The 72,089-nt window shown below is 39.2% G+C and overlaps 3 protein-coding genes and 1 non-coding gene across 6 annotated transcripts in view; 2 read left to right on the forward strand and 2 right to left on the reverse strand.

The window, feature by feature from the left end:
• Positions 1-12,150: 12,150 nt before the first annotated feature.
• On the forward strand, positions 12,151-12,224 carry TRNAV-CAC (transfer RNA valine (anticodon CAC)). The gene has a single exon. It is a non-coding gene; the product is annotated as a tRNA-Val (tRNA).
• An 11,270-nt stretch (positions 12,225-23,494) lies between these two features.
• LOC131235729 (calcium-dependent protein kinase 24-like) lies at positions 23,495-43,162 on the forward strand. 3 transcript variants are annotated; one of them, XM_058233064.1, is made up of 7 exons: positions 23,495-24,260; positions 37,020-37,163; positions 37,699-37,851; positions 38,037-38,152; positions 40,622-40,789; positions 41,886-42,110; positions 42,393-42,531. In XM_058233064.1, the coding sequence occupies exons 1-7, from the start codon at positions 23,687-23,689 to the stop codon at positions 42,393-42,395; spliced, it is 1,383 nt and encodes a 460-aa protein (XP_058089047.1). In that variant the 5' UTR covers positions 23,495-23,686; the 3' UTR covers positions 42,396-42,531. The 3 variants fall into 3 exon arrangements, with proteins under 3 accessions (XP_058089047.1, XP_058089045.1, XP_058089046.1); XM_058233062.1 differs by lacking the exon at positions 42,393-42,531 and adding an exon at positions 42,555-43,162 and having other exon boundaries at positions 23,496-24,260; XM_058233063.1 differs by lacking the exons at positions 37,020-37,163; positions 42,393-42,531 and adding an exon at positions 42,555-43,162 and having other exon boundaries at positions 23,496-24,260.
• Positions 43,163-50,615: 7,453 nt separating this feature from the next.
• Positions 50,616-64,240, reverse strand: LOC131234804 (uncharacterized membrane protein At4g09580-like). Its single transcript, XM_058231773.1, has 4 exons — positions 63,778-64,240; positions 55,363-55,633; positions 55,071-55,241; positions 50,616-51,096 (listed from the first exon to the last, which is right to left on the reverse strand). The coding sequence occupies exons 1-4, from the start codon at positions 64,044-64,046 to the stop codon at positions 50,965-50,967; spliced, it is 843 nt and encodes a 280-aa protein (XP_058087756.1). The 5' UTR covers positions 64,047-64,240; the 3' UTR covers positions 50,616-50,964.
• Positions 64,241-71,732: 7,492 nt separating this feature from the next.
• The window catches only part of LOC131235182 (cytochrome P450 93A3-like), a 3,630-nt gene continuing 3,273 nt past the window's right edge, over positions 71,733-72,089 (reverse strand). Inside the window, exon 2 of the mRNA XM_058232325.1 lies at positions 71,733-72,089. This exon is cut by the window's right edge and continues 599 nt beyond it. Coding sequence (XP_058088308.1) covers positions 72,041-72,089 — 49 coding nt within the window. The 3' untranslated portion in view covers positions 71,733-72,040.

Below are 72,089 nucleotides of genomic sequence, written 5' to 3' on the forward strand. Positions count from 1 at the left end.
CCAAATGGATGAACGGTTTAGATATAACACATACCCCATGATGAGACCCACATAACTTGCTAAGGTCGTTACAGCAAATCCCCACTCACTTAATAAAATTTAAAAAAAAAATTAAAAAAAAAGTCACCACTCACTGTGCTTTCGTGCAGTGCACGTTAATATATATGTTCAATAAAAACATGAATACGGTAACGAATAGTTTTTTCAGAGCCATGTTGGGCCCACCTTGATGTATATGTTTTATCTAAGCCGTTCATCCATTTCAAAATATCATTTTAGGCCTTAACATAAAAAAAGAGATATATTAAAGGCTGAAGTGGATCACACTTCATAAAACAGTTGGATTAAATTCCTATAATCCGATTCCTACCGAACCCGAACCGACTCGGACGACTCGGCTCTCCTGTCCGAGTCGGACTCGGTTTGGGTCAGGCTAACCATGTATCGCAATGGCCAGAGTCAAATAACCCGGACTCGGTTCCGGATCGGATCGAGCTTGGGTCAGGCCATTGAGTTTTCGGATCTGGTCGAGTTGGACCCCATTCGGGGCTGATCCGGACCCGTGCCCAGCTCTAGATCTACCTCATTTATTTGACTCATCATCTAACATAACGGATGAATGGCGTAGATAAGCCGTATACATTACAGTGTCCCCAGTGAATTTCACACCCGTCTATTTTAACATTCAAAAGCAAAACGTCACATCTGCGTTGATAAAAGTGTTTGAATTATATTAGTAAAAATAACTATTATATTTACAAGTATTTACCATGGTTAATCAAAAAACAAACACTCCCAAGCAGGTCTAATCACACAGATGTTTACATGCAGCACACGCGTACCAACGTGACTCGTTTGTAGGACATCTGAACACTTTATAAGGTCTCCCTTGCCTTAAAGATAAGCACACACAAAACTCATACTGATCCACTCATCAGGTGGGCCACCCTTCACATAAATAATGGACGGCTTAAATAAAAATGCCTAACGTCCACATTCCACGTAAGAGTGGGCTGACCTTATCTTCTCATGTAAATCACCTTCACGGTGGAGAGCCAGCTCAGGTTTCCCACACGCTTACGTTGTGCGTGCGAGAATAGCTAAGGTAGAATGTACACTGTTTTCTTCTGGGACAGAGGGCAGATTCCTTCTGCCTTGTATTTTGTGGGCCAGTTGGGACCTGTAATCAAACCCATGAGTTAAACGTTTTATTTATTTTTTGACTGGCGTTTTGACCTGGCAAACGTATCCTTAGCTGCTCATGGTTTTGGAAGCGGATTGGCTGGTGTACCACACATAGCTGGTGTAGGTACGTGTCGTGGGAAGACGGGAGTGCTCTGTGGGCCCCATTATGATGTATATGTTTCATCCATGTGGTCCATCTATTATTCCAGATCATTTTATGGTTTGAGACCAGAAATGAGATATATCCAAATCTCAAATGGACCACATTATAGGAAACAGTGTTGAATAAGGGTCGACCATTAAAAACCTTTTGCGGGCCATAAAAGTTTTGGATCAAGATGATATTTGTTTCTTTCCTTCATCTGGGAATTTATGACCTAATAAACAGATTTCATGTCAAATAAACAGTACAGTGGGCCTTAGGAGGATTTTAATGGTCGATATCCAATCACTATTGTTTTCCTGTGGTGTGGTATATCTGAGATTTACATCCCTCTCATTTTTCGTATCAAGCCTTAAAATAATCTGTAAAAATGGATGAACGGAATGGATGAAACACATACATCATGGTGGGGCCTACATATCATCGACCATCAGCCACGGGGCTGGTGGCAGGGGGAGTAGCCAATCCGTTTCTGCGAAGACGAGCGCTGACGGCTCCGAGTTGTACGAACGGTTCAAAGGACATCAAAGTTACATGGGCCCCACAATGATGTATTTATTATATCCAAACCGTTCATACATTTTTCGAGATCATTTTATAGAATTCTTCAAAAAAATAATAATATCCAAATATCAACTGGACCACACCACAAATAGCAGTGGAGATAATGATTTTCACCATTAAAAATTTCGTAGGGCCCACCATAACGTTTATTTTCCATCCAATATGTTAATAAGGTCACAGAGACCTGGATGAAGAGGGGAAAAAAAATCATATTGATCCAAAACTTCTGTGACCCCAAAAGGATTTCAATGGTAGACGTTTAATCCCCCACTTCTTTTTGTAGCATGGTCCACTTTATCGTTATATATGCCTTATTTATCGTGTCAAGACTTACTACGAGATCTAAAAATGAATGGACGGTTTGGATATAACACATACCTCATGATGGGACCCACAGAACTTGCTGACGCCAATAAACTAGCTATACAGCTGGTGTGGGGTACAACAGCCAATCCGCTTCCCATGGTTTTGGCACAAGGAATGATATGCTATATTTAGGAAATACAATGAAACTTGTGTATAAACCAGCTCTGCTCCTTGATTCGTGCATTTTTATGGTTTGTAACGTTAATGGGCCACCTGGATGGACCATGGTTCATAATTTTTACAGATGGGTTGACCCTAATGACCTGTTTCCTTGTGGTTGCAATTGGATTGTAGGATCATCTTCAATTAAATATGGATTGCTATTGTATTTTTCATCTTAACCCTATGTTTGTTGGCCATAAATCAGAAGGAGAGAATTTGAGGAATGGTCCATCACAATGGGGTGCAACTAATCAATGGTCTGGATTTGCCAAAAACTGGCCCCACTTTGTCAGAACTAGAAACTCATGTATACTATGCAAGAGAGCTTGCCTGGGATCCTATAATTCTTCTTAGGATGCCCTGGATCCAGGTGAGGATATACTAATACACCTGACTTTCAGTGCATGAATGTTGACTTTGCACCATTTTCAAATCTTTTTATATGTCTAAAGTGGAAATAAGGGGCTGGTTGACTTTTCTAGAAATAAGAGTTTATTTACTTCTTAAAAAAATAATAATAATAATAAGCTCTTATTTTTAAAATAGATTGTTTGGCAAATTTTTAATTTTAAAGCTTATACTTTTAAAGATAAACTAAAAAGCTCTTAAAAAAATAGGTGATGGGGAGGTTTTTATTTATTTATTTAAGAGCTTATTTTGCTTAAACTGGTAGACATTTTTTATTAATTTTTAACAAGTTTATCATTAAACTTTTAAAGTCTTACTCTCTTCACTCCTCTTTACAATCTCTCTGAAGTGGGCTCACATGATGAACAATCTCCATGTTAAAGTTTGGGCTCCACATGATGAATGGTCCATGTCAAGATCAGCCCACGTAATGTACGGTTACATCAAAGGTGGGTCCAACATGATGGATGCTCCATATTAAAGTGTGGCTTCACATGATGGACAACTCACATAAAAGGTGGGACTCATGTGATGGATAGTGGACATGGAAGGTAGGACCACATGATGGAAGGTTGACATCAAAGGTGGGCCCAGATGATAAACCACCCCTATTGAAGGTTGGGCCCTGCATGATGGACAATCCACAGTAAGTGGGACCCACATGATGGATGGTGAACATCAAAGGTGGGTTCCACATGATAGATGGCCTACATAAAAAATGTGGCCCCACATGATGGACTATCCATATCAAGTGGGCCCTACATGATGGATGGTCCATAGAAAAGGTGGGACCCACGTGATGGATGGTGTACATCAAAAGTAGGCCTGCATGATGAATGACCTATATTGAAAGTGCCCCCACATGATGAATGGTCCACATCAAGGCAGGCCCACATAATGCATGATTCACATCAAAGGTGGGCCCAATATGATGGATGACCCACATCAACTGCGCCCCACACAATGGATGGTAAACATCAAAAGCAAGCCCCACATGATGGACAACCCACTTCGAAGGTAGGGCCCACACATTAGACACATCAAATGTGGATTACACATGATGGTAGTGGACATTAAGGGGCCTCAAATGGGACAATTAGCATTGATGTGGGCCCCACCTAATGGATGGCGTACATCAAGGTGGCCCCACATGATGAATGGTCCACGTCAAAGGTCAACCTCTAATGATGAATGATCCACATCCAAGACAAGCCTCACATGATGGACAGCCCACTTTGAAGGTTTGGCTTACACGATGGACGATTCACATCAAAGGTGGGCTCCATATGATAGAAGATCCACATCCAATGTCTAACATAATGGGTGGCATAAATGTCTTGAAACATGAAGGTTGTAACCATCCATTCTTTTGACATTTGGGGCATGGTTAATCTATGAACAGATCTACCAAAACAACCGTATGAATTGCTCTTATAATGGACTTGTTGTAAAATTTAAAATGACATCAACTACCCCTTAAAAAAGGCCCTTATTTGAATGTTTTACCAAATGTGTGTATTTCACATAAGAACTTTTTTAGGTTTGGAAAACTTTATTTTACCAAACGAGCTTATATAAAACAAGAGCTAGAATTTTTATTTTTTTAAATTGCTTATTAGAAGAGCTCTTATTTGAAAAGCTCTAATTAGATTAGAGCGGAATGCCAAACGAGCCTTAAAATCTTCATCCTAAATAATCCTCTGAGGTGGCACAATTTTCATTACCAATCAACTAACCATGCTTAGATGCATGTGCAATACAAAGTTTTTATAAATTTAACATAAAACTTGTTAGTGTGGATGTAAGTTTGTAGATGCCTCACCCAGAATGAACAACTCAATAAAGGTAGCGCTAGATATGTGAATGGCTCCAATTGCGCTATCTTATCCCATCCAACATCCCACATGCACAATTTGAACCTTAACCATACTTGAACCCAAGACTAGCCAAAGTCTAACCCAAATTTAAAGCCAAATGCAAACCCAATATGGATCTAAATCAAGCCCAAGTTTAAGGCAAAGTCCAAGCCAAGGTCCCATTAAACATGGTTTAGCCTGAGACAAGAATTCTAAAGGAGTGTAGAAGGTCAACTGGGACTCCTGACTCAATTTGGGAGCCATACACGTGGTGGGCGGCACATAGTATGCCACTTGCCACATGGATGCTTTGGCGTATGGAAGCGCGCTTAAGTGGAGGAAGGAGAATTCTACCCTCATCTTGAGCACTGTGCCTAGACTTGAATAACCAAAATGTCCTTGAAACCTCCTCTTTTTACCACCCATACCACACGGCTTAGTCAATGAGGGAATGCTATGTGATACTCCCATTCCGTCAAAATCACAACCCTCCACCTCACCTTTCACCTCCTCCAAATTTCACCAACATAACAAAAATGTCATCCATCTACCTGTAAATGCCCCTCCCCATTTCACTTCTCACATCCATTTACAAGTACCTTAAGGGAGAGAAGGAGAGAGCTCTCACCCATCCCATCCATTCACCGAGGGGAAGACATTCCAACCCATATCCTAACTATGCCCAAGCGCACTTATCATCCTGACCATCTAATGCAGCTCAAACCTCCTCCTCAAGCCTTACAATAACCTATTCATACACCACACCTCCTAGCTCTATTGCTGGATACCCCAAGCTCTAAATTAAGTTGCATTATCCATTCTCATTATTTTGTATTTTACATGTGCATTATAACATCTCTTCTAACTCCATGCTTCTGTAGTTAGTTTGAGTGTATATGTAATGTCTTGGATTTTTGCCAACTTGGGATTTGAACGTCCTTATGAGTTACTTTTGATTTTTCAATTTAAGCGCATAGCAATGTATGTATTCGTACTTGTTTGGGATCAAAATAAGTGATTTTAGATTCACCAAAATTGTCAAACCAAGTGAAAACTTGAAATTGGCAAAGAGTGGACAAACCCTGGCGGTGCCACCATAAAAAATGAGTTTTTAGACAAACCCTAGTAGTGCCATCACCACGCCGGCAGTGCCACTATCAAAATTGGACAATAGTGGGCGATGCCTCCTGCACCCCCTGTTCGGCAATAAACAACATGTTCGACAATTTACAAAATCACTATTCTAACTTCAAAAAATCGTATCCCGTTCAATACAATTCCGATTGGGGTGATTCAAAAGCCAGATCAAAACTTGATACATCTAGTTTTAAAAAATAAACTATAAACTAAAACTAAAATAGGGTTAATTTTAAGACATTTTAGAAACTATACAAAAAATCATTGGTTTTAGGGAGCTAGTACTTCTGAAATTTTAAGAATTTTTATGGAACTCAAAATAAAATGAAATTTAATATAAATAAAGTAGACTTGATGATGAATTATTTAAAAAAAATTATAAAAATAATTCAATAACTAAAAGTATCAAAAATGTTATAAGCAATAGACCTATTAAAATAAAATAAAATAAAAAATTACAATTGCAAGTTGTCGGTGGACTGAATGTATCTTTTTCATCTTAGAATTTTAGTATATGGTCTTCTTAGGAATTACTTTTAATCATGCTAGGAATCATTATATATGATAAAATTAGAATTTTTAATTTTTAGTATATTTTAATAATTCGGGCAGTGTCTAATATAGTTGAGTTAGAGTTCTTAATTATGGTGATTAAAGTTGAATCACCATTTTCTTTAATTGCAAAAAGGCCATGCTGTGAACTTTACTAATTCAAACCTTAGTTATTGTGCACAAGAAATATCATAACCCAATTCATTATAAAAATGGTCTAATTAACTAAACTAGCTCTAGGCCTCTCATTAATTGATTGTTGAACTCGAAACTATAGGAAGATGTTCAACTCAGCAGGCTTAACATCCATCGTTGACGTTAAGCCGAGGCTGCATGCAGAATCATTCTGTTTGGAGTTGAAAGGTAGCACATGTATTATGTGAGACTGGGCTAAAATCAATAGGAACTTAAGTTAATTGTCCACCTTTGATCTTTTATGAACTCGTGACTTTTGGGCTGTTAGATCACAACTAAACTTAGCATGATAACCTAGAGTATCTTACACACGTCTACATAGTTGCGACCTCGATCGATGATTGATAACCGTCGAACTGAATTTTGACTTTATCCATTGATCAATGTATCCGTAGGTCAGAGTGATCGAAGTCTTAAGTAGATCATCACTGGGGCTAGCTATCACATGGCATAGATTGACCCATACACCTCCACATGGGCCGTAATATTTAGAGACAACCTCTCAGATGGTTAATACACCAAACTATTGGCCATTAGGGTCATTTGCACTATTTCTTGTGTATAAAAAGGGCAATAGGGGTAACCATTTGCTTCCATTCAAATTTCACCCTAAGGAGAGAAAGAATGAGAGAAACAAATAAAGAGAGAAAGAAGAAAAGAAAGAAAGAGAGTGTGAGGAGTTGAGAGCTTGGGTTCACAATAGTTGTTCTCAAGTGTTATGATTACCATAATAAACTTTGAGCAACATCGTTTCCTCCGTTAGATTTATTTTCCTTTGTGATTAGAGATAAGAAATGTATCCCACTTTCTGATCTAAACTTCTTCAGTGATAAATCCAATAAATCTTATATAATTCCTTTAAATTTAATATAGGGATCGACATTTCCCCAAAATCCTAATATAACACCCCGTACCTCTGATACACGGGTGTTACCTTTTCTTAAAACATGCATCAACCAGGATCAGAATGGATTAATCAAATAAATTGAACTCAACATACGCAGGATGCGAATTCCGGTCGACATTAAGGCCACCCATCAAGTTCTTCAGGAGCCTGAACACGCCCTACAACAGTCAACAAGGTGAGGTTATCCGAACACTCTAAATTAAAACCATTACGTCAATGGGTACTGGTACAACACACTTGTCACCAACACTTGAAAGTTAGTTAGTGACAAATCAAGCCCTCCCATGACCATGACCTTATATTAACCGTTGAAACCTGATTTCAAATCAATCTAACCTTGGGATCCATGTATGATGGCCAAACAGAGGATGTAGATGTACAATATGGCCCACCTGGGACTCAGCCCCGCCCAAAAGTGGGTCGGGACACTTGTGTCTGGCCCACAAGATGATTGGACGGTGTAGATTAAGTGTCAGGGTCATAGTGGGCCTCGAACCAGTGTGCATGAGCACCCCCTGCGCGTGTGCACAACGTGCATTAAGACTATGGGCTCCGTTAAACTGGCTTTAACCGATCTCCTCACAAAATAAGAGAAATGACGGATTTCTCCCGCCAAATTGCATTCAAACTGTTGATCTTTAGACCCCACTTTCTGGGCCTTTTGAGCCGTTCAAATTCTCCGTGCGACCCGGCTTAACAAAACCGTATAGGCTTTTAAGCCTTCGTAAACAGACGGGAGAGATGGGTTACAACCATCCAACACATTACGCATGGGAAGCATTCGTGAAACGGGGATCAATTTGGATCGTTTGGGTGGCTCACGATTGGTCCGATCGCGCCATCCCATCCATCCATTTTTCAGTTGGAGGCGTGCTCTCCCTTTTGCCAAAAACGGCCAGCAAGGCCGGTAGATGAAGAAAGAGAGAGAAGACCGTCCTCTCTAGGAAAACTAGGGCTGGCACGATCACAGCCATCCCTTGTCCGCATGAAAATCCCACTGTTGGGAGCCCTCTCTCTCACTACTATAACGAGCATTGTAGCTCTTGGGATTGACGCCAAGGGGAGAGAGAGAGAGAGAGAGAGAGAGAGAGAGAGAGAGAGAGACTGGAAAGGGAGTGAGAGTTGGGAGGGTCGTACCTTCCTCAAGAGCAGTAGCTTAGGTGACCATTTTTTCGTCTCCTTTTAGTTTCAACTATGATGAAGCAACACTTGCCTGGACTGAAACCAAGCCCAGTAATGGTTGTGATTTAGTCCAACAACAGTGGTGTTTGGGGCTGGAGTCAAGCCAAACAATGGCTCCATTTCAGGCTGCGACACTGTCCAATAGTAGCACTATTTCAGGCCGCAAGTCAGGCAAATTGCCAAAGCAACTCAGGTTGAAAATGGATAGGGTTGATACATCAATTGAACCCTGTTTTAAGTTCTTAATAGAGCTTTGAAACAGGCTCAGGGAGCAAGCCAAAACAATGGTTGTATCAGGTTGGAAACTGGCCAAACAATGGCTGGGTTCAGACAAACAACAGGCCTAAACAGTGGCCTAGTTTAGATTGGAAACCAGCCAAATGATGGCTGTGATCTGGCCCTAGAACAAGGTTTGAGAACAACTCCAAGACTAGGCCAATCCATGGCTGTGGGCCGGACTGAGAAACCAGTTAAGTTTGGGTCTCTGTTTTGGACTGGAACTGAGCCGACCAATGGCCCTGTTCCGGGCTGAAATCTGACCCAACTGGAGCATTTGTTTCAGGCCAGAACTAGGACAACAATGGACATGCGTCAGGCCAAAACAGAGCAGCATTGGGGCCCTGTTTTGAGCTAGGAACAGGCCAAGCAATGGCCGTGTTCAAGACTAGCAGTAGGCCTAATAGAGGCTCGGTTCTGAGCTAAATCCAAGCCTTCATCGGGCTTTGATTTGAGCTGAAGACAGGTCCTAGACGGGCCTTGAATCCAGCCAAAAATGAGCTGGAAGTTGAGCTAGAAACAGGGCCTTTATAAGGGCCGAAAACTGAGTAAGAGCAGGGTCCCTTGCTGGACCATGTAGCAGGCTCTCATCTGACCGATCTGGGCTGTGGAAGTCCCAGCAAATGAGTCCTACTTCTAGCAAAAATCAGGCCTCAAACAGACTTGATGCAGGCCGTGAATAGGCTTTCCACCTAGTTGAAAACAGCTCCTATCCAAGCCTCAACTTGGGCCCTAGATTAGGCCAATAGCAGGGCTCTGTTTTGAGCCAGAATCAGGTCAATCAATAGCCAAGAACTAGGCCAGGCTTGACGCAGAAAGTAGGCTCCATGTGGGCCTTGGATCAGTGCAAGGATCTGTCCAGCGGCTGGACATTCTCTGGACAGAGGTCGGGTGGGCTGCATGGAGGCAGCTCTCAGTCGAACTGAAGACGGGCCCCATTGGGCCGTGCAATAATGTCAGGGTGGGCCCCACGATAGTCTCTGTGGGCCACGCCATATGGAGCTATGGGTCCCGCCTGAGATTTAAATCTCAGTGGACCGCACCAGGTGGGAAGCTCAAATGGGCCACACCACACTTCCAAACCGGGTGGGCCTCACCATATATATAACAGTGGGCCTCACATGAATCCCTAATGGGCCGCACCTGGTATAGAGTCCAGGCAGGCTGTAGCACCATGGGCTTCACCCACAAGTGGGTCGCACTTGGGTGAGGACCAGTGGGCCTCACCATAAGGCGCTGGTGAGCCACTCGCAATGGGACCTTAGACCTATGCACATTCCGGCTGCACATGCGGTTGGTGGATCGTACCAAAGATCCATGGGCCTTACCATATGATAGGTGGGCCTAGTCATCATAAATCAAGCCCATGTTCCCTAAATCACCAAATCTTCTCTAACTGTGCTCATTTTATAGGTAGGAATGCCTTCTGACGCCAGTTATTGCATTGAAAATGACTCTAGGAGGCTACTCTCATTAAATTGGACAGCTAGGTACTCGCGATCGCTCGGATCAAGGGGCACACTTCTATTTGACTGGTGATGATTTTCCTCCCCTTAAGCTTTCCATCCCAAACTAGACTAGAAATAGTTGATTTAATGATTTAATGGTTTGTTAGACATAAACTACATTTTCTTGACATATCTACTTAGCATAATGACTACCATGCTTATTACCATTTAAACCCTTGGAAATACATCTTAAACTGCCTAGATAGTTAAACTAACTATTCATTTCATGTATCTGATATTTGCTCAGTTAGTATGTATTGGTAGAAATACATGTGTTGTTCCTTATTCATGACAAGATCCATGTTATTATTATAATGTTATGACACACATAATGATGAAATCTCTCCACGGGAAGTTCTAGCAAAAGAGAGTCCGTGCTTGGGGTGTAAGTGAACTAACTGTGATATGAGTAGGCCCCTGACATGAAGGTTTTAGTTGTTGGCATTTGACCATGGGGTTTACCATCCATGTGTGACTTGGGATGAACTACATACCCTTTCTAATACCGTTATTTACTCGTCTTTAAGCCATTCATGCCGTCATGCTTTAATCGTCATATTTAATGATTCCAACATTTCATTCCCTGTCAGCATTGGTAGTGGCCTATTTACATTAAATTGATTGACCACATGTTGGTGGGTACTACACACACTCTGAGGCGGTAGCCTCATGGACCAAGGATGGTGGTCATGGGACATTATGCCCCAATTGTCGACCTATGTTGGGCCACGAACTCCCCGTAGTGACCGTGAACTTAAATAAATTAGCTGAGTGTAATCGGACTAATAATGGATTGACTAATCATACATACATGGCACAGACTAGCATCTATTGTTATTGTACGTGATGTACGTATTCTGTTCGATTGGATGAGATTTTTCAGGTCGATAATTGCATGGGTGACGAGTCCACTGTCCGTACTGATGAGCATCCCCGGGGCGATGATTGCATCTCATACATCCATACACTTAATAAGATTGCATCTACTGTGTTTTAGATTGTCTGTATATTTTTATATTATTCCTTATTTAGGGCGACGGTGTGTAATCTTGAGGAGAGATCACACTGAGCTGGCCACTCATTCATCAATGTTCAACTGTACAGAGGACGTAGGTACAAGAGCTGATGAGTATGCATCAGATTTGGAGGCGATGGCGGTCGAGGGGGAGTTATAAGATGAGGAGCCACAACAGGAGACGACCACCTATTTTATGCTAAACCAGTAGATTAGCCCTTTATTATTATTTCAGTACATTTAGAAACTTGAGGAACTTAAGGTTATCTAATTGGCCCCCAGCTGAGTGGGCCAGAATATTGTTCGTATGTTGGTTCGAATATATATTATGTCTCTTTTTCCGCTATCTACACTTTGATTGACTCATTGATTACCATTATCATTCGTTGGTTCTGAAAACTGGGACGTTACACCTAACCCTAGGTGCTCAAAAATTGAGAAATTCCTTTCTAAGATGCGGACCATTCTTGTAGATTTTTTATCAACAATTGATAGTGCTAGATAATGATTTTTAGTTATTGTTATGATTTCGTAAGTTATTGGTTTTTAAATTGCTTTATTTTTGCATCATCAATGTTATTTGAAGTTGGTAGCTAACATGTTTAATGAAATGCTCGAGAACTTGATTTTGTGAAAAGAATTCCAAAATTAATTTTGAGAGCACTATTAACAACGTCTAGGTGATGTAGTTGGTTATCACGCTAGTCTCACACACTAGAGGTCCCCGATTCAAATCCGGGCTCAGACATGTATTTCTTTTTTTCTTCTTTTTTTTCGTTATTTTTTTCTAGTTTTTGAATTGGACGAAAATGCCCTCCTCCCTAACGCAAGGCACTTGCATTCTCAAATTCCTTCATTGAAATCAAAGTCTACTAATGGTAATTGCTTTTATGATTCTTGGGATTTCAGTCTCTTCTATCTGATAACTCTCTCCATCCAGAGATTTGTGCAATTGCTCAATAAATTGTTTATCTCCTTGGAGTTTTGTTATGGCTAATGATGATGATTATTAATGCCAAATGGTATTTAGTGTATACCTTGTTTTAGGCATGTTTCATGCACTTGTGTTTCAACATGACGATGGTCATTTGCGGATTCTAGTTGACGTACCTTGGAATGTATTGCTTCGTATGGATTTAATCTTGATATACTTATTAATGTTAGCACATTCCTATATTATTATTTGAGTACATTTTATAAATTAAATTGTCACGGAGTGAGATCAAACCTTGCCAATCGTTAAAACAATGGATGACTGTCGTAGTTAGCCACCCTCGACTTATGTGGCTGACCGAGGTGGAACACGGACAATTGATAGTAGTCGAAATTACATGAAATGCTTGCGCCCAATGTCGGTTCATCCAGGGTATCCCTTGGTCAATCAGATTAGTCTAATGATTGGTTCAATTACCTTTTATGCTTAGTGATTGTATGACACAATATACAATCTACGATACCTTGTTAGAAGTGAATGGGGTTCATTCATAACCAGTAACGCATTACGATCCGATAAGACTCAAGGGTCGTGCATGGTGGTACGAGACACCATATCCGAGCTCTCGGCCTATGTTGGGATGACGTACATATCATATAGGTAAAACATTAGGTGACGAGCATCCCCATAGTGACAATAGAGCACTAATGAATGTCGCAATCCTACCATGTTATTAATGGTTTGGGTGACATGCCTTCTTCACATTTAGAGCTTAGGTGATGACCTTCATCCTTATTATGAATGTCCTTCAACAACGAGCCCCATTATCAATCTAATTAAATTATATGGACTATTGGGTGATAAACTCAAATTTAGACAAGGGACATTAGTGAGGAGCTGCCTAATACTGCAACGAGTTATGTGATCTGTATAGAGACCCTCGATACAACGACGATATCTTAGCTTCACCAATCTACTATTTAAACTGAAAATAATAACTACTTGGTTAATCATGCATATTATTACATTATTGGATTGTGTTGTGGACTAACCATTGTACATATGTTAACGTCCTCGCTAGAAATAATGTTAATGTGGAAAGTTTACGACTGTTGTATTTTCAGGCATAATCATGCTAAATAATCTTGAGATGTGTTACGGGCCAATCATTGTGCATGTCATCTATACATTTAAATAATTAACTTAGGAATTATTTGTTTTATAATGTTATCATTACCTATACTTGATTATGTTGATAATATGTTTAACTTAGAAAATGAAACCACTGAGTTTGTACTCACTCCTACTTGGGATGATATTTTAAATTACTAAACAGACAATACTATTGATGTAGGTACCACTGAGACTGACACATTAGAAGAGACATAGTGGACCCTATTGATGACACTATCAGATGGGCATACTTAGGTGGAGTACCTCACTTCTCTCATTTTCGTACATTTTGAGGATTTGTATTTTAGAGTCCCCAGCTGGGTGGACTCCATTACTTGCTTTGTAAAATATATATTGTGGCTTATATAGTCTCCGTTTGGATGGACACGACTTTTAAAATTGCACATTTTGAATTATAGCAATCTATTTTTGGGTTTAGTTATCTTTGCTTAACTTTTGATGTTGCTGATTTAAAGCTACTTTGATTATTGATCATAGGTGAGTGTTAATTGGATTGCGCGGGCACGTGGGAACTCGTCCACGTGTATTTTTGCTAGGTTCACATTCGGGAACTCGGAATTGGAGTCTCCGTACTTGGGTGCCGATTTTTGGGGTGTGATAATATGCTTTGAAGCTTGTCATATTTTTTGGATCCTACCACACCAAAAACTCAAATCAACTAAATTATTTTCTCTTTCTTTTCATCTCTCTCAGATGAACGGGTGTTAGTGGATTGTCTTCACCGATCTCACTCCCATTCCTAAGTTAGACACCTATCATTCATTTTTCTTTTCTTGCCATCTCCTTCGGGTAAATAGGTGCTAGTGGATCACCTTTGTTGATCCCTCACTTCCAGTCCTAGGTTAGACACTCATCATTCAATTTCTTTTCTTTCTATCTCTCTTAGGTAAATGGGTGCTAATAGACCACCTTCGTTGATCTTTCACTCCAAATTTTAAATTTGTCACCATTCATTTAATTTCCAAACATATAAACGCTAGATCAATCAACCCCTTAAAACCATGTTGTCGGAGGCAATATTGTCTCTTGAAGTAAGAAGAAATAATTGGTTGTTACACGATTTTTAGTGGAAGCCAATATATTGAGCAATAGAACATGATAATAGTGAAATGCTCTGACTACACTCCTTTCTTGGTGATCTTGTTTTTATTGTCACATCTATTGTTCATCTCTTATGCAAAAATTAAACTACATTTCACATTGTATTTCATTTGATTTTCCATGAACATACAAAGCACATCAAGGCTGACTATCATTTCGTTCATGAAAAGATAATATATAGTGCTATTAATACACTCCATATTACATCCAAGGATTAAGTAACAAATATTTTCACAAAAAGTGTTCTAAGGTTTCATTTGCATGATATTATATCAAGTTGGGTATGTATGGTATCCATGCTCTAGTTTAAGAGGGAGTGTTATTGTAAGTGTAGCATTTTTGAGTAGTTCTGTGGTCTACCGTAACATACTCAATCTTATAAATGAGATAGCGGAAAAGACATTCTTAATTTTTCTTTTTTTTTTTATTAACCCTAATTACAAAACTAAATAACTATAAATTCATTAAAAGATTCAATAAAATATATTAATTACAAACCATAATAATTAAAAATAGCATAATTTTAGTTTTATTAGAGGAAAAAGAGAGGTTTTCTCTTCTATAGTACTTATGGCCTGTTTGATTTTTCATTATACATGTAAATCATGGTAAATATGTAATTATTAATATTTCAATTGGTTTGAAGATGTGAGAGTAATTCCATTGCGAAAATTGATACAAAAATGTTGACTTAAATCTGTAGACCCTACTATAATGTATATGATATATCTACACCGTCCATTTATTTTATTAGAATATTTTGGAGCATGATCCTAAAAATGAGGCATATTCAACACTTAAATGGCTCACATGAAAGGAAACAGTCACCTTAAGTAGTCCACCATTGAAAGTTGTTTCCTTCACTGGGCCCATATTGAGGTTTTTTCATTATCTAACCAGTTAATAGAGTCACATAGACATATATAAGGGGTAAACACAAATATCAGCTAGATCTAAAACTATTAAAGGCCCAAGAAGTTTTTAATGATAGGCATTCTATTCTCGTTGTTTCTTATGGTGGATGGAGTGATGTGTTGTAAGAAAGGGATGGGTGGAGAGTAAACATTACGGTGGACCCTAGGTCTGAATGACCTTATTAACAGGATTGGGTGGAAATAAACATTATGGTGGCCCCCACGTGGGACTCACTGATGTGTGTGCTCCACACCTCCCATCAGTGTGGTCCCCACCATGAGGTATGTATACTATCTATGCTATCCATCCCTATCGGACCCACCATGATGCATGTGTTGCATCCGAACTGTCCAACTATTTTTTTTAAAGATAAATTTAAGGCTTAAGGCAAAAATAAGACAGATCTATTTGTCATGTGGACCACACTGCACAGTGAGGATTAAACGGCTACCATTGAAATCCTTTGAGACCTTATGATCAGATTGGATGGGAAATAAAGGTAATAGCGGGCCTTGAAAATTTTAATGGTGGAAATCGTTATCACCACTTATATTTGGGTGTGGCCCATTTGATATATATGGGGCCCATTGGTGTAGCCCATTTGATGTATTTGTGACCCATTGTTGAGGCCCACTTTGATACATATGAGGCCTACGTGATTAGGCCCATCTTGATGTATTTGTGGACCGTTGTTGAGGCCCACCTTGATATATATACGAGGCCCATGTTTTGAGGCCATTTGATGTATTAGAGGCCATTGGGTCGAGGCCCAACAGGATATACATAAGACCCATTGCAACGTGTGATTCATGGCAGGCCATGCCTTGGGAGCAATGATGGTTTGATGTCCACATTGTAAGGATGATGTTAGTTAAATGTCCGCATTGTCACTCTCCCCGGGGCCCATTGATAGGCCTATACTCGTAGTGTGTAGGCCGTCTAGGCCCATCTTCGTTATGAACAGAGCCCATCACCATATAATATGATTAGTATAGATCCATGATTCATGCTCATATGCATCATATGTATGCCTGATATGAGGAATGACTGATCATAGCATATGTCTTCGAGCAGATTGTTTATGGGCTCCCTAACAGGCGGAGTTGTCCTTCATGAGAGCGTGGTACACGCGGGATTGTTGCATGTCTGGTAGGGTGATTCATGCACTTGCATTTGCGTGATTGTGATTATTGGATGCCCTAACAACATTAGGGTCATAGCTTCCATAGACATATCATAAGTGGGTGGATTGGATACCGAAAATACTGTTTTTAGCATCGGGGCGCTATAGATGTCTCTGGGTGAAAATTCTTAAACTCGATGGTACCAGAGGATGACTCCAACATCGAGACCGAGTGGATATATGAGCGCACGAGGGCTGAATACCAGCAGGCCGCTTCACCCACTGTGTCGTGGTCGGTTGGAAAGGAGTGTAACCTTACTCGTCCAAGAGTAGGGGGCAATACTAGGCTGAGTTTAACCAGTTCGTAAATGGGTCCACTATCGATGTGCCGGATAAGTATTGACAGATTATTGGCCAAGCGGATAGTGAGGTTTTTTACGCTCACTGGGACTGTGTGGCTAGGAGAGCGGCATTGCCATTTGGAGTGTACTTAACTCCGGTGATTATCCATAATAAGAACTGTACTGACATATGATGAGGATTGATATGCTTGAACTGCATCTCACATCGCATGGTCTTGACATGGCCGATAGCATTCATATCTTGTACCGCATAGCCTTGGTACGACTGATTGCATTTATGTACTCATTAGTATGATTCCGCATTACTCTAACTTTGCATTCTGAGCATGCTCATATTGCGCACACACTTACACCACCCTATAAGTTTTCTATAAGCTTATGCACAATTGATGCGTGCAAGTGATGCCAGGACGCAGACATAGTCTCGCCGCAGTTGGAGTGTGCAGCCGAGCTTTTGGAGTTTCCGTCACTTTTATTACCTTGTATTTTCCTATTATACACATTGTACTTAAAATTTTTAATCATAGTGAATTTTGTGATGGTGTTTTTGTGGTTATTGTTCGTGGGTAATGCTCATTACGAATCAAATTATGATTAGAAATCTTCCTTGCAGCATCTCAGGATCGGAACCTGGTGTATGGGTGCCGGGAGCCAAGAATGGGGTACTACGGAGGCTGTTGGCGCCGGATTCGGCGATCGAAAATTTCGTAAGCCCGGTTTTCGAGTTCGGGGCGTGACAGTGGTCCACTTGAGCTTTAAATCTTCCTCATTGTTTTTGCTTATGCCCTAAATTCAGTTGACATAATTAACAAATGAGTGGTGTAGATAAGTCACATACAGCACAATGGGCCCCACATTGATTTTGTAAATTTCTTAATTTAAGTGTTAAAAAAGTATCATTGTCACTTTTGCATGGAGAAAGATATGGTAATTACTTAGGTAAATAATTATTACCCATTTATATGGTAATTACAGTTTAGCTGAGAAATCAAACAGGCCCTGATTCATTTTGGATGTGTGCATTGCGCTAAGATTAAGATTAGGAAGACACTGTTTAGGAATTTATTAAAATACCCTTTAAAATAATAGTACGGTCCAGGATAAAAACGAAAACTCAACATCTTCTTACGTCAGGAAAGGACTGCACTCACGCCATTTTGACAATGACTATGACTCGTCCAGTCGTCCTCCTCGCGTGAAGCTCATGTACAGCTATCCAGGCCATCCGAATTGCGGGTTACACAGCTGGGATGGAGTATACCTCTAAAGTCACATTGATCAATAAATCCTAATCGTCCACTTGTTAGCTACAAAATGGATGGCCAAAATCAAAATAATGGGTGGTTCAAATTTCAATCTTGAAATCAGAGGCAATCAAAATATAACATTACCATGTGTACGGCCCATGAATTAACAAGGAGTCTTACCTTACCCTATTTATAAAAGCACATATACACAACCTGACAGGTTGTATCTCTGCCTACAATATAACTAAGCACCCGCAGGTACCTCAACTTCTGGTACCATACCATCTTCCCACCAACATGCCACTAACGCATAAAATCAGTTCCAAGAAAAAGGTAGGTCCCACCATGAATTTCGTCATTCTAGAAAATCAGATTGATCTGTAGACTAGCTGGGCCACAATTTTATGGTGAGTCAGACCATCTTCTTATTGATTCCAATATCGTGGTCCACCAGAGTAATCGGACCAGCTTAAATTTTATGAGATGTGATCTTAGCTGCGGGGCCTACCTTTTTCATGGTACTGATTTCCTACGCAAATGACATGTTGGCAGGAACCATGGTATGTACCATAAGTTTTGGTACATTGCTGGCAGGTGATAACACCTACGACTCCACGTGGGTTACGTTTTGTGCATTCTCATCTCACCAATAGGATTGCAGTGATGACTGAAACATACGAAAAAGCCAAAACCCTCTTGACTCAGCACCCACCCAATCTATCTCAATCAATCCTGGCGACCCATTTGGTAGTCCGCATGACCTTCAGAAATTGTAGTCAATGTGCCATTCACCGCACATTGGTTGGTACGTGTCCTGCGAAGACAAGCGTTGACGCTACTCGAGCTCAAAGTTGTACAAACGGTTCAAAGAACATCAAAGTTACGTTCCCCACAGTGATACATTTATTATATTCACACCGTTCATCCATTTTTATAGATCATTTTAGTGCATTATCCAAAAAAATGAATCATATCTAAAGATCAACTGGACCACACCACAAATAGCAGTGGAGATAATGATTTTTACTGTTAAAAAATTTATAGGCCCACCATAAAGTTTATTTTCCATCCAACCTGCTCATAAGTTCACAAAGACCTAGATGAAGAGGAAAAAAAAACCATATTGATTCAAAACTTCTATGACCCTAAAAGGGTTTCAATGGTAGAAGTTCAATCTCCATTGATTTTTTGCAGCGTGGCCTACTTGATATTTCGATATGTATTATTTTTTGTCACAAGCCTTAAGATGAGCTCACCAAATGGATGGACGGTTTGGATATAACACATACATCATGATTAGACCCACGTAACTTGTTGACGTCAATACACGAGCTATGTAGTTGGTGTGTGTGGTACACAGCCAAACCGCTTCCATCATTATTTATCCATCTCTGGTGAGCCCACTTGATTAGTGGTTCCAATCGCAGAAGGAGATCTGCATCCCAGGTGACCCACCACAGATCTTCTACTGTCGTACCAAAGTCTGCACAACACCTGTTTTCACGTACAACAATAAAGCTCTGTGGGCCCATCTCATTGCCTTTTTGTGACATCCAACCCCGCTATCTTTTTTTCTCCTTGATACTAGACCTTGGGGCTAAAATCAGCCAGATCCACTATTCTGGTGGGCCGCACCACAGGGAACAGCTGTGATGGGATGCCAACCGTAGGTTTGTGTTTGGGATCACCATTGCGTGTGGATCTTTCATCGAAACCGTTCATCAGGTGTGATTTAACAGGATGAACGGAATATTAAAAAAGATACACCTGATCCAAAACTCAGGCAGGCCACACTTCGGGACTTAGAGGTTTCAGGCATAATTTTACATTTTCCAGCTGTGTGGCCCATCTGAGTTTTCTATTCGTCTGATCTTTTAAATCTACTGGAAGCATAAGGTTTCTCCTGATGGACGGAGTAGATTTCAATTTTACAACGTGGTGGGTCCCAAAGAGCTTAGGTGGTTTACGGGCTGCGTAAAGCAAACGTTGTGGACGATTTCCGTTCCCAGAGACCCAATAAACAAAGGCAAAGAAGGAAGCCCGTCTAAGCCGTCAAAAACGGAATCTGATTGCATCCTAGGCTCACCGTAATGTTTGTGTTTTATATCCACTCCATCCATCCATATTTCCAGATCATTTCCTAAAAACAAGCAGATCCAACTCTCAAGTAGACCACACCACAAGAAACAGTGGAGATTGAACGCCCACCGTTGAAAACTTCCTGGAGCCACAAAAGTTTTTGATCAAGCTAGTATTTGTGTTTTCCCTTCATCCATCTAGGTCTATCTGACCTTATGAACAGGTTAGATGGGAACTAAACATCACGGTGGGCCCCTAGGAAGGTTTCAACAGTGGCATCATTATCCCTACTTTTTCCTGTGGTGTGGCCCAATTGAGCCTTGGATCTGCCTCATTTTTCGGTTCCCACCTTAAAATGATATGTTAAAATGGATGGACGGCGTAGATAAAGCATATATATCCGACGGGCCCCACAGACCTAATCCGCGTTGGTCAAAAACAACGTTCCAGCCCATGTTTGCAAGTCATCTGAACCGTTCAAGACGCAATTCCATCAAGAGAAGTGACTAAAATAATAGGATGGTAAAAATTTTAATGGTTTTGGATCACATTTACAGAAAAATCAATACCATCTAACACACATCCATTGTAGGACCTACTCAGCCGTAGTCCCGCAGACCACCTACCTCCCACAAGATAGACTCTTTGAAACCTGAAAAAAGATACTCTCTTAAAAAAACACGAGATATTTCTGCTTGTGTCGTGATGCAGGGAAGCTAGCATGCGTCGCCCCGTTTGGGTCACATCCAAGGTTATACAATCAAGGGAGTTCATGCGTGCGCTATTTTTGGCGGCGTCTGATCAATATCCATAAGCCATTTAGTGGTCCAAGTTCAACTTACCTGACCCATGGCTTAAATCGTCTACATAGGACATGAGATTCCTTAAATCACTTATTGCAGATAGCTCATGAAAATGTCGACCCAAAAATAAAATAGATACAAGATTCAAACAGAAATGATTACTTGTTATAATAAACGGTGGAGATTAAATGCTGACTACGAAATCATCCAGGTGCCTCATAAGCTTTGAATACCTTTTTTAGTGGGACTTGGATTTTCTAAATTTTGGTGTAATTCAAAGTAAATGACTCGTTATATCTTTTTAAGATGTTTAGTAGAGAGAGAATTATAAAACAAAAAATGAAAATCAAATATAGATATAAAGTAAACAAGAAAAGTAAATTAAAATCATTACATTTTTATGTGCCAAAATACCCGTTAATACTCATGTAAAATAAACTATGATATAATGAAATCATTGCAGTTAAATATAAATACTGACTGCACAATTATAAAATAAGTAATCATTATCCATCTCTACCAAATTAGTGATTGGAAAACCTAGTTAGACCCAATATAATTATCCCAATGCTATAAAATGATTCCAATGATAAGCATTTTCATTCCGTTTTCTTTTTGTGGGATCCTTGCCCAAGTGATAGGCTCTGAGGAGTTTCAACACAAGGTCTTCGGTTCGAAACCCATAGGTGGTGAAATCCCACTATGGCGTGCGTAGGTGTGTGTCCAACGCGTGTGTTACCCCGGCTCCCCCCCCCCAAAAAAAAAAGGACAACTAGAGAAGAACAATCGCATCATGGACTTTGTAGAGCTAAACGTGAGCTATAAATTTCGTTGATGCTGGCCATATATTTGATAGTTCATTTTAGAGCATGAGTCTAAAAAGGACATATCTAAAATTCAAGTGGAACACGTCGGATGAAATGGCAAGTGCTTTAAAGCCTATACTGGAAAACTTTTTCGGAACCAAAAAAGTTTTGGATCAAGTTAAAATCTGTGCTTTCTAAGAGCTTCTAAGGCCTTATGAATAAAATGAATGGTAGAGGTATACACGAGTCAAACTAAGTCGAGCTGGCACAACTCGACTCGGCTCGGCCACTTGTTAAACCCAGCTTGAACTCTGCTTGACTTGGTCCTTGAGCTTGACTGGCTAGCTCGGCTCGATTCGATCAAGAGCTCGGGCCAGTTCTAGCCGAGTTTGAGCCAAGATCGAGTCAAATTCACTTGTGCAGCATTTTCATAAACACATGGATTGCACCTTTAAAATCTCACTTATGTAAAACAACAACAGTGGTTTTACAGGTATTTTATCAAAAACATTCTAAGCAATATAAAAATCAAGAAAAAAAGGTATTTATTTCATATACATACATTCCTTGTCACCGACCACACTTTGTTGAGTCATTTCATCAAACACTTAGTGAGTAACATCAATATCAAAGTAACCGAGTCATCGAATTGGTTTGATCCGAGTTCAATTTGAGTTGAATTCGATCCAAGTCGAGTCAAGCTCGAGCTCGAGCAAGCTCAAATTCAGTTCAAAATTTTTTCGAGCTTAAAAAATCAACTCAACTCAGCTCAAACTCAATTTCAAACCGAGTCGAATCGAGCTTTTTCGAGTTGAGTGAAGCAAGCTAACTAATTGGTTCGTGTATAGCCCTAATGAACGGTAAATAAAGATTATAAACCTTATACATCAAATGAATGATAAATGAACATTACATACCTTATGAATAAAACAAATGGTAAATAAACATTACAATAGGCGCCGGAAAGTTTTCATAAGAATTCAATCCCCGCTGCTTCATGTGGTGTGGTCCACTTGAGCCTCCAATCTGCTTATTTTTGTACTGATGTCCAGAGATGATTGGACAAAATAGATGTATGGCCGAGACTACACATAAAGTGAGTGGTAGGCAATTCGCAGTTTTTTTTTTATTTTTTATTTTTAAAAAAGCCAATTGAGTTTTGAATGTACGTCGTTTTAGATCCTGTTGTCATCGTGCCATTGAAGCTGATCGGAAAGAGAGCTGTTGCGCAGACATTGCAGTGAGTCTCACGGAGTTGTGTTATAGGAACTCAATGCGTGATCTGCTCCAGAAACTAGCGTCCATGTAAATTATTCTTTTGTAGATTACGTTATATCACAAAAATAATGAACGGTTGTGATCATCAAACAATATTTACATGTGGCCTAGTGACGGTGCGACACATGTGGTATTCCTCAGTCGCGATGCAGGTAACATGAACTCTAAAATCAAATGAACCGACCTGAAATAAAGATTCAAGGCCATATCCATCTGAGATTTAAAGTAGCAAAATCCTGCTCTTCAAATTGAAAGAAAAATCGAGCTCTAGAACTCCTCTAATCTCCCCCACTACCACCAAAAACAAGAAAGGAAAAAAGAAAAGAAAGAGAAAACAAGAATAAGAAGAAAAGAGGAGAAAAAAACCTATGAAGAAATCCCAATCTCCTCCATCTTCTTCTTCCTCATTTCTAAATCCAAAGCCCTCAAAACCCACCTCAGTCCTTCCCTACCAAACCCAAAACCTCAGAAGTCTCTACCTCATTGGCAAGAAACTAGGCCAAGGGCAGTTTGGCACCACATACCTCTGCACTGAGAAATCCACAGGCAATCTCTACGCCTGCAAAAGCATCCCCAAGAAGAAGCTCATCTGCAAAGAGGATTATGACGATGTCTGGAGAGAGATCCAGATAATGCACCATCTCTCCGAACACCCCAATGTTGTCAGGATCAAAGGGGCTTATGAGGACTCTGTCTTTGTCCATCTAGTCATGGAGTTGTGCGCTGGCGGGGAGCTCTTCGATAGGATTGTGACGAAGGGGCATTTCAGCGAGCGGAAGGCGGCCCAGTTGATCAAGACGATTGTCAGTGTCGTTGAAGGGTGCCACTCGCTTGGTGTGATGCATAGGGATCTCAAGCCAGAGAATTTCTTGTTCATTAGCGAGGAGGAGGATGCGGCACTCAAGGCTACCGATTTCGGGTTGTCGGTGTTCTACAAGCCAGGTTGGTTGTTGGCTCTCTCTTAGATGAGGGTGTGGCCGTCGGGTCTGCTACGCTGTGTATATGATCAGGCAGCTCCCCTCATCAGCTGGGCCATATGTGCAAGAAAGAAATTGTCTCTATCAGTGGTTTGTATTCACAGCACAGGTGGAGGTTAGCTGATGAAAGGCTGGCTTGATTTTGTGTTTTTGGCCAGGGCATGTATGAGATGGCCTGCCTGATGAACATCTTGGACGCCACACACATGCCTGCTGCATGAGGGATCCTAATCTACATGCCTTGGCCCAAAGGTCGGGTCGATGGAATCACTGAGTGGACCATGTTTGCATGAAAAGAGAGGGAATAGCCATGCAAATTCAACATACAAGTTTCCATCACTCGATGACTGGATCATCCTATTTTTGGGCCAGGGCATATCCATGGCAAGGCCTGTGTGATGAATGGCTGGGATCTTGCACGAACGTTTTGTGGTTGTTTTTCTTTTCAGCGATGGATGGATGATTTTGGTTTTCAATGTTCATTTTTTTGTTCATTGAATTGGATGGTGAAATTGAAATTTCATGTGGGCAATCCAGGTGAGAAGTTTTGAGCGATGCTTCTTTTAGAAATTGGTTTGATATTTAGGAACTGAAATGGAGCGATGTGCAGTTAAAGGGGGGTCATTTTGGTGATGCTTTTAATGGGGGTTTTCCTGTGTTTTGATTGCTTCCTCTTTTATCATGATGATGACTTGTTTATACTAATAAAAGAAAAAGAAAGAATATAGGATCCAATAACTGGTTGGCTTCATTGGATTGAGTCTTGTATATGAGCCTCGTGCATGAATTGCACAGTAGGCTCATATAAAGAACACTCCTATTTCAATGATTGCTTCTTGAGGGATGCATAGGTGGTCATTGTGAGTGGGGACATGCAAGAACTGATGTTTGCATGGGCTGTAGCTGTATTTGCATGATGATCCACATATGCAAATTTTAGTAGACCAGTGTAATTGATTTGTGTAGTTGCTTTGATGTTTCTTGCTAAGTAGATTGAACTTTGGCATGCATGCATGTTGTTTTATTTCTCTATTGACATTCTTGATGAGTTTTGAGGTATGGTGTCCTCATATTAGGGCAATAGAACGGTGCAGATACAATGTGAATATCTATGCAAGGTAAAAATACTTTATGTGGAGCTTATGTATACTAATGGTTGATAACCAAGCATTTCTGTCGCATTTTTACTTGCATCCTTTGTATTTCTTTGAGAGACAGTAGAAGATTTTATTCAACAGAAGGAGAGGGATACATCGTGGAAGTGGGATAGAGTTCCCTATACAAAGGAAAGAGCAATACGCTCCCCCTTTAGCTAACTAACAATTTATTTGCCCCATCACTAACATTGACAAACATTACTTTTTGTTAGGCTAACAGACTAATTTCATTGAACACATATACCAGCTTCCAAGGATCGGAATTTGGAGAGATCATTCCTGCCCAAGCAATGACATTTTTGGAATCATTTTGCACCATAACGAGGTCTGAAATCCTCAAAATAAGAAGGTGAATACCCTCCCTCAAGGCTGAAGCTTCGGCCCAAGAAGGTGGGAGCTATCCTTTTCATATTTAGTGACACCCCTAACGCCACTTGGACAAGGTTTTCTAAGAGATGAGCCATCAAAATTGACCTTCCACACCCCAGTGGCGTGTTTTCAACAATCTTAGCATCCTAGGTTCCGTGCAATCCGTTACCAAGTATCCTTACAAAGTGGCCACCCCGTAAAGAGTAGGAAACTTACGAGCATGATCTTTATCCCCCACTCACGTATCTTCCCAAAAGCTTTCCGTGTCACCTGATCTCACCTTGAATATTGTTCATTCCCTAAGGATTTTCACTTTACTTCTTTTTTTTTTATTTTTTTTTATTTTAATACTAACTGTATCTTCACAATATTCTTCCACATACTAGACATCTTTTTCCCAAGGTCTCATCACCTATTCTCTTCCTGTGCCTACAAGCTTCTACAGAACATCTTGCTCTTTCTTGAATCTCCACCACCATTAACTGAGAAGACTCTGATCAGTGCCTACATGAGGCCGATACAGCTATGAAGGTCCCATTTCAAAAGATGTTTCCAACTTCTCCCTAGTTTTTTTATCCACTTATTTCTTCATTTCAACCATGGAGAGAGCATAGAAACTCATTTAATTCTATATTTAGGCCTATTTTGTAGTTCAAGAGACAAATTTGAGTAAGATTTGATGAATTGAAGCTGAATGAACTATTTTGGGAAAATTAAAAAGGGTAAAACCATCACCTTTTCATTTATCATCCTCTTTTTGTTGTATTTCAATACGAAGGGCCCTAAGCTATCAAATCATGCTCTTTTGTTTTCGATTAGGGTGTATTTGGTTGACTTTTTGTAAGCCAAGCTGGCAGACAGCCTTCTTATCAAACAATGGTATGATACACCATTGGATACACTTTAAAAACGTTAAATAAAAAAATGATAAATCTGGTGTTTTTACATATCCCCCCCTTTTCTGATGATTTGTTTTCAATATTTTTTTGGTAAAAAATTTTCGGTGGGTATGGGCCTGTATCATCCAATGCAGTTGGATATACCATGTATTATATATTTTTTGGGCCTGGTAGATATGCTAACTGATACCATTTTTGGGTTCAACATGCTAGATTTTTTACAATAATTTTATAATTACTTCCCACAAATCCTTAACAGGGGGCGGGGACACCCTGTCGTCATCATAAAAAAAAAAAAAAATTAAAAAAGTGCTCCCACAAGACATGGACTGAAGTATCTTTTTTTTTTTTTTTTTTTTTGGTCTCCAATTCTCCCCCTTTCTTCAAAATAAGCACTAAAAAGATTGCATTCATGTTCTTGCTCAACCACCCCTCTCATGAAATTCATTGAATGTTTCAATAATGTACCATTTAACCACTTTCGACACTATTGTAAGGTAGCTAAAGAGAAACCATCCCGGCTGGCACTTTGTTCTTCTCAAGAGCCATGATAACCCCTCTGATTTCTTCCTCATTGAATTTCTTTTCCAAGCAAACTGGCCAATCTTCTGAAACCCTATTGAACTGAAGATTGTCGATTGGAGGCTGGCTAACTAACTCCTTATGTAGTTTTTTTTTTTTTTTTTTTTTTTTTTTTAAATTTTTAAATTCAAATGAAAGGAACCACAAATGACTTGTTCATTGAAGCCCAAGTACAGTAATCAGTAATCACCGGTCTTCGGTTTTTGTAAAGTTAGCTTTTGTTCTAGGTTTGTGATTGGGGGAAAGAAGGCCGTATATTCATCTCCCTCCTACAGCAACTCTGCCCTTCACCTTTGCATTCTTCCTTTACTATCAGCATGTTAAATATGGTTTTTAATTTCAAATTGTAACCACAACATTTTCTATCTTTGAATTCAAATTTTGCATCATAGTTTTTAAGTGTGTGTTGCTTTAGGAGAAGGCATTTCAAATTGATATAGCATTGTATTGGTAGTGATATGGAAATATTATTAATTCGCAAAAAATTCCATTAGTTTTCAAGAAAAAAAAAGAGAGGAAATGTTGCATGAGTTTGGACTTTGGAGAATTGTACACTTGATGAAGAGTGTGTCTGATGTTTCCCCTAGCCTGAAGTTCTCAACAACATTTTAGTTACTTGGCTAAATATGTCACAACTCACAAGTTTCTATTTTCTTTCTTATTTGGGTTGTAGTTTCCTACTCCTTTCTCAGTGGGATTCTTTAATAAAAGATTGTTACCTTTCAAAAAGAAATGTCACAAGTTTCTAAGAATAGCTTCTTCTTGAAGGAATGCTTGCGACATATTTTACCTAGGACTACATGAAAAAAAAAAAGAATAGGAGCCTTGGCCAATACCACCCAAGTAACTAACGATTTTTTTTTTTTAATTTTATTTATTTATTATTTATTATTTTTTGGAGATTGCAATTTATTAGAAATTTAGAAGCCAAATGGAAACGAAAATAAAAAGAAAAAACAAGACGAAGAAAAGAAAAGACAAGACACCTAAAAACTATAGATCTCGAAACTAGGGCACTGCCCTGAAAAGAAACCATTAGAGAGCAAAGACCGCCTGATTAGATACCAAGAGGCTAGAAGACCATTCCTCATCATCCTGAAAAATCAACACAGAGACCCACGCATACCATGCTAGGTTGCCTAGAGAATGGCCAAAATAGTTAGGTGCCACTGAGCTAGTTGAAAACTTATGCCCCGCACACCATGCCAGGCAGACAACATATCATGCATTGTGGTGGGCATTACCCACATAATATTCGAATGGACAAGGGTGGATGACCAAATTTCCATTGCGAAGGGACAATGAATGAACAAGTGGGCAATGATTTTAGCATCTTGCTTGCTATGTGAGCATATATTTGGCAGAACTATTTTGTGCTTTTGCAAGTTATCAATAGTGAGAGTTTTGCCTTTTGCTAGGAGCTAAGCCAAGGCCTCGATGTTGGGGAGTTTCCAAACTTCCAAATGAAGAAAGGGAAGGCAGGGATATCGATTAGCTGAGCGGGTCTTAGTGGCAGAGAAAAAGAGTGAGCCAAGCACTTTCCAGAAGAATCCTTGGTCCAAACAATGGAATTCCGGAAGTTACTCATAATGTTATGATCTATCGTGTGTCAATCATTTAGTATTTAGCCTACAAACAATTGATCGAACATCGGATAGAGATTGATTTGGTCCCGTAAATAATGGACCACCTCTTGGACAAATTATAAGCTTGAAAACTATTCGTAACTATTTTATCCATCTAGCGTCTTTGGTAAGGGCCAAAATTTTTAAAGCAATTCTACAAAACAAGTTCTCAAGATAAAATTATTTGCTAAAGTGTAGGTATCGACATGTGGTAGAACAAGGATTTGTCCAATGAATCCTTATAAACAAATTCTCAAGGGTACCAATATGGCAAGGATTGGTCATTGCTCATTAGCGTAATTGTGTTTAAATACTTTGGCACCTCTACTTCATACTTTGCGGGTTGGGTCTCCCATTTGGGTGAGAAATTGTGGATCGGAAGCTTAGTGGGCCAGAATCCAGAAGGTATAAAATATTGTAATATTATGGGCTTTTTATTTGATATTCTCTTATGATAAATAAGACAAATTTATTAAAGAAAAGCGAGAGAAATTACACCAAGGGGAGGGAGTTGTCTTGCAAGGAGCAAGGGTCTAAGGACCCCCTCCTCAACCAAGGAGTTTGCTTCAAAATTCCATTCCTTACAAACATGGGAAAACTAGAAAGGAATGCGAGAACTTCGAAGCCTTTATTCCTCAATTAATTACAAGAAAGGCGGTGGTCGCAGAGTAGTCCCGACGGGTCGATTCCAGGTCTATTAGTTGTTTGGGTATAGGGCTCTCCGTTGGTTTTCAAATGGAGACGATGACTTGGAATTTTAGTGGGTTGGTGTATCTAAATAAAAGGATGCAAATTAAAGAGGTATGTCAAGCGAAGAAGGTCCATACCATCCGCATTGTGGGATTCTAGGAAACCAAGACTCATCAGCAGGATGCTCAGTTCTCATGGTCTAAGGGAAACAAGTTGGAATGGGTTGTTTTGGATTCTAAGGGTGCTTAATGGGGTCTTGTAGTTGGAATGGGTCTTATGTATGGGTCATGCAATCAGAGCCAAAGGGCTGCATTTTGGAGATAAACATAGTTAAACTGAAGTCAAATGAGCCTTGGTGTGTGGGCGGTAACTTAAATGTGGTGCAATTTTCCTATGAAATGAGGAATGGTGACGGAGTTTCTCCTGACATGGGTAAAATTTCTTATTGGGTTGATTTTCACGAATGACAGATCTCTTGATGGGAGGTTGTCACTTCACGTGGTCAAATAACTAAGTTGACCCACCTATGTCCCTGCTTGATAGATTTTTGATATCTACGGATTGGGGATATCCCTTTCTGGATGTATCCCATCATGGTATTCCAAGACCTTCTTTCGGACCATTGCTTGGTTTTATTTGAAACATTTGAGGAATCTCAAGTGTTGTCACCCTTCCATTTCAAACTAATGCGGCTTGATGAGGATTTCGTCGATAAAAATTAAGGTATGGTGGGGATCTATCTTATTGGAATGGAGGGCTGCTCATGGGCTAATGCTAAAGTTGAAAAGGGTTAAAATTTTCATAAAAGAATGGAAGAGAGCATTTAAGGGTAAAGATGATATTCTCTAAGATATTATAAAGTTTGACCAAGAAGCGGAGATTGGAATTTTGTCAGTGGATGAACAAATCGGAAGAGATTCCTTGGAATTAGATTATGAAAGAAATGTCCGAGAGGAAAATTAAATGGCTTCAAAGATTGAGTTGTCTGGCTCTCAAGAAGGGTGATAAGAACATGAAGTTTGATAGTGCATGTGATGAGAAGACAAAATAGAATCTGAAGTATTTGGTCGACGGAAGGGTGGCAGGAAAATATGCGATAGGTTCGAAAGTTGTAAACTTACATTCCAAGCATTTATCCAAGAATGAATGGAGCCCAACATCTCTAGACAACTTATCCAACCAAATTGGTGAGGAAGAAGTAAACTGGCTAGAACACCCAATTAGGGAGCGGGAGGTCAAGCGGGTAATTAGGTAAAAAGGTAGTGCTTGATGTCTTCCGAATTGCTTTCTTTTGGGTGTTTTGGGAGGAGGTGAGAGGTGACTCAGTGGAAGTTATTTCAAAATTTCATTCAAGAAGCAGGCTTTCGAAAGATATGTGGGTTACTTTCATTGGATTAGTCCCAGAAAAAGGAGTGTAGGATCCTGGGCTCATTGTGAGCTGGATTCAGAAAAGGCATACAACTAGGCCAACTGGGACCTCTTGCTTTACATGCTACGAAAAATGGGTTTCACTATCAGGTGGAGGCAGTGGTTGGCTGAATGCTTGACATCAACAGGCTATTCAAGTATTGCTAATAACTTTCTCAAAGGTTTCTTTTAAGGGTCTAGAGGCGTTTGTCAAGGAAATCCCCTTTCTTGTACTATTTGTGGTGATCCTAGAAGCTCCCAGCAAATTGATTGAAAAGGTGGATTATTCAGCAGTTCCAAAGTTGGATATGATTTACCGGCACACCTTCGATATGTTGATGATACCATCTTACTTTGTGAAGCCAAGATTGTTTAGGTATCCAGCTTGAAAAAGCTGGCCAGCTTTTTAAAAGTCATCTTTGGTCAAAGAATTAATTTATTAAAAAATGAAATGTTTGGAATTAAGAAGGGGGTGGATCAACTAAAGGGCTATGGCCAATCCTTTTAGATGGAAGATGGGGAAATTACCATCTTCATATCTTGGCTTGTTGCTGTGCATTGGAAAACCTGGGAAGCGGCTATGGGATACAGTGGCGGAAAGAGTGGAATGTAAACTTTTGGCTTGGAAATGTTGATAATTATCTTTGGGAGCAAGGTGTACCAAATCAGTTATGTATTGGCCGTAACGGCTGATACGTAACGGTAACGGTCGAGTTTGTTACGCGATATGAGGGTTGAAACTTGAAACGGTGACCTCCTAGTTTTTGGCTTGGATTGGCTGTTGTGGGGGCCGTAACGGCCGTTACTGCCCCGTAACGGTCATAAATAGATATATATTGTTTTTAATATTTATTTTATATATCTTTTTAAGTTGCGAATTTTCTCAAATTTGGCACTTTTTCTTTCAAATTCTTTCCTAAACTATTCTACTGCAAATTCCAACCACTCTTAACTTGAATTCGAGGATCAAAACAAATTATTTCAATGATTTTGTTAAATCGAAACTCTGTGCGTCATTTTTTGGAAAATCTTCAAAAATAGGTATTTATATATATATATATATATATATATATATATATATATTTGTATCTCTGTTATGGTCAAGGTGTTCCATATCTGTTACGATACACTTGTAAAGGCTGATACGTATAGGCAATAGCCATGGCCGTTACACGATATGGGGGTGAAATGGGGCAGTTGGTTTTTTAGGACCATATCAGCCGTTACAATGGCCGTAAAGGCCGTTGCGGGGCATAATGACTGTTACTCCCGTAATAGTCGAAAAACGGCAACTTTTTTTTTTTTAATTTAAATCAAATTTTCTTATATTTTCACATTTCTCATTCCAAAAACTCCCCTAGGTCATTTTATAACAGATTTCGACCACTTTTACTATAGTTTTTAATATTAAAACCGTAGATTGAAGTGATTTGAGTGAATAGAAGCTCCAAAGGCCTTTTTAAAAAAAATAAAAATAAAAAAATTGAAAAGGTATTATTTTTTGCCTTTTTCTGATTTCTAGTTCTAGTGCTTGATTGTGATGTGTAAACATTAGAGACACAATCATGTTCACAAATTCACTAGACAGCCCGATACAACACTCTCACCAAAGAGTGGACCATTACACTAGCATAAACATGTTTAAAACAAAAAATGAATATATATATATATATATATATATATATATATATATATCTGAAATATTTACATTATTTTGGATTTTCTAGATATTTTCTTAGATTTTTTGGGCAAAAGAAAATTTTCAATCGTTATGGAGGTCGTAACGGTCATTACGCCCCCGTATCGGTAATGGTGGTGACCGTTATGACCACCGTTACCGATACGGAATACCTTGGTTGTGGTTGAATATGATGCATTATTCAAATTAGAACAGATGAATGTGCATTTTATAGATTATGCAACTGATTTTTTTTTTTTATATATATAATTTTTTTGTATTTTTTTTTTTTTTTTAATTTCGGACTATTTTCGGTCAATTTTTAAAAATTAGCAAACACCTATACATGTGAGATATTTTGATATTAAATTCATTTTAATATATCTATCATTAGTATTAGATAGTTGCAAAATTAAATTTATGAGTTTTGTAGTTAATTCCAGGCTATTAGTTTCATAAATTCATCAAACCGCCCAACACAACTTTCTCACCAAAGAATGGACTGTTATACCACCATAAACATGTTCAAAATTATCAATGAATGCATATTTGGAATATTTGGAATTTTCTAGATTTAACGGATTTTTTTCTTTAAGAATATATATATATATATATATATATATATATATATATATATATATATATATATATATATATATATATATATATATATTGTTTACCGTTATAGGGTATTGGCCGTTACAGGGTTGTAACTGCCGATATGGCCTGTAACTGTATCGGTAACGGTGGGCACCGTTACGCCATCGTTACCGCAATGGTACACCTTGTTTGGGAGGCTGCTTAACCTTATTAAGGTTGTCCTTTCAAACCAGCCCTAGTTCATGTCTCCCTACAATTGGCCGATTGGGGTTATTAAACATATCAAAAAGCTTCAAAGAGATTTTCTTTGATGTGATTGAGAATAGAACAACAAATTCAACCTAGTGACGCAATGGCCAATGCTTTTAGATGGAAGATCGGAAAGTAACTGTCTTCATATCCTGGCCTATTGCTATGTATTGGGAAACCTGCGAAGCAACTATTGGATGCGGTGGTGGAAAGAGTGGAACATAAACTTTCGGCTTGGAAATGTTGATGCTTATCTTTGGGAGGTTGCTTAACCTTATTAAAGCTGCCCTTTAAAACCTGCCCATTAATCTCGTGGCTCCTACAATTGGCTGATTGGGGTTATTAAACATATTGAGAAGGTTCAAAGAGATTTTCTTTGACGTGATAGAGAAGAGAACCAACAAATTCCGCCTAGTGACATGGTCCGAAGTTTCTTTGCTCAGCAAAAGGGGGTATGGGGATCAAAGGCCTCAAAGCTATGAATCATGAGATGTTAAGAAAGTGGCTTTATAGATTTGGTTCAAAATGAAACAGTTTCTGAAGGATCATTTCTTGTGAATATGCGATGCATCTTGATTCGGAAGGTTGTTCTCGGTGTTTTTTTTTCCTCTCCTTGATTTCACAGAAATCCAAGGGATGAGGAGATGACTGATTTTCTCACTCTTGCAAATCAATTAGGGGACTTTTCCTCTTCTTCAGCTAGTAGATAGTTGGCGTTGGAAGTTAACATCCTTATCCTTACCCCAACAAAATAGTGATTTCTTTTAGATGACTAGTGGCTAAGAACAAGATTCTTTGAGAAAAAGAAAGATTATGATCATGACCATATGCATCTCTTATGCCTCAAGGATACCGAATCAGTCGATGATCTTTTTATCCACTATGAATTTGTGAGGAAATTTGGAGTGAAATCCTAACCTATTTGGAATGTGTTGGTTGATGCCTGGATTGGCGAGAGATCTTATTCTCGCTTGGAAAGTGGGGATTGATTGCAAAAAGGAAAATATCCTTTGGGACCTTTCTTTTATGGTGGTGTTGTTGGTCTTTATGGAATAGCTGCACCTTCAATAATAAAGTTGAATCTAGTGTGGTGGTTCTTCCAAGGGTCAAGGGCATTGTATTCTTTTAGGGCACTGGGTCTTATTCTCTGAATAGGGAAGATTTCTTAGGAAATTGGGTTTTGGTGTTGTAATTGGGTGGTTGGCAGTTTTAAGGGTTGGCTTCTCACCATCCCTCTTCTTGCCTTGCCTGGTTGGGCCTCTCTTTGTTTGGTTTTGATAAAGCTTTTGTTACCGTTCTTTAGTTTTCTTAAATGTTCTGCTACCATTAAAAAAAAGAAAGAAAGATAGAAAGAGTTACCAAGTTTTTTTTTTTTGCTTAATCTGCTGCTATCAAGAAGACCTTCCATCCGAACATCGACGAATGGCTACCCCAATCTACCTGAACCATATTTGAAAAAGCTACCTTCTGTGCAGATTATTATTCTCATTCTGCAACTGCTAAAGACATTTACTCAGCCCTTTCTAACAATCTCCCATTATATTTTATGTCTATCTTCAAATGCTCGAAGGGAGTGTTAAAGAAATTGGAAAAGCTTAGAAGGGACTTTCTATGGCAAGGGTTGGAGGAGAAAATAAAATTCATCTTGTGAAGTGGGAAGATGTATGCAGGCCGAAAGAGGGGGTGGGTAGGGATGGGATAAGAAGCTTGGAAATAATGAACGTGGCTCTTTTGGGGAAATGGGTTTGTAAATTTGCTTTCAAGGAGGGAAGTTTACGAAAGGAGGTTGTAGTTAGAAAGTATGGGGTAGAGAGGTAGGGATCCTGGCTCAAGAGAGCATCCTTATATAAAGCAACGGGGGTGTGGAAGGCAGTTATGAGTTTGGGGGATAAAATTGAGGAGGAGGTGAGTTTCAGGGTGGGGGATGGATGGAGGACAATATTCTAGAAGGACATGTGGCTAGAAGGCCAGAGATTGCAAGATATATACCTAAGACTGGCCTAAGTTACCACGGATCTAGACATCACAGTAGCTTGGTACTTCTCATCCCAAGGGGTTAGTGAGCTTGGACACCTCTGTGTCGAAGAAACCTGTAAGACGAATTTGAGGAACTCATGGCCCTATTGAAACAATTATGATGGGTGACGCTACTGGCGAAGGCCAACACCTTGCGTTGGCGGGAGGACAAGTCGGGTAAAGTCTTGGTGAAATATCTCTACAAAATGCTAACCGGTGCTTCTCATGATACCGGCAGAGTGCATACCTCATTTCTCTGGTCGTACGGTGCTCCTTCAAAGGTGTGGCCTTCTCTTGGTTAGTCGGCTCAAACAGGGTGCTAATGACTGACAACCTGAGGAAGAGGAGTTTATACATCATCAATGCTTGCCGATTATCTTGGTGAAGTGAGGAGATGGCCACATATCTCTTCATGCATTGTCCATTTGCAAGGGAGGTGTGGCAAAGGTTCTTTGGGATCTTCGGAGTGTCATGGGTGTTGCCAAGGACACTCGAGGGGTTTTTTAGGTAATGGCATGGAGGGGGTAACGGTAAGAAGGGTAGAGGAGTGTAGAGGATGGCATTGCTAGCTGGGCTATGGGCAATTTGAGGGGAGAAGAATGACAGGTGTTTCCATGGTGTGTTTGGAAAGCCAAGGGGGCTGTTTTATAGGTTAAATTCAATGTAATTGAATGGGCATGGTGTCCGTTAAACTACACTGATGTAGCTTAGCCGGACAGGATTGGGGAGCATCGTAATTTTTTGCGGCATGGCTGTCTCATAAATAAACAGTTACCTCAAAAAAAACTATTTCCTCAGAAAAGCTTGGTTCATTATGTAGATTGATTTAATTCTGGTCACCTTGTATCTCTCTTTTATGAATTGATGAGAGATTTACCAGTCCCACGTGCACCTCTGTGCCAAGACACACGTGCCAACTTGGTTTGTTTGTAGGACTAGTACAGAAATTCATGTATCATGTGGGACCCACCGTGGAGATGGCTCTGCTGAAACTTTTGAGTATAGGCCACACGTGTACAGGTATAGTCATGGTGTAAACAAAACTTGCAAGTTCTAGGCTGTCCATGTTCCCATGCATCTGTAACTTGTAATAGTAGTTGAAAGGCGTTAGTTTTGTCTAACCCACCTGATTCTGGCTGGGATGTCATACATGCCATTTTGGCATGTGTATATGTGTAGAAGCGCATGTGGCTGGTAAACCTCGAACACTTGACACATTAGAATTTGGACTTCCATTCCTGGATTTAAATATCTTTAATTTCCTTAGGTAGCAAGCCCTTAATTTTTTGCAGTTACATGATTGGATATTTGCATCCTTCAAAAAAGAAAAAAAAGAAAAAAAGAAAAAAGAAAAAAAAAAAAGAAGATTGGATATTTGCAGATAACATCAGTGAGAGTGTGTTCCTTTTGTGTGCTGTTTCTTTCAGAGCTGAACTGTTTGTGTTCTTTCAGGGGACATGTTTTATGATGTAGTTGGTAGTCCCTACTATGTTGCGCCTGAGGTACTACAAAAGCATTATGGTCCCGAAGCTGATGTTTGGAGTGCTGGAGTTATCTTGTATATCCTATTAAGCGGTGTTCCACCGTTTTGGGCAGGTCTGTTGACAAACTGATAATATAACTGTATTGGAATTAATGGTTGGTATTTAATAAATTCAAATGCCCATAGAGAGTGTTATTATTAACCCTTAAATCATCCATAAAAGATTCTAACCATTATTTATTTTTGTGAAATATTAGATTGTTTGGCCAAGTGTACATACTGTAGATGTACAGACTACTTTTTGGTGATCCAATTAATTTTTATGGGGCCCCACTTTTTTGTACGGAGGATCCCTTAAAAACCTGCCCCATCGGATGATTCAAACTGTTCAATTGAGATGCAGACTATTAATCATAATTGTCCATTTCCATCAGATGACCTGGATAATCTGAAAAGTGTGATATTGGGGCATGGCCCATCCATGATGGGTCTCACCAATCAACAACCTATGCGATTGGAAGGTGGGCCCACCTTGACAACCACTGGGTTGAACAGAAAAACACATCTTTTTTGTTATCAAGCCTACCTCTTCATTATTACCCATTCTATATATTTTACTAGTGTTGCATTTGTGCCTTTTATCTCCAGAAACTGAAGCAGGGATCTTCAGAGAGATTTTAAAAGGCCGCTTAGATTTTGAATCTGCTCCCTGGCCTTGCATTTCCGAAAGTGCAAAAGATCTGATAAAGAAGATGCTGAATAGGGACCCGAAGAAGAGATTGACTGCTCATGAGGTTCTTTGTGAGTGATTTTTTTTTTTTTTTCCAATATAAATCATCATCATCGTCGTCATCTAAGCCTTATCCCAATGTAAATCCAGGCATAAAATTTAGACTTGTTTTGAAGGAGCAAGGTGCCATCCTTGCATCGTCATGATCATTTCTCATGAATTTCTCACTGACAATGATGTGGGTTTTTTTGACCAGGTCACCCTTGGATCATAGATGATAGAGTTGCTCCTGATAGACCTCTGGATTCTGCAGTTTTATCACGCCTAAAGCATTTCTCTGCAATGAACAAACTTAAAAAGATGGCTTTGCGGGTAAGCTTTTGATGATATGTTCTGAAAGATCACTGCATCATTCCAACTAAAGCCATGTTATGTTGCGATTGGGGTCCTGTTCAAAGATTTTTGCCATGCTTCTGCTGTAAAATCTTGCAACCTCAGGCTACTTTTGGAAGTTCCAGGTTTCCAAGTCAGTGTGCAAATGGGGTTGAGCTGGGACAGGCTAGGCTGGTCTGGGCTGAGGCTTACCCAAGCCTGATCCATGTTCTAGATACCCAATCCCAGGCCTGTTCCACTAGATAAGCATCTAGGTACAAGCGCAGCCTGACCAACTAGCCAAGTATCCATTCTGACTGAGTTATCTAAGTGGGCCAGACCAGGCTATCATTCATATGGGCCTCTATGCATATGCAAACCAAATCCTGGCTAAGTGATTGGGCCTTAAATCTCATGCCCAAGCTTCACACTGTAGGCCTTCAGCCCAAATCCAGCTCAAAGCGGGCTGGATATTTTAAGATTGCTACTGCAGGCTTGTGCAAATTGCTAGCAAGATATTCACAAGGTGTTCCACATTCGTTACGATACGCCCGTAAAGGTCGATATGTATAGGTAACGGCCATGACCGTTACGCGATACGGGAGTGAAACGGGGCAGTTGATTTTTTGAGACTGTATCGGCCGTTATGTTGGCCGTAAAGGCCGTTACGGGGCATAACGACCGTTACCCCCGTAATAGTCGAAAAACGGTCACCTTTTTTTTTTTTTTTCTATTTAAATCCATTTTCTCCCCCTTTAAAAAATAATTAAAAAAAAAAAAACTTTTCTCATTCCAAAAACTCTCCTAGATCCTTTTACAATAGATTTCGACCACACTTACTGTAGTTTTTAATATTAAAATCGTAGATTGAAGTGATTTGAACAAATAGAAGCTCTGATGGTCTTTTTTTTTTTCAAAAAATTGAAAAAGTTGTATTTATGCAATTTTTCTTATTTCTAATTTTAATGCTTTATTGTGATGTGTAAACATTAGATACATATAATCATGTTCACAAATTCACTAGATAGCCTGATACAACACTCTCACCAAAGAGTGGACCATTACACTACCATAAACATGTTCAAAGCAAAAAATGAGTACATATTTGGAATATTTACATTATTCTTGATTTTCTAAATATTTTTTCAGAATTTTTCGGGCAAAAGAAAAATTTCAACCGTTATGATGGTCGTGACAGTCATTATGCCCCCATATTGGCCGTTACAGCCGATTCCTGTATTGGTAATGGTGGTGACCGTTACGGCCACCGTTATTGATACGGAATACCTTGGATATTCAGGATGTTGTACATATCTGATGTCTGATTTGGAGCATTAGACAGCATGATAACAAAAGACTGCTTAGTTTGGGTTCCATTTCCATGCCTCCCCAAATGCAAGCGTCCCTTGTTGGCTGCCAACTGTGATTTGGCAATACATTCATTTGACCATTAAGGTGTGTTTGGATGTGCTATTGAATTGAATTGGTACTGTTGAATGTTCAATCTAATCTAGAGGGAATGATATAAATTAGTGATGTTTCTCATAATGTGGAACTTCCCTTGAGTTACATTCCTTTCGAGTCCAACTTGAAATCACCGTAAATGCAATTTGGTGCCAAGCCCCTCAATATGAATGATAAATTGCAAATCAAAATTTGATTATTTCCACTTTGGTGGACTGAAATTGCAATTCAATTCGATAGTGAATCCAAATGCACCCTCAGGCTGTGTTTGGCTGTGCACAAATCAGATAAATTATGAACATTGAGTTTAATCGAGAATACTAATATAATATGAATGATGAATCATTATTATTCATTTTAACAATTAAGCGGAAATGACAAGAAATAATGACGTCTACTAGTATTCATAATAAGCAGTAGCCCTCAGTTTGCATTTAAACGTCCATTTCAAGTTGAACTTGAAACAATCACAATTGCAATTTGAAGGAGCATAGCCCATCAAAGTGATTTTCTTTTTCTTTTCATTCTTCTTCTTCTTTATATATATATATATATATATATATATATATAAATATATATATATATATATATATATATATATATATATATATATATTCTTTTCTTTTAATAAATGGCAGCCCTCCCTCCCTCGTTTTGGTCACTTGGAAAGCTCGATATTGGGGCATCATTTCTGTTTGGTGGATCACAAAATTTTAGGGAGCGATGACATCAATGGGATCAAAGTCCCAACACAAAGCCAAGCCTGCTTAGCAAGGGACAAGGCACAATGATTAGTCCCACCAAGAATGAAGGAGGAAAATGAAATGTTTAGCCTCAAAATAAGATTCTGTTGGTTCATTGAATACCAACATTATGATGTTCATTTGTATTTTGCTTTGTGCACTACAGCATTCTGCAAGGTCCAAATACATCAACTGCTCAAGGAACATCTGAATCTCTGAAGTTCTGCTTTAGATTTTCTTACAAAAGTCATTTGTTTTGCAGGTCATAGCAGAAAGATTGTCAGAGGAAGAAATAGGTGGCCTGAAAGAGTTGTTCAAAATGATCGATACGGACAACAGTGGGACAATAACATTTGATGAACTGAAAGATGGTTTGAGAAGAGTGGGCTCTGAAATGATGGAATCTGAGATAAAGGCACTTATGGATGCAGTAAGTAAATATCAGCACAGATATGACACAACTTACTGTGAGTAAATATATGATCCTTGGACCTAGGATATGCTAGTATCCTATAGTATCGAGTTTGTACAAGTTGGCCGGACTGTGTTGAACCGCTGGTCCCACTATGGATGGCCCTTGTCCCAAAGTCTCCCATATCAGTAGAAGATCCTGGTCATCTGCATCCTTGGACCAACTATTGTACAATTCCTCACTTGTTTGGAACTAAAAAGTATTAGGTGTGTTTGGATGCATTTTCCAATTGAACTGCAAAATAATCTCAGAGAACAGACATAACAAGATTGCAATTTTCCATCTTCAGCATTCATATCGAAGGTTTGGGCTCCAAATTGCAGTTATTTCATGTTGAAGTAGGATTTGAAAGAAATGTAACTGCTGTTCAAGGGATACTTCCTCGTTTTGATTACTAGGAAAGATCTCTAATTTTTTCACTGAAGTTTCGTGATTTAATCCAACTCAACCCTATAACATCTCCAGTGCTCTGTTGATGAGACTGATTGCAATATGTGCAAGTGCTTGTTCAAACCAGTGTTTTAAATAGCTTATGCTACGTAGCATAGCCTAGTTTTGTGCTATATTGCTCATGAAAATAGCAAGTGACCTGCAGCTTACACTACAAGCTATGCGATACACTACGTTACCTATGCTGCACACTCTGTAGCGTCCGCTACATGTTATTTTTCACTTAAATAAGTAAAGATCAATTAATGTCTTTAATGATTTTCTTTTGTTACATTCGGCTATTTTCACTAAAAATTAGTTAATGTTTTCAATGATTTTAGTGAAGTAATACGAACAACAGTATTATATCTGTTCCGTTACTGTTTTTATCTTTATATTTACTCCTTGCCCTATTTTTTCCCCTAAAATTTTGATTAAAAATATTAAAGTAGCAGCTTACGCTTCACACTTCAGAGGGGGTAAACACTACATGTTATTCCCTATTTAAAACACTGGTTCAAACACTCAAGTGCGCATTTCTGTATTTCTTTGTTAAACTTTTAAAGATAACTTAGATACTTGTGAACTAGCCAAACGTCATATGATTATGTTCGGAATTGGACAGGCTGACATTGACAACAGTGGCACCATAGATTATGGCGAATTTCTTGCTGCTACAGTGCATATGAACAAGATGGAGAGAGAGGAGAATTTGATATCTGCTTTCTGTTTTTTCGACAAAGATGGCAGTGGTTACATAACAATTGATGAACTTCAACATGCCTGCCGTGAGTTTGGTTTAAGCGAGGTCCACCTTGATGATATGATCAAAGAAATTGATCAAGACAATGTGCGTCGCTCTCTCTCTCTCTACTATTTCTGGAATCACAAATTTATTTACTGTTGCAGATCTTTCTCAATATAGTATACATTTTTGTCTCTCTATGGTGCACATTTCCACCATTTAAAAATCCAGACCATCCAAATTGTGGGCCCCATTTAGGATGGAGCATACTCTAAATGTTACACTGATTGGAATTGGATGATCCTAGCCTCAAAACGGATGGTTAACACAAAAGGGTTGTAGTAATAAAACTGCATCTATTGAATGGTTCATACCTTCTGATCAGAGTGATTTTTGCAGTAGGCTCCATCCACTGAAAGTTTTGGAATTCTGGATTGACATACAAGATTTCAGTTGTGAATTATCTTATGTCCCCTGAAATTCCATCTGTTCTGCATGTATTCCTTCCCAAGTGTTGCTGAATTTTATCATTTGGGTGTATATTTTCAGGATGGGCAGATCGATTACAGTGAATTTGCTGCGATGATGAGGAAAGGCAATGGTGGCATTGGGAGGAGAACGATGAAAAACAGCTTGAACATCAACTTGGGTGACGCCCTCAGAATGGCAGACCACGCGCCCTTGTCGAATCAGAAGTGAAAGCGATCACTTTATTTATTTATAGTATAACTAGGAAATACTGGATGACTGAAAGAACATGAGGGCTAAATCTTCTAATGTTCATTGACCCAGCTGTTGTTTACATCACTTGATAACATAGCAGGATTCAAGCTTACCTCGGGATGGTTTTTTTTTTTTTTTTCACACCATTAGTTTGTGTTTAAATGGACTTTCTAATCATTCAAGCAAATGACCCTGATGTCGAAAAATTGGTAGGCTGGTGCTGGGGCACAGGAGGAGGGTGGCCAGCTTTCCCACCTGCAAATCGAAGGTGATCAAATATCATGTGATGGACTGCACATGAATTTGTCCTTGGGATCTTTCATCCAATTCTCATGTAATCTTTGAACGAGTCTTTGCCAAGGTTAGGTTTCCTACATGCTTTGGGAGTGTAATCAGTGATGCGTTGAGATTTGTGATTCATTTCTTCAGACTAATCTTGCCTCGCCTTTTGGGATGTTATGAATCCTTGAACCATCATTTTGTTCTTGATTAACCATCTTGATTAGAATTTAATGAGGGAAAGAATGTAAAATATCTGGTCGACGACGAGATCAGCGGATGATGGATTTACCTGAAAGACTCGATTAGCAATGTTTTGCCCAAGTCTTCTCAAAATCAACGGGGCCCAACCGTCCTGAATTTTAAATGTCTGATTGGACCAACGTAAAATGAGCCCCACCTAGACTCAATCCACGTTGGGCCAAAGAGCCAACCCTCAAAGGTTTCAAATATATTTAGAAGTAGGATGGCGTGTATGAATGTATTGATTTACACAATGTTTAGGCTCTGATTATACATTATTCATGGAAATATAGTTTTTAATCCATTGTCAGATTTATTCATTGAAGACGATTATACTTGGATTTTATTCTTATGTTCTTCTCAACTTTTATTTAAGATGGCATAAGACATAAGACCATGTTCTTTGGGAGCTCCTTTGATCTATTCCTTGATGCAACCCACACTCAGGACCATTGTTGTAAAAATAGCCAAGATTGCGAAAATATCTTGATATGTTTACAGAAAGTTCATCATTATTGTGAGAATATTGTGATATTTTCAAAATTTCAGCCACTTCTAATATTTTCAATTTTATGGTGGAATTATTTCAATAAAATTGAAATAAATTTTTGCAAGTTCAAATTAATTCATTTTTACCCATATTTTAAATTATTAAATTATTCATTAATACATAATAAATACTTTCTTTTTAGTGAGATTTTCCTGATAATACCTTGAATATATATATATATATATATATATAAAATCTAAAAATCTACCAAGGCATTCTCATGCCGAACATGGCATTGCATGGGCAAAAATTCCAGCACGCATTCTCATGCCGAACATGGCATTGCATGGGCAAAAATTCCAGCACCCAGACTTGACTCAAACCTATAACCAAACTCAACCCATTAGACCAATGGTTCAGGTTTGCATCCTCTTATACTAGACTCAGCCCAAGTTTGACTCGGATGAGTCACCTGCTAACTCAGGTGAGTGACTCGACTCAAGACGGGAAGAGCTGGAACATGGAGTCCTATTTCCAGGGTTAACCCGATGGAGATATTAGTCTGGAGCCAAAATATAGAATTGATTAATAGGGTTTGGACCAGCCCTTCAACCCAATGTTGACCCATTTGTAAATGTGCTTTAAGACTCTTAAGGACCATCATTCTTGCTTGCTAGTCTCCCATGGGGTTTCGGCACTTCCCAACAAACCATCATTTCAAACTGAGGAATGATATGGCGATCATCAAAAGGTGGCCTAAAATGCCCTGTGGGGCCCACCATGTTGTATCTGTAAAATCCACTCCATACATCCAAAAGATGGTCTTGATAAAATATTTGGATGGGCCACACGTATTGTAACCATGTAAAATGTGCATAATATCTTTTTAAGTTGGATCAAGCTGATTTTTGTACCTTCCCTTCATCCTTGTGAGGGACGCCTAGTTTAGAGGATTCCTGTTAAAAGGGAGATGACAAGGTACAGTTAGAACTAGCGGAATAATGGTGGAGCCATCTGACTGCACTAAATGTCGCTGGATTATCCATCTATCTCAACCGTCCAACTAGTGGACATCATGGATGGACGATGATTCAAAATCATACATACCAGAACACCATAGTCATCACTATCTTAAGTTTCCAGCATGCAATGGTGAACATTAACTTCTTTCCCCCTTTCGATTTGAAGGCCACTCTGTTTAATTAGATGGCTAGTCTCAACTGATTACTGTGTATCTTGACTCGATTTGGACCCCTAGTGGGTCCCACTAGATGGACAATGATGATACTGATTGAAAGATAATCCTTCCATGTCATCCATCATGCAGCGCCTGCCTTGGAAGTGGGAAATTCATAATTAGGGGCTGACCTTTGATGTGAACCATCTATTTTGTAGGGCTCACCTTGATGCTGTCCATCCATCATGGCGAGGTATACCCTCAATGTCCACTACCCATCATGTGGAGCCCACCTTTGAGGCGGACCGTCCATCGGGTGGCCACACCTTTGAAATGGTTGTTTATTTTACGGGCCTGCTTTGGATGAGGGCCATTTATCATTAAGGGCTGATCTTTCATGTGGACCATCCATTATATGGGCCATCCATCATGTGGGCCACACCTTCGATGTGGGGCCTCCTTTGATATGGACCATCAATCACGTGGAGAGATGAGAGAGAGAGTGAGTGAGAGAGAGAAGCAGAAAAGTAACAAGTTAAAAAATAAGAAAAAGGACTGATTTGGGGCTGAAATGCAACTGCTGCCCACCTAGTGAGCCGATCAGACTAATTTTCAAGGTGTCTTTGTAACACCACGGATTTTTGCCAACTTGGAGATAGACATCCTTAGGCAATGAGTCGATCATAACATCTTTTTAATTTCTCAAAACTCAATCTCAGAGTCTAAAATCACTTTTTTACCAATTTCTTTCAAAATCTCACCTTTCACCACCTTATTCTTCAAAATTTTCCTAGTACTTTCATATTAGACATGAATACTAAAGTTTAGGTGAAGAAGAACATTACTTAAACTAAAACTTACTATAAATAGTAAATAAATAAATAAAATGGGCTTTTGACCATTAACCTTTTGGAATCTCATGAAATAAATAGGTTACTTGGATAGATCAGCTTTTCCTACCCCAAAATCATATATTGCACATCACGTAACTCATTCCGGATTAAAAAATACACCCATTTCAAATATCGGGTGGTGAAACCACCACCAGACAGGGCAGCGTGCAGGCGGTGCCCTTGCCGGCCAGTGGGCCAAGCGGGCTACAGCGGGCCAGGCGACCCGTTTTTTGTAGTTTTTTTTTTTTTTGGGTCCAACTTCGAAAAGTCATATCTCCCTCCTTATAACTCCAATTTAGGTGATTCAAAAGCCAAATTGAAGCTTGATAAGTCTAGTTTCATATAAAAATAAGTAAAAAATATAATAAAAATTTTAATATAGTTAAATATAGGTCATTGTGATAATTGTCCGAAAATTATTAGTTTGGACAACTGCTGCTTCTAGAATTTTTAGAATTTTTTTACGACATGAAATCTAATAAAATTTGGTAGAGATGAACTAGACTTGATGACGAACTACTAAAAAAATAATTAAAATAATATACTAATTAAAAGTGTCAGAAAGGGGCGTAGAACTACCCTACGACCATATTTTGTCGTAATTAGGGCATAATTTAGTTAAGTACTAAACTGAATACTCAGTAGAATTAGCTTGAATCATTTTAAATACGAACCGCAAGACCCAAAACGAGTAGAACCGCTAACACTACGTTACCTAAAAACTTAGGATCCATCTCTAAACCCAGTTGCTCTCGGGAGCACCTTGAAACTCTGTATCGGACTTGGACCGCGCGTCGAAAGTCCGATTGCCCCAAAACTATGCGGTTATGACCGCAGTACTGGACTTGACAACCACCTCGGAAATAAAGTCCTAATAGTACCCAGAAACACACAACTTGAGCCCGGAGCGAAGTGTGTGAGAAACGCGAATATCTTTAGAGAATGAACTTAAACTTAAGTGATTTGAGTCGTTCGCTTGCAGACCAAATTTAAAGTTTCAGACCGTCAGAATCTGACCCAATTACACCATCGGATTAGGAAAAATTTTCAACACATGTCAGTGTACTTGTGACCTGATCGAGTACCGGTGACCGTTGAACTGAAACTGGTCCGCCACGGTCGATCTGTAAATCCAATTGGACTGAAAACTTAACCTGACCTTGATCCATGTCAGGGAGCTTAAGTCTGACCGCATGCAGAAAAGGGGCCTCCAGTACAGCTTCGTTGGATCAAAACAACGAACTTTTGGCTATAACCTAAGTATACCATGGCCCTGGGGTCGTTCCCATCAGTTCTGGGCCTATATAAGCACCTTGAACCCTCTCCTCTCTCTCTCTCTCTCTCTCTCTCTCTCTCTCTCTTTCTCATTCCACACGAATTTACAACCCTAGGAGAGAGAAGAGAGAGAAAAGAGAAGAAGAAAGTGAGGAGAAGAGAGAAAGTATTGGAGTTTGTTCCTGGGATTCTTCCCTGCCGCTCTACGTATCGTATCACCACATATGTATCGCTATACCGACGATTTTGACGCTATTTTTTGGGTAAGAAAACCTAACCCTAATATGTTTTAGAGTTTCAAATAGAGTGAATGATAAATTAACTAACCTATTTCATACTTTAGGTTGCTGTTGTGCCGTAGACGACAAATTAGAGAACGAACTAAGTTCGTTACGAGTTTACCGGCGAAAGCTGCTTTTCAAGGCTTTCAATGTCAGATAATAATTTATGACTGACTTGGATGCTATCACATGCGTAGATACGATGTTTCCCTCACTTTTCTCATATATATGAACTGTGTTAAATATAATGTATTCTACGTGTTTGTTGATATGTCTGAATGAATATGAAATTTGAATTTGTGCTTGCCATGATTATTAGCTATGGATATATGCTTGTTGTGTATGTGGCAACTCTTTTAAAAAAGGGGCTTGCCGAGATGTATGTTGTAACTAGTCTATTATATGAGTGTAATATGAGTAGGCTAAGTGTTTGATAAAATACCTGAATGAGGAAATGTTTGTTTAAATGTATGTAATAAGGGTGTTGTGATAGGATTCTCAATCCCCTTATCCACGGCTATAGTTTCCTTTATGTAACTTACATCGTCACTACGTGCTTTATGGTTGAAATGCCTATGTATGCTAACATGTACCCTATGTGTTTGTTGAAATGCTCATATGAGATTTGTATTTGAATTTAGTTGACACATGCTGTTTGGCTTAATGTGAACGCTATTGTTTGGAATGTGATCAGGGCTACGACGTAGTCCACGCAATCGGTAATGATTTACGATAAGTGGCCGTACTACTTAGCCATGACAGACATACCCGATGAATTCGAGTCGTACGCTGCTTGTAGGCAGTGGTAAGGCCACACAGAGTGTTTGTGCGCTCTATGTCGATTAATTCAACGTACGCTCGTAGTCGAGCTTGACAAGTAACCCGATTGGCCTAATGTATGTTCACCATGTATGGACGCTACCGCTTGAATCTAAGGTACCAAACTTATCAGTAGAAAGCCCGTGTAACCTTCGTACTACGATCTGCTAAGACTCATGAGCCAAGCATGGTGGCATGAGACATTGTGGTCGAGCTGTCTACCTACGTTGAGGCGACGAGCCTTCCCGTACTGTCCAGTGAGCAACCCAAACTCGTGAGCCGAATACGGTGGTATAGGACACTGTATTTGAGTTGTCGGCCTACACTGACGCAGCCTGGCTGTAGTCCCCAGTCAGGTTGATGACGAGCCTTCGAAAATAGACTGCCAGTTAGTAGGGTGTTGATGGAGTGACCTTGAGTACAAACTAGGCCTACACTGATCAGGTGACGAGCCCTTTGTAGTGACCTAGAACCGCAGCATCGTATGAGATTTACTAGGACTGACGATCCTATAATGGATCATTATTTGGAAAGTGATATAAGGGAGGTACCTTAGCTTCCCAATCCTGCTGTATGAAAAAAGAACTAATAAGAACTCGGTAATCACGCTCATAACATCGCACTGCATGTGCCTTTAGCGTTGGTGTTGAGCATAGATGAAGGGGTGCATGCCGCGACCGTTAGATGAAGTTCACAGAGGGAGTGTAAGCGAGGGCATGTATCATTAATACATATCATGATTGCATTAACTAGAGTACTTAGGGATGCTTGTTTGTATTGCTTTATTATTACTGTGTGATTGAATTGATAACAAGTTAACCTTTGCCTTATAGCTCCACTGAGTTGATCACTCACTCCCACGTTACGGGACGGTATTTTAAACACCAACCAGACCCTGTTTTAGTTTCAGATGATGGCGATGCTTACGAAGCGGAGCCGGACTTTTATGATGATGAGGAGAGTTTCTCCTATATGCAACTATCAGGCGGGTCTATGTAGACCATGTTCTAATCGACGGGGTTACAGGGATGCTGTTTAGACGCCATTACACTTGTTATTTTGTACTTTTGGAATACCCATGTATATTCATTTTGTTCATTTTTGGAGTATACATGTATATGTTTAACTTGATAACATGATCACACTTCGGAGACTTACTACAGTTCATATATCTTATACATCTATTACAGTCTTCCGCTTGCAAAATTCACTTGTCTCTGGAGTATGATATGCTATTTTGGTATAATCTCATTCATGTTTAATGCACTAATATGGACAACATTTAATCATCATTATCTATGTGGCATAAGTGATGCGTTGGAACTCGGGAGTCAAGTTTATGCTCGACCCCCGATTTTTAGGGTGTTACAGTCTTCATGGTGGGGCCTACCATTTTCATTGGTAAGGATTTCCTGCACAAGTGGCAAGCTAGGGAGAGAGATCCAAGGATGTCCTACATGAGTTTAACGAGGCATTTGAAGGAATCCCATGGAGTATGTTGTTTCCAGATGACAAAGTTTTGATTGACAAGACGAAAGGCATGAACACAAAGTTAAATTTATAGAGAGGTGGTTTAGAATCTAAAGGATTTAAAATAAGTTAAACTAAAACAGAGTATTTGAGTGCACTTTTAGTAACAATAGGAGTGGAATTAGTTAAGATTGCTGATCAAGAAGTTTTCCAAAATGACCACTTTTGGTATCTTCCATTGATAATTTAAGAGTGGAGAGATTGAGAATGATGTTGCCATAGAATCCAAGCTGGGGGCAAGAAATGAGATGTGCCTTTGGAGTTCTACATGTGATTGTTTTGTCCCACTCAAACTGAGAAGGTTTATTGTATTTATTTTTTTATTTTTTTATAGGATCGATATAAGACCAGTGATGCTTTATGGTACAAAATGTTGGGCAGTTAACGAATATGTTCATGGGATTGAGTGTAGCTGAAATGAGGATGTTGAGATGGATGAATGGCAAGATGAGGAAGGATAGAATTAGGAATGAATGCATTGGAGGGAACTTAGGAGTAACATCAATAGGTAACAAGACAAGGGAAAGTAAGACTTAGATGGTTTTGACATGTGCAATGCAGAATTGCACTGGTTAGGAGCGAGTGGGTGCAAGTTGAAGGCTCCAAAAGGGCAGGAGAAGGCCTAAAAGGATGCAGGTGGAGGTAGTAAGAAAAGATGTAATGACTGATGGTCTAACCGAAGTTATGGCCCTTGATAGAGTGGACCGGCAGAACAGAATTCATGTAGCTGACCAAATTAGGATAATGCTTACATGATGATGGAATGTCAACACAGATGGTGGTGACCAACCTGTCGGTGATGGGTTCTACCAAAAGAGTTACCATGAGGAATTCCTAAACAAAGTGTATTCTCATTCATTGCATAAAGAAAAAAAAAATGCACAAATGAACGGAAGCATCTAGCTTACACAGCACTTCAATAAATATTAAACAAAAAAAATACATCCAACCAACTCATTGCTTCGAAAGCTTCCTATTTCTCCCAAATATCCATAGAAACATCAAATTGGAAGAAGAGATGATTCCATAAATAATAACTGACTTATAGTTTTATCATAACTGAAACAACAAACAACCTGCATGCCATAAGCAGATATGAATCCCACCACCAAAAGGACTAAATTTTAGCGTCTTCTTGGGTCGAACTGAAAATGATAAGCTGCTCTGGACCCATTTTATACAGCTCTGGTACATGTGACCCAACCATCGTTTCACCAACACGTTAGGTGCAGATTTACCACTATAAGTTTCATTCATACGTCCGCTTCCTCTTGAGGATGGTTGGAAATATGGACACAGACCCGATCAGGAACAGAATAGCTAGGGTCTTAAAATCGTACAGATCCTTGACTGACTTCAGATCTCCCAAAGCCAGACCAGCCTACAGAAGCAAGAGAATGGGTGCTTAATGCATGATAAATCCTTGGAACGAACACACAGCCTTGAAAATAATTTCCCATATTAATCAAAGGACTCATGGATCAATTATTCAAATGTTTGGTTATCCCCCATGTTCCCTTCCCATCCACACATTACATAGTTCAAAAACCTGAAAACTTGATTGACTCCATGTCCAGCCGGATCAGGTCAACTTGAAGATTCGACTTGATATATAATTATTAAATTAATAAGAATATTTAAGTAATAATAGCTATTTGATAGGTTACGAATACAAAAATTGACGTAAGTAGTCAGAGATGAAGTGATAGATGAAGCACATAGCTAGTTGGTAGAGCCAATTGACTCTCTGAGGTTCTGATTTCCAATCTCACACTCCACCCTCTACTCTTTATGCTAAAAAGCGATTACCTTGTGAGTAACTTGGTTCGAGTCGTGTTAACTCAACAGAGTAAGAGAGTCGGCTCAACAGAGTAAGAAAGTCGACTCAACAAGTCTGGCTGAGTCATGACCTAGTCAGGCTCACCAGCAAGTTTCATGGTGACTCAGCTCGAAATCTTGTCAGGTCGAGTCGCCGAGTTATAGAACTATGCACATTTACATGTAGCAAACAGGCCAAGTGGTTCAGCATAGGGGACATGGGTGAATCAAGTGCCCACCCCCATGTGAGGACAACCTAATGCAGGGGCATTTTCACACCGGGCTCAAGTGGGGTAGCCCGTGGGATGCGGGGACACACTCGGGGTGGGTGACCCATGTGATTTGGGGTCCATGGGGGAGGTCTCGTGTTCGAGACTCCTCACCGGGGGTGATTAATGCGCATTTCACACCGGGCTCGAGTGGGGTAGCCTGTGTGATGCGGGGACACACTCAGGGTGGGCGGCCTATGTGATTTGGGGTCCACGAGCCCCCGAGGGGGGTTCGGCCGAGGTCCTAACTCATGAGATGTGGAGGCCTGGGCTATGAGATAAAGGGATTAATTCACTATACTCTAACAGTTCAAGCTTTTAGAGCAAGTGGTTAATTGTCCTGCATCACAACCAAACTAAAAAAAATCAAGTGGGCCACTCATAATGAAAAGAATGGATGGCTCTAAAAAATGCTCAATGGTCTACATACAATGTGCTCATGTGATTGATTCTTGAAAATATTCATCTCTGAAGTGGGCCAGCTGATTCACCAAATTCATCTTCAAAGTGGCCAGCTGATTCACCAATCATATGCTCCACACGCTTGACAGGTTTACCTGCGCACTGCATGTAAATGTGCGCAAAACCGTGCATCCCTTTAGCCAGCTCATTTTAGTGCAAGAGTGGAAAAATGAAGGAGATCCAAAGCTCAAGTGGACCACACCACAGGAAACAGTGGGAATGGAACGCTTACTGTTGAAAATTTGTTGTGGGTCCCATAAGCTTTGGATCAAGCTGATATTTGTGTTGTCCTTTTATCCCTGTCTCTGTGACCTTATGAATAGTTTAGATGACAAACAAACATCAACATGGGCCCTGTGAACGGAAACAAGTTTTAATGGTGGACGCCTTCAGGACCACTATTTCCTATGGCATGGTCCACTTGAACTTTAGATCAGCCTCAGTTTTTGGCCCATGCCCTAAAATGTCCTGGTGAAATGGATGGACAGCGTGGATAAGATACATACATCACGGTGGGGCCCACAAATTTAAGTAAGCTCTTTGTGGATCGATTTTCGAGGAAGAAATACTCACCTCTTGCCAAATAGAGGTTAGAAACCATAATTGTTTTTTTTTTTTTTTTTTTTTTAAGAATTAACCATAATTGTTTATTACTTGTATTTACATGGTAATTTGAGATATCAAACACCCCCTATTTGGTGGGCGGTTTGGGAAGAAAGGAATGATAGGTGTTTCAATGATCGGTCGTCTTCTGGTAGGATTGTAGGTTCTAAGGCTAAAAAACTGGTCATCGAATGGGCTGTTAATGTAAATGGTTTAAAGAGGGCCGATCTGTCTTTTCTTGGTGGCTAGGAGCTTTCTGCTATCTCAGCAGTTCGCTTCCTTCGTGTTTTTTTTTTTCTTTTTTCTTTTTTACTTTTGTATGCTTCTTCCTTTTCAATAAAATCGCAGTTTTCTCTATAAAAAAAAAAAATTTCAGATATCAAACACCCGCTAAGGTTCTTCTCCACAACCAGCAGGAACATAGGCTTTTTTTTAAAAAAAAAAAATCAGCAACATAGAGGCTAATGGATTAACCCAACGAGGTTTGGGCGAATGGTCATCACCGTAGGTTTGCTCCCTATAGGTGAGGGTTCGATTCCCCTCCTTGGCTTTACCCGATACACGTGGTTGTGGGTGATTGCGTGTATCTGCAGGGATTAGTCTCACTTCAAAAAGAGGTGGGGACACCCTGTGTCTTCAAAAAAAAAAAAGAAAACAAGAGGCTAATGGATCAAGCAATGCCATTGTATGCTACAACAGTCAGTCACGGGCCTTCATAAGCTTCCATAAATACTAGCCTTAGAGCAACCAACTCATGAACAGTTTAAGTTACATGATGAAGAAGTTATAGCATGTAAATTTGGACACTAAAAAAACTAGCAATATATTTCACACTTAGTGTAGGACAAAGCCAAGAACATCACATGGACGGCCACGATTGAAAGAAATCAGGCCAGAAAATTTGATCCAAGGTCTAGTGCACACCATAGCTTTTGAAAGCCATAACTTTGCAAATGGTTATCATATGTATGATATACCAATGGAAAGCTCTTGATGAGCTCTACGCCCTAGCCAACCACCCAAGGTTTGTTGCCCCCAAAATGGCTTCTCAAAATTCAATTGCTTTAGGGGGTCAAATTAGGGTCTTATGTTAAAACTTACTATTTTTAACAAGTTTTCTTTGCTATTTTTAGGGTTTTAAGAGAGCAGTTGTGGTCTGGAGTCCTTGTTTTGGATATTTAATGGTTGTTTATGAGTTTTGGTAGGATTAGATGTCCTTTTACTATTTTGGGTAATTTTACCAGTGTTTTGAATAGTGTCTGTAGCATTAGCTACGACACTATGTAGCGTTAGCAAATAGCATAAATCCCTTGTAGAGTTGTAGTGTATGTTACAGGGGCCATAACATATGCAATATACGCGTAGCGTATATAGTGTCGTAGCGTATGCTACATATTTTTTATATATTAATAAACGACAATTGTATTTTGTATTTTGTACTTAATACTCTCAATATATGGGATTTTAATTTCTTTTCGTACTTGTGACATGGTTTCAATTAGACATTATTAATTAAAGTGGTTAGATTAGAAAGTTTTTGATGTGATAATGATTTGATTTGGTTTATATATGTGGTTTGGCTTTTGATAATTGACAATTAATAACTTTTTTGAACTTGCTTATACATGAAAAAATGAATCATCTTTTAGGCATTTATATATATGTTCTTTCGTTTTTTTCCTACTATTTATGATATATATATATATATATATATATATATATATATATATATATATATTCTATTTTTAAATTAATAAATAGAAGTACTGTGTAGCTTTCGCTATATGCTACATGCTACAGAGGGCTGAATGCTACTGGTATTTAAAACATTGATTTTTACTATTTCGAGTCAAATTAGAGTCTAGGGTTTCTTTTGCTTATATAAGGTCATCAACGTTGTAAGCAACACTTTTTTCATCAATAATATCAATTTTATATCTTGTTTTTAGAGATTTTTCTCTCCTTGTGGATTTAAGGGCTACTCTTGAGAAGAAGACAATGATATCCTCTTTATCCACACACCCACTATGTTAACACCGTAAACACATGACCCCAACTACACAATACCATGTTTACCATTCCCAATAGCCTGCAAAAACAAACTATCACAACAATAAAATGCAAGAAGTTTCTACAAACTGAAAACGAATTAGAGAGAGAAACTAATTGGGGTTGGAAACAAGGTAGGGATAGAAAAACTCACTCTAACAGTGATGTAAGATGCTGGAATAATACCGACCAGTGTTGCAAGGAAGAAGACATGAAAAGGTATATCAACTATTGGAGATGCCACATTAATAAATGTGTTAGGCAAAGTTGGAGTTATCCTCAGAAAAAGCATATAATTCAGCAGCTTTTCTCTGCGCTTTGCAATCTGTTCAGGTAGTCAACAAATTTTGAGTGAGTGGAAGTATGAAAACTAAAAATCATACAACAACCAATAACAAAAACAATAAGAATATGTTTGTTAGTATTGAAGAAAAACAGAAGAATACCTCTGCCTGGAAAAATCTCAACTTTTCAGGCCACAGCCAGGAAACCAAGGGCCTGCCAATTAACTTAGACAAGAAATAACAAGATGATGCCCCAGCAGTGGCAGTGAAAATAACCAGGAAAAGGCCTCTTATAACACCAAAGAGAGCTCCAGCTAGCAATGACATGAATATGGTGCCAGGTATCATAAATGTCTGCATAAAGATGTAAGTGGAACAGTAACCGAACATAAATTGTGCTCTGTAATCTTTAGCATACGTTCCAAGATGATCTCTGCACGCCAAAGTTGCAAACATAGAAAACATGAGAATAAATTACATATTGAAGCAAATCAGTTCTACAGAACTGAGGCAGAGAAAGTATACATATCACTAGCAGATCAGTTGTAATGACACTTGTTTATATGGCTGAGGTATCATCGATTCCTGAAAGAATTCCTACTCTCAGTGTTATCAGTATCACTGAGGTGGCGATACTGATAATATCGACGGTATTATTGATAATATCGCCGATACTCAGTACACTGGTTCAATCACATCCCAGATGAGTAGATGGTAATATTTGCTTCAAAACACTTCATAGTGGACACATTGTCATGGTATAAGTGGATGGAGAGAACCATTAGAGAGATGTCAGGGCCTCAGCTGATCAGAGCCGTGTGCAATTGACAGCCACACTGGAGAAAGAATCCCATATTTAAATACCTCTCCTTGGCACCAAAGAGGAAACAAACGCATGTTCCAGTTCCAAGGTTCTAGAAGCTACAAGTGAAAGACTTGTCAATGATCATGCCTGTGGCCTCAGTTAGCATGGGCAAAATGTTGAAATGATCATGCGAGAGGAGCTTATGGTAAGATGTGTCATGGATAGATTCATTCTTCATCCTCCAATTCAAGAAACCAAAATTTGTAGAATGTACACTTTTCAGTGTTCACAATTGTCTACTTAGTATCAGGGTAATTCCCCAAATTTGGTATTTTATTTTGGGTTGCTTTACTAGAATGGTTAGGTTTGGATGAAGATTTGGGTTAGCATGGTTTATTATAAATTGTAGATGTCATGTGGCTTATGGGATGATAAGAAAATAACTAGAGTTTAAAGATCATAACAATTGCTACAGATCAGGGTCTTGTCAATTCATATTAGAGAGTTCTTCTTAGCTTGATGGTAGTGTGAACTAGAGTGGTGACGGAAGTAGAGTTGAAGAGCTTGGGAGAAAAGTTAATCACCTTTTTTTAAACAAGAAATATTAATTACCATGGACAGGTCCTATGATCTCAAAAGGAGGCATTGAAGGTAATCCTACACCCCAAGATAGTAGTTAGCCACACGACTTTCTGCTAATCAATTGGTGGCCCTATGGTCCAAATTCATATGTTCAAATTGAATTTCCAAAGCTTGAGGGAGACAATCCTAATGGACGGGATATCGAGCAGAGTAATTCAAAAAGTTCATTTGCATCCCAGACGCATAGATGGTAACACTGGCTTCACTTCACTTCATAGTGAACACAATGTCGTGGAGAGAACCATTAGGGAGACGCAATGGACTCAGTTAACGTGAGTGATGTGTGCACAGTTTGCCTTCTGAATACAAGGATCCACTTGGTGCATTGTCAAAACTCCAAAAAACTAGGACTTTGATTAAATACCCAACACAGCATGAAAGATTAGCCAACCATATGATTAGGCTTCATGAGTTATACTTTGTGAGTTATGTCTCGAGACTCAAAGATGAAGAGTGGGCGTAAAAATTTCAATCCAGGTGAGCAAATGGATGGTCAATTTGATGAACCCAAAGGGTGTACCGAGAGTCGAATCACCTACAAACAAGAGTTTCTTTATATTTGTGAATCTCACATTTGTGACATGTTTGTCTATAAATCATGTACATAAGTGAGGGCAATAGTCTAATTAATTTGAATATATAATATAATGAAATCCCTAAGCAAGGGTTACTTTATTCTTCCTCAATACGATTCTGTCTCTCTGCCTATCGAAAGGTTCACAATTATGGAGATGGCCAATAGAAGAAAGAAATGAATTGTGTCAATTATGACAATTAGGCTGTCCCTAGCCACCCATGTAAGGCTCAACTTGCAGTTTTGGAGGGTCTCAATGGTCATGATCAGGAGGATGAACCAGGGGTATAGGCTCCTTGACGAATTGTTGCATGAGGGTTGCAAATCCACTTTTAAAGATAATGTTAAAAACGTATCCACTTTCAAAGAGGTTTCCAGATTTTAAACCCTTGAGGATGAGGGTTTTTGGAGGGGTGAGAAGTCTTATGCACTGCACAATTGTGTGTTTCATACGTGTACAAGGAGGTTCCCTTAGGATTTGTTTGGATGCATGTAAAGCTTCACCTAAGACATAATCATCAATGCCCAAGGGAGTGTTTTTGCATTTGATCGTGTCATCATCCAGGGCAAGGGATTCCATTTGGACAGGGATTTGAATATTCTACTGTCCAAGGGAGAGTTTGGAATGCACCTACCCTTGCACAATGGTTTCCACAAAAAGTGCTCTCTACTCTACGGTGTGTTTTTTTTTAAATAGTTACATTATGACTGTAATGGTTGTTACATAACAATAACGGTGGTGCCTGTTATGCGATACGGGGCTGTAATGCCTGATGCAAAAAGAAGGCCCATAATAGGCCTGTAACACACTGATATGGGGCCTATACATTTTTTCCTTCAAAAAAATTTGTTTGAATGCTACAGGGCCGTAATGGCCATTAAGGCCCGTATTGTGATGGCCATAAGGCTGGCCGTTACAGCCACGGTTACCATTATTGAATACCTTGCTCTGCATTCCTACTAGAACAACACTCCAGTAGATGCAACCAAAAGTAGATTGCCTGGATTTCAGGAGCTTAGTTGCACAATCGTTTTATCAAGGTGCCACTCCTGCTTTGAATTGCACTTTGTGCTCACGCTCCCAGTCCCGCTTCCTAGATGTTTTCTACTCGCTAACATTTTAAGACGAATGATTTCTCACTCTAGCACCCAAATTTTTTGCTGCTTTGCTTCATGCTTCATGCAACTTTATTTAGGGGAGAAGCATTTTCACATTTTTTTGGGCCTAGATCTTGAGCACATATGCCCCATATCACTCTTCAATATACACTCCTACGGTACACTCCATGGAAAAAAAAAAAAAAACTCTGAGGAGGTGTCATCAAAATGCAAAATCTCAAACAACCATGGACACTCCCATCCACAAATCCAAACTCAACATCTTGACATAACATGTGCATCTTTATCTTAGGTGAACTCTCCATGCATCCAAACGACTGTTAATTTTTAGTTTCTTATTTTGGGTTGTTTGCCAAGGGGTCGTTTGTATGCCTGTAAAATTTGCTAGTGGTAAATGAATTGTAGTTAAATGGATTACAGGGCATGTTTGGATGCTGAAACTTCCCGTAAATGCAAATTTCAATCTTGAATGACAAAATGGGCCACATTCTCACCCCACATTTTATCAAGAACTAGATCTTAAATTATTAGCATCATCCATTCTGTTAAAAATTAAATATTGCGTTAGAGTCTTGTTTTGAAGTATTCACACTGTCTTATGTGTCAAAGCATTCACACCAATCATACCTCCATATGTGCATTACCTTAGACCAAAAATATTTCTAGCCCTTTCATCAAGCATATATTCACAGCAATCTAGACTTACTCAATTATGGGACTATTAAGGATGGACCAAACCCCAAAATCAACTTGCGAGAATGATCCCAACCATTCAGTTGCATGTATGAGATGAATATCAAGAAAAGTAGTCTTTGAAATCAAGAGTTTGATGCTGATGTTTTGTTAATATAGTTTCTTAAATTATTTTAGTTTTGTGACATTCAAATAGACAGGCTGTGCAACCAAAATTGTCACTATTACCATTGCAAGTTGTAGCGTTCTATTTCAATCTGGTAGTACTTTGTTTTATCCTTTCTCCATTATACATATGGCATAGGATGGTATCTCTCTCCAAGAATGATTTCTGTTGATTCTTCAACATTCCTTCCAAGATGAGATGCACAGGGATGGTTGGAGACTCGCTCTCACATGGGGTTTCACTTACGTGCCATCACTTTTATTTAATGATTAGTTTAATCAAAGGGATCTCAAGGCTCATTGATAAATCTCCAACATCAGGTAACATGTCGACGAAGACATTTCTGGTATAGATGGCTTTATCTCAGATTTCTCTGACATTTCAGATAAGAAGGCAAATATGGAATTTAATATATTAGCTGCAGTAGTTGCCGCTGGTGCAATGGTAGCATCTTGTATAAAGAGAACTATACAGTAGAAGATGCATGTACAACATTGGCGAGATTGAACAGGCACTCAGTTTGCACATACAATCATTAACAGTCTAGAATCCACATACTACGATTATATTCATATGCATAAAGAGACTTTTTTTTCGCCTACAATACATTACAAAAGAGAAATATGACATGCATGGTACATTTGGAGTATCTTTCAAGGAAGAATAGTAATATCCTTACATACACTTAGTCATCACGTCAAGAATCGTGTACTGCAGTACTATTTCAAACATTCACGTGAAACAATTAGCCACCACCTAAATAGAGTACTTGATGGAATCGTCAAACTGCATGGTGGCTTTTTTAAACCACCAGGGAATGGAGTGCCTCTCGAAATAATGAACAATACAATGTTTTTCCCGTATTTTCATGTTAGTGCGTATGTCTTTTCTATTTCATAATTACCTTCTTTTAAAAATAAAATAACAAGACAACCTACGGGATTTATTCATTTTTGGGTTGTATTAGAGCCATAGATTGCACGCACATTCCATCAATGGTCCCCTTAAAAGAGCATGCTAAGTGGCGTAATTGAAAGTGATTCGTTTCCCAAAATATCTTGGAAAGTTGCTCTTTTAATTTAAATTTTCAATACATACTTGCTGGGTAGGAAGGGTTAGCTGCAGATTTATGAGTGTTGGCAAATGCACTCACATGAAGAGACAAGCTCGTTGTTTCAAAAGATATTAACTTACAAGTACCAATGTGTGATAAATAAAGGAGATCTAATATATAGTGACACCTACTCTATGCTCCTTGCAGGTAAACATTACTTAGTGGATGCTGATTTTCCAAACATGCTTGATTTGCTAACACCCTTTCATAGAGTATGGTATCATATTAAGGAATTCAACTATGGTCATCAACCTAGGGATATGAAGGAGTTATTTAGTATTCGGCATTTGTCATTGTGAAACATCATAAAACGTGCCTTTGGAGTATTGAAGCACGAGTTCCTATATTGAAGATAGTAAAAACTTATCCATTGTGTACACAAGTGAAGTTAGAAGTGGCATGTTGTATCTTGCATAATTATATTGTGGACAGGAATTAGGGTGTTGACCGTGAGTTAAAAATAACAAATGAAGACAATGAAGAAGATGGAGGTGGCTAGGATGAAAATGTTTGTAGCCATGTAGAAAATGAAAATGATGACGACGACTTACATAAAGGTGTTGAAGAAGGCCATACAAAGCTGCTATTGAGAGCGAAGCGACCAGAGCTAGGATGGAGAGATTGATATGGATCAAGTTCAGGTTAAGCTTCACAAAAGTACTGGGGACAACCAGGAACCTGGACCAAGGTGTACCATTGTGGTAATGATGCCCACCATTACCGATATGGTTATGGGCCGTATCGACCGCTATGACCCCGTAACGGCCGATACAACCCCTGTAACGGTCAGAATTTTTATTTTTATTTTTGTTCTTAAAAAAATTCAAAAAATCTATTAAATTCTAAATATTCCAAATATGCATTCATTTATAAATTTGAAAGTGTTTATGGTGGTATAACTGTCCACTCTTTGGCAAGAAAGCTATATCGGGTGGTTTAATGAATTTATGAACCTGACAACCTGGAATTGACTACGAAACTCATAGATTTAATTTTCTAATTATCTAATATAAATGATAGATATACTACAATGAATTTAATATCAAAATATCTTACATGTATAGGTGTTTGCTAATTTTTAAAAATTGACTGAAAAAAAAATAAAATCTGTTGCACATTCATATGTTCTAATTTGAATAATACATCATATTCAACCATAACAACAGAGATTAAAAAAGGGAGGGGGGTAAGATTTTTCGAAAAATGGCCCACGGATCTTCAATTCAACAAATCCTTGAAATAACTCATTTTGATTCTCAAATTCGAGCTAAGAGTGGTCAGAACTTGTAGTAGAATAGTTTATGAAATAATTTGGAAGAGAAAAGTGTCAAAAAATGAGAAAAATTGTAACTTAAAAAGACAAAAAAAAACGGTCATTTATGACCGTCACGCCCTGACCATTACGGGGTAATAACGGACAATATGGGATAGTAATGGCCATTGTGAGGCGTAACGGTCGTTACGACCCCCGTAACGGCAAATCTGAGCAAAAAACTAGAGGGTCACCATTTCAACCCCCTATTAACTCGGCCGTTACTATTACGTATCGGCCGTTATGGCCGATAATGGCCAATACATAACTGATTTGGTACACCTTGACATGGACAGTGTGCCGATTGATCATATTTTAATATTTCTTTTCATTATCAGTGGAACATTGATGACATTGCACTAAATGATTATTTTTCAAATACCAATGTTTTCTTAGGAATGCCTCATATTTGAATAGAATAATTTCTTCTTTTGCTTGCAAGTGATTCTCAAATATTTTCTCCTCTTACTTGCAAGTGATTCTTTCTCATGCTTGTCTTGCCTTCATATGTTAATATTTGGGAATGTCGCAACAATCGAGAGCAAACAACAGCCGAAAAACATTTATTACTTGGACTCCATTTATGAACAAGTGCATGACTGATATCCTAATTGAGCAAGTAAATTTAGGGGTTAAAAGTGATCATGGTTTTAGGGTTACTACAATGAATGCAGTAGCAAAGGCGGTAGGAGAGAAGTTCTATGTCCCTATAACTACAGAAACCGTCTACAGACTTTGCACAAATATTTCCAATAAGCAAAGGAAGCATTGAATAAAAGTGGAGTTAATTGGGATGAGAAACGTAAGTGCATTACTGCAGAAGAAGTTCGGAAAGAACTTATCAAGGTCAATTAAAAAAAATCGCATATCCTTCACATGCTTTTGTAATTCTAATATAAAATTTATTATAGAGAGAATTTAATACATGACATCTTTCTTACCACAGTCACGCTGATGCTAGCAAAATAAGAAACAAGTCATTTCCACTACTACAATATGAAAATGATATGTAGAGAGGACAATGCAACGGGAAACAAATTAAACATTGCTATCGAATTTGCAGAAGATGCTAGACCACATAACCAATGGATGATATTCTAATATCCTCCTTGCCCTTTGGACTAGAATCACATACACCATTGGATGATAATTGATCAAAGGAGAGATATTTATAGGTTAAACAAGCTGGGGGAAGTGCTCCTCAAAATGTGGGAACATTAGCTCCAAGAGAAGCGAAGAAAAAGAAGCCGACTCCCCATGGGGGTGTAATGCAAAGATTGGACTGCCTTTGAGATATAATCGACAAATATAGCAAAAGGAAAATAGAATTACCACAAAATGTGTGGGAGGAGTAGAAAATATTGCAACCATCAATAATGATATAATGTGGAATGCCTCTAACTACCTTGTGAGGCGAGCTTAGACATTATAGATGTAGAATAACACTCTATTATATATATATATATATATATATATATATATATATATAATAGATATATATAAATGTTGTTTTGTATTTGGATTACCAAAGATGTATGGTTAATTGTGTTCTTCTTAATGTGTGTTATGATTAATTGTCTATATTCAGTAGTTTCTCCTTATAAAAGGGCATTTGAATTAATGGGCCCACTTTTATGGCCCACCTAATGTTTGGTTTTACTTAAGATTAGCCTTAGACTTTATGAGATGGGCTCAACTCAATGATTCATTTTAAATGAAACCCTTATATTTCATTGAAAATTTTACAAGAATTTACATCTCAAGCTCTATCGGACGTGAATACCCAATTAATTACAGGTTGTAAACAATTTGTAAGTTATCCAAACACAGACAACTATGTTATCCAAACACAGACAACTATTTACCTATAAGCAGATTATTAAGCCAAATAGGACAGCATGTAAACAATTTTCAACAATAATACCTGCAATCCATTTACAGATTTTACAGGCGCATCCAAACGACCCCTAAGTAGGTTTGAATGGTAAAGCTATGTTAAGATTTAATTAACTGCTAGGGTTTGGTTACCACGAGCATGATTTACTACGAATTACAGTCCCCACAGGGCTTGGAGGTGAATTCCCTCACTCCTATCATCCCACAACTAAAACAGCTAAAATTCAAATTCAAACTAGAAGGAAGAAAAGCTCACCTAAGGATCCGAAGATCCGAAACTGTGCGAGGCAGCCGCAGAATCTTATTGTATTCAGCAGGTGGCATGGTGAGATAGATGCAGAAGAGGCCGGCGACGAAGAGCAAGAAGACGGTGATCGCGGCCGCCAATTCCCATTGCGAGAGCGGAAATCGGCCGTCCGATTTTGGGGCGGGGGGTTTCTTGGGGGAATCCTCTTTGGCATTCTCTTCGTCTCTCTGTCTTCCAAGGAAGGAGTCGGTGGTGAAAGTCCTTGGAGCCGCCATCATGAGAAAGGCGATCTAGCCTTCATCATATGAATAGTACGTCCGGATTCGTGCCAGGGAGGAAATCTGTATTCTGGATCGTTTGTTTTGGGCCGTTTAATCTGGTGACGGGGATTGAAGTGGGGGAGAAGAGACTTCTGAGAGAGAGACAGAGAGAAAAGGCACGGAAGGGGGGGAGACTGTGCAATGTCGCAATGAGTCGGGTCGGCCCGTGGATCGACGGGCCCGACAGGAAGCGATTTTGGTCGAAAACTGGTTATTGGCCGCACAGCCCGACTCGGCTCGGGCAATAGCTGACAACTGGAACTCGGCTCGGTCCTGACTGGCCAGCTCGGCTCAGTTAGTCAACGGCTCAAGCCAATTCTAGCCAAGTTTGTGCTAAGTTAGCATATAAAGCATTTTCACAAACACATTCAAATTCTCCTTATATGTAAAACAATAATGTATTTCATCATTCTTGTAGGCAACATCAGAATGATAATAATAATAAAAAGATATTTGTTTCGTATACAGACCTTCTCTGCCATCAGCCAACACTTCATTGAGTCATTTTATCAAACACTTGGTGAGCGACATCAATACCAAAGTAAACAAGTCACTGAACTGGTTCGATCCGAGTTCGATTTGGGTTGGGGTTTGATCTGAGTCAAGTCAAGCTTAAGCAAGCTCAAACTCAATTTGAAATTTTTTCGAGCTCAAAAAATTAGCTTGACTCGCCTTGAACTCAGTTTCCAACCAAGTCAAATCGAGCGAGCTAAGTCGGTTCATGTACAACTAGGGGTGTACATTGAGTCGAACCGTTCGAATTGCCCTTAGCTCAAACTCAGTCCTCAAGCCTGACTGGCCAGCTCAGCTCGGTTCGGTCAGCAGCTCAGGCTGAGTTCGAGCCAAGTTCTCCATCGAGGCATTTCCACAAACACCTGGACTGCACCTTCAAAATCCATCTGTTTGTAAAACGGAAACGATGGTTTTATAGTTATTTTATCAAACACCTTCTATGCAGCATAAAAAACAAGAAAAAACATGAAAAAAAAAAGGATATTTGTTTCATTTACATACCTTTCTTGCCACAGCTGTCCTTCCTCTAAGTTGAGGACCATCTGACGCATTGCCACCAGGAGGAAAATTGAAGTAGATAGGTAAGCAAAAATGCTGGACTATGATTTCCACTATTTTTTAAATAGTGGGGAGTCATTCATCATACATGTGACATACATACGACTCAAGCCAGGTAGTTGAGATTGCCAGTCCCTTCGTGGAATTTGCACTGTTGATCTTTTTCCTTTTACTAGTTATTTTATGGACACCAATCAGGACATGCTCCATCTACATTTGGGCCCACAATTTGGACAGTCTTGATTAACACACATATATGTTAAAGTGTAGAACTCGCCACCATTCCAAAAATAGTGGAAAAAACTACATGATAGTCCCTTGACTCTCATGCATGAAAGATTTACCCAAGTAAGTGCTTCTTACACATCTTCTCAGTAAGGAAATCCTCTTGCATGTTAGCATGTTGAGTCATTTTATCAAACACTTGGTGAGTAACATCAATGACAAAGTAACCGAGTCACCGAAGTGGTTGGATTCGAGCGGGATTCGATCCAATCTGAGTCGAGTCGAGCTGGGGCCTGCTCGAACTCGGCTCGAACTCATTTTCGAGCTAAAAAAATCAGCTCGACTTGGCTCCAACTCAGCTTTGAACCGAGTTGAATCAAGCTTTTTTGAGTCGAGTCCAGCGAGCTGACCAAGCTAGCTCGGTTCGTGTACACCCCCATGTACAACGCTATTAATGGGTCCGGCTCATGTGGTGTTATTGAGCTGCTGTGGGAGCCATGGGATGTCTGGGTCAGAACCACCCCATCCACTGGCTTTCAACTTTCTATGTTAGGGCATGGGGCCAAAAATCAGCCCAGATATTTGTGTGGGCCACACAACAGGAAGGAATTGGGAGGGCCCACCCAATGGATAAGAAGATCCTGGTGGATTTTAGGGCCCAACATGTTGTGCATATGCCATCCAATCCATTAGTCAGGTGCACTCCATCAGGATGAAGAGATAAAACAAAAATCAGGCCATTCTGTAATACAGGTGGGCCACGCCACACGAATTCAGTGATTTTAGATATGATTTTGCATTTTTCCTTGCATTGTGGCGTACTTGAATTTTAGATTTAGTTTTTATGTTCTGTTTTCAAAGTGAGCATGAGGCTAAAAACATGATGGATGGGATGGATATAATGCACACAATCATGTGGGCCCCACAACAGTCCAAATTACTGACATGTTACTGAATAGATCAGGCTTGGGGTGACCCTGACACGACCCAAACTCGACCTATTGCGGACCCCAGGTGAGCAGGCTCTCGCACATGTTAGAAAGCATGTGTGGGACCAACCGACCTTGATAGAAAATTGTGTGGGTCCTAGCTTCAGTTGGGCCACTTGTATATTGGATGTGGGGCACCTGATTATTTTTCATTTTTTCTCTGTGGCCCTCTTATTTTGTAAACACGAGCACATAAGCTTGATTTTTAGGCCAGGGGGTCTCACCTTGGATCTCACAGGCCTTTTCATATTGGCTCATGTAAGCTTGAGTACTTAGGAAACATGGACCCAAATGTGTTCCTTCTGCATTTGGGTTCCTTTTATTTTCCCTGAATTGACATGTGCCATTAATATTCTCATGGCCTACCATGAGCGGATCTTCGACCAGTCGAGCAGACTCCTCGACTGGTCGAGCAATAAAACCAACAGTCGCTAGAGTTTGAGTTGAGCCAGGCCTCGACTAGTCGAGCCTCACCCTCGACTGGTCGAGTGAGGCTCTCGACCGGTCGAGCAGGTGAGGAGGAAACCCATCAGCAATATCTTACAACACAATAGCAACGTCACATATAATGAAGTTCTTTTAATGACTAAAATAAAGTTTTAATGGTTGAAAACCGTTGTATACTCAATTAAAACCTTTTGAGTGCAGGGTCATGCATGTAGTAAAGAAACTTGAGGATTCCTTGATATAATAAATCTAACCATAAAGCAAGTCACATGGAGCTACTAGATAGGAGATTTCCTCTTTTTTTGTTTTGAAAAAAGAGGGTTCCTAATTTTGTTTTTTTTTTTTTATTTATTTTAGGGTAAACTCCAACTGAAACAACTTGAAACATATGCAAGACACTGCCGCCCCAACTCCCGGTAAGGCACCAAATGGCTGGCTTGGGGCTTTTTTTTTGCCTTTTAAATTTTTGCGGGCTGGCTTTTGATATGAAGCGATCTTGGTCTTTTTTCCATCTATGCCCGCCTTTGGCCTATGGTTTAAACCAAGCCTCCCAAACGGTCGGAAATATTTTGATGTGGCTTTGGAGGGGGGTCAGCGCACACGCCCCTCCCCGGGGCTTTATCTGGGCCTTTTGTTTAGTTGGATTGAAGGAGAGTAAATTCTGGGAACACAAAAAAAAAAGCTGGAAGGCCGTTCTGCAAAACAAAACTAATTTTTTAAAAAGAAAAAAAAAAAAATTAAATTTAAAAAAACCAATAAAATAAATTTTAAATTAAGAAAAAAAATTTTTGCCTTAACAATCAAATGCTTAAATGAAAAGAATTAAGTTTAGTGGCATATTTCCAAGAATTAGATTTTCCTTTCTTTTAAGAATAAATTGTCCTACAAAAATAAAAAAAACAACACGAAAAATAGTTCCATTAGTATAATTGATGGTAAGTGCTTTATCCATAATTCACATCTTTCACCTTATGTTTCCTCACCTTTACTTATAAAGGACAATTATCCTAACAGATTTTACTACTCTCCATGTAATGAGGGTTAAAATATTCTTCATCTAAATATGATTATTACATGTGTAATGCCTCGAAATTCGAGGACTAAGTAAGAACTCGGCTCTTGAATTCCCGAGTGCCATGTATGCCCTAGCGGGCCTCATATGCAAATGAACGTAAAGTATTCTGTGGGAAACTCATCAACAACATCTTACAACACAATAGCAGTGTCACATATAATGAAGTTCTTTTAATGATTAAAATAAAGTTTTAATGGTTGAAAACCGTTGTATACTCAATTAAAACCTTTTGAGTGCAGGGTCATGCATGTAGTAAAGAAACTTGATGATTCCTTGATATAATAAATCTAACCATAAAGCAAGTCACATGGAGCTACTAGATAGGAGACGCTGCCTCCAAATCAGCGATAACATATCGATGGAGCTGCTACTTAGAAGGCAATCAAGAGGTAAGTATTAGCTGATCATTTTGTAACACACTCTCTACCAGATTACTAACTATTAAAGACCTTTTTTTTCCCCTAACGAAGACATTCTCTCCATCAACAAAGAAGATGTAGGAAAAAAATGAGTGAAAATGTACTTTGATGGTTTCGCCAATGTAAAAGGAAGCGGAGTAGGGACAATCCTCTATTCTCTTGACGACATTTCAGTTCTTATCTCAAGGCACTTACCATTTAGATACACAGACAACGTGGCAGAGTATGAAGCATGTATCATTGGCCTAAAAAAGCTAGTATCTTGAGCATGAAAAAGCTAATGGTTTTAGTGATTTGCAGCTCATTATCAATCAGATGAATTGTAACTGAAAGACCAAGGACGAGAACCTGGTCTTGTATCACATTTGTTTTGAGAATTCGATGAAGTTACATTCACCTACATGTTGTGCTCAAAGAGTCAATTCAGCTTTAAGCATCACTCATCAATGCTAGAAATTTTGAAAGAAGTAGCTCAATGGGAGTTCACAGTCAAACTTTAGAAACATGACGTTCTACAAATTGAAAAAGTTGAAGTGTTGCCTGATAACCACCCTCTGGATGCCAATATCAAGTAATATCTAGAAGATCTTATATACCTTGAAGATGCAACGCCTATAGATTGTTGCTCCATTTAGCATTGGGCAACACAGTTCACGATCAACACTGACCTTTTATACAAGCGTTCTTTTAATCATGTCCTGTTACAATATGTGGATGATGTAAAAGCAGTAAAGATCATGTTTGAAGTCTACAATGGAGTTTATAGTCCACACATGAATGAACACATGGTGGATTTTAGGGCCCAACATGTTGTGCATATGCCATCCAATCCATTAGTCAGGTGCACTCCATCAGGATGAAGAGATAAGCCAAAAATCAGGCCATTCTGTAATACAAGTGGACCACGCCACACGAATTCAGTGATTTTAGATATGATTTTGCATTTTTCCTTGCATTGTGGCCTACTTGAATTTTAGATTTAGTTTTTATGTTCTGTTTTCAAAGTGAGCATGAGGCTAAAAACATGATTGATGGGATGGATATAATGCACACAATCATGTTGGTCCCACAACAGTCCAAATTACTGATATGTTACTGAATAGATCAGGCTTGGGGTGACCCTGACACGACCCAAACTCGACCTATTGCGACCCCCAGGTGAGCAGGCTCTCGCACATGTTAGAAAGCATGTGTGGGACCAACCGACCATGATAGAAAATTGTGTGGGTCCTAGCTTCAGTTGGGCCACTTGTATATTGGATGTGGGGCACCTGATTATTTTTCATTTTTTCTCTGTGGCCCTCTTATTTTGCAAACATGAGCACATAAGCTTGATTTTTAGGCCAGGGGGTCTCACCTTGGATCTCACAGGCCTTTTCATATTGGCTCATGTAAGCTTGAATACTTAGGAAACATGGACCGGAATGTGTTCCTTCTGCATTCGGGTTCCTTTTATTTTCCCTGAATTGACATGTGCCATTAATATTCTCATGGCCCACCATGAGCGGATCTTCGACCAGTCGAGTAAACTCCTCGACTGGTCGAGCAATAAAACTAACAGTCGCTAGAGTTTGAGTTGAGCCAGGCCTCGACTAGTAGAGCCTCACCCTCGACTGGTCGAGTGAGGCTCTCGACCGGTCGAGCAGGTGAGGAGGAAACTCATCAACAACATCTTACAACACAATAGCAGTGTCACATATAATGAAGTTCTTTTAATGATTAAAATAAAGTTTTAATGGTTGAAAACCGTTGTATACTCAATTAAAACCTTTTGAGTGCAGGGTCATGCATGTAGTAAAGAAACTTGAGGATTCCTTGATATAATAAATCTAACCATAAAGCAAGTCACATGGAGCTACTAGATAGGAGATGCTGCCTCCAAATTAGCGATAACACATCGATGGAGCTGCTAGATAGGAGGCACTGATGGGTGACGAAGGCCGGCAAGAGAAGCTGTGGATAGAAAAGGGCTTTGGAAAACCCTAATCTCAAACACCCTCTCCTCTCCCTCGTTGATCGAGCACAAAGGGGGGAGAAACCCTAACCCTAATTAGTGTTGTATCTGCCCTCCGTTCCGGTCCAAAAATTATCAATGGCATGTCGGATAACTGCCCGAATTGTGGTCGAAGAAGGAGGGATTCATAGGAATCCATGGAAGCATGTCTCTGCTAGACACCGGATCCGAAAGAGAGAGGTCAAGATAGGCCGTGGATGGCCATGAATGGCAATCAGACACCGACAATAAGGAACAAGGCTATATAATATTATAGCAAACCCAAATGTACGACATGATAATGCAGTAGAACCACTTCTCTTTTTCGTCTTCCTCTTTATTTCTCATTTCTGATGGCCATGGCTGCCATCAAGAACTTCGCAATGAAAACCCCAAGACGACAACATATATTGATGGGGTTTAAATAATCCCTAATTTGGATCTCATGGATGGTGGCAATAACAACATATGCTGCTGTCGCTGATTAAAACCAAATTCGAACTCTAATTCACAGGAGATCGATGATCCAGATCTGAGGCTGGACGTCCTTGAATGGACAATACAGGTCTGGGCCAAAAAATCTCTGATCAATTTGAGTAGATCCACCATAACCGATGCATAGTAAGCTCCGATACCAACTGTAAATCTAGCATCAATTATGAATCTGGTCCATTAATTATAAATCCATAGTTCATTAAATAGGATTTTGCTTAATATAGTGGTTTTTTCTGATGAAGAATCTTATCCCGGTAAATTTTATGCAGAATTGAAACAGACCGAGTTATGTATCGAGTATGGAAATCAAATAATTGAATTAAAGGCGTACTTGATTGAAAAGCCATAGCTATATAGAAGATAGCCAGAATCTTTCTCACCTTACACACTTAGAGAACCATCGGGATGAGAATAAAAGCTTCTGTTATATGTAGGCTTGGGGACCCAACCATGTTTATATAGTTTAGAATGTTGAAGAGTTTGGAACCCATCGAAACTCCTCTTTCTAAGGCTCCACACGAATTTGGTAATCCTAGTCCAACTAGAACATACCGTTATAGTACACTACCCCTTATATGATTTTGGATAAATTACAACTGAGTGGGGTCCACTGGTACTTCAGATCACACTATCCAACTCTTAGGATAATCCAAACTGTTGATCAATAAGGCCCACCTTATAGAATTCTTACAATCCCAAACATGGGAATTGGATGGTCAAAATACCATGGTATTTCTAGAGATGTAATTATTATGCAATAATGTTAATCCCATCCAATACAATTCCATACCATTTAATCCCACGGACCAACGTGCCCTAAAAATATTTGCAGTCATTACAAACTCAATAAAACCCTTAACCAAAAAATAGAAAGTATTTTTTTTTTCTATTGATTTGATATTCTCATCTAAGTTACTTGTTGACCAGGACAAATAGGTAATGTAATTTGTAATCATTGCAATAATATAACACATGACAGCACAACACAGCTATCCAAAACATTCTCAATCTCAACACTTCCTACAATTTTAAGTCAAGAATACAAGCCTAATCTCCTTTTTTTCAGTATGAAACTGGATGTCCTCAATCGTGATTATTTTTAATGCGTTTCCTTCCATTATTTTTGGTCCACATTTTTCTTCCTACTGTTCTGAGACCACCTTCTTGCCAAAGCCATATCTCAATCCTCAATCATGCCACATGAGAGCTAAAGCACAAAACCAACTTGATTGCATGTTCTAAGTTGAAGTAGCCAATGGATTACGGTGGGTGGTGGGAATGTAATAC

This window comes from Magnolia sinica, chromosome 19 (assembly GCF_029962835.1).
Source record: "Magnolia sinica isolate HGM2019 chromosome 19, MsV1, whole genome shotgun sequence".
Taxonomy (NCBI): Eukaryota; Viridiplantae; Streptophyta; class Magnoliopsida; order Magnoliales; family Magnoliaceae; genus Magnolia; species Magnolia sinica.

Excerpts from the sequence above, each read along its gene's own strand:
- LOC131235729 (XM_058233062.1), top strand. The coding sequence starts at position 23,687 with ATGAAGAAATCCCAATCTCCTCCATCTTCTTCTTCCTCATTTCTAAAT. Across the intron at positions 37,164-37,698 it reads TGTTCCACCGTTTTGGGCAG|AAACTGAAGCAGGGATCTTC; the intron begins GTCTGTTGACAA and ends TTTTATCTCCAG. Across the intron at positions 37,852-38,036 it reads GACTGCTCATGAGGTTCTTT|GTCACCCTTGGATCATAGAT; the intron begins GTGAGTGATTTT and ends TTTTTTGACCAG.
- LOC131234804 (XM_058231773.1), bottom strand. The coding sequence starts at position 64,046 with ATGATGGCGGCTCCAAGGACTTTCACCACCGACTCCTTCCTTGGAAGA. Across the intron at positions 55,634-63,777 it reads TCGGATCTTCGGATCCTTAG|AGATCATCTTGGAACGTATG; the intron begins GTGAGCTTTTCT and ends TTTGGCGTGCAG. Across the intron at positions 51,097-55,070 it reads CATCTTACATCACTGTTAGA|GCTGGTCTGGCTTTGGGAGA; the intron begins GTGAGTTTTTCT and ends TTGCTTCTGTAG.